Source organism: Nicotiana tabacum, chromosome 5, assembly GCF_000715075.1.
Source record: "Nicotiana tabacum cultivar K326 chromosome 5, ASM71507v2, whole genome shotgun sequence".
Lineage (NCBI taxonomy): Eukaryota > Viridiplantae > Streptophyta > Magnoliopsida > Solanales > Solanaceae > Nicotiana > Nicotiana tabacum.
This window is the reverse complement of record NC_134084.1, coordinates 88,576,172-88,648,260: the sequence shown is the minus strand read 5'-3', so window position 1 is coordinate 88,648,260 and position 72,089 is coordinate 88,576,172. Positions and strand designations below refer to the sequence as shown.

General features: G+C 37.9%; 1 long non-coding RNA gene across 2 annotated transcripts; it reads right to left on the bottom strand.

Annotated features, from left to right (window-relative positions):
- Positions 1-12,607: 12,607 nt before the first annotated feature.
- LOC142181186 (uncharacterized) lies at positions 12,608-55,884 on the bottom strand. Of its 2 annotated transcripts, XR_012709632.1 has the most exons (4): positions 55,530-55,884; positions 53,700-53,769; positions 13,264-16,733; positions 12,608-12,774 (listed from the first exon to the last, which is right to left on the bottom strand). It is a non-coding gene; the product is annotated as an uncharacterized LOC142181186 (long non-coding RNA). The 2 variants fall into 2 exon arrangements; XR_012709633.1 differs by lacking the exons at positions 12,608-12,774; positions 13,264-16,733 and adding an exon at positions 43,127-46,095.
- Positions 55,885-72,089: the final 16,205 nt, after the last annotated feature.

The following is a 72,089-nucleotide window of genomic DNA, read 5'->3' as shown; positions in this document are numbered from 1 at the left end:
AACGCTACTAAACTTTTCTAACGTGAAAGATTGAGGTTTGTGTGGACTCTCTCTCTTCACTAGAGTGTAGAGAAACTGGCTGGTGCAGTGTACCAAGAAGAAGAGTTTATTATTTAAATTGGTATTTAATGAGAACCTTTTTCATGTAACTCGCGGTTTAGATTAATCAAACTTAAAATAACATTTTTATTTCTATTTTTCTTGTTTAACTATGCAATACCTGCGGAATATTTGAGCCAGAAATTCACCAAGAGAAAAGATGTATTTTCTGAGGAAAAAATAAATAAATAAAGATGTATTTTCTTAGTAAAAAAAAATTCCATTCTTGAGACCGGACCGCAAGATACAAGTTAAGGAGAAATGTATTCTGATCATTCCCACTACACCGATTAGAATTCTTTTTATTTATTATTTTCTTGTATGAGTTTGAACTTGAGATCTTTGATAAAAATAAAAGGATAAATTTCATGTGTCATTCAGCTTTATATGTTCATGTCGATAATGTATGACAACCTTTAAAGGTTCTCCTAATGTTAATTTGACCCTAACGTAACTAGGATAATTTTGGCCCATACAAGCAGCACATAATGGTGATTGGTGGAGTCAATTTCTCTCGTAAGTTGGAACTACAAATTGCATAGAATTTTCCTTGATATAACTTAGGAGTGGAATTTTGGAAAAATCATGCTTCTATAAGAGTAAAAATGGCATATAGTAGTCACTAATTAAGGGTGTCTTTAATTTTTATCCACTAATTATAATGCTCAGCAAAAATAGCCACTACTAATAGAAAAAAGACAGTTTTATCCTTTCTTCAATGCATATATTCCCAAACCCTTGTTTTTTTCATTCAGAAGAGGGAACATTTGAGAGCGAATCTTTCAGGGCAAGTTTCGTGTGTTCTCAGCATCTGTATCATCCTCGCATGCTAACGAGCTGCAGTTAATCTTTCTCCTTCTTCTTCTTCTCTGTCATCTTCTCTGAATCGAACGATCGAACTGCTATTTTTTTTTTGTTTTATGCATTTTGTTTTTCTATATGTGTAATCGCGATCAATGTCGTGTCAAGTATGTGTGAAATTTCAAAAATGATCATTATAAGTTGATTCAGTGTCAGAGAAGTAGCGTATTTTTGTGATGTTGTTATTCAGAAATTTTTGGTGTTGAAATGTGAAATGTGTTTGTGGTTGATTCAATATATTTGATTATGTAAGGACATTTCATAAAAATTAAAAATAGTCGTATAAATTCATAAGCTTACTGTGTTTATGAATTTTTAGTTAACTGTGTTCATGAAAGATAAGGACCAAACGACATTAACTTTTGAAGTTGGAACTCAAAGTTAAGGACTGAGTGTCCTTAACTTTTGAACTTGAAACTTGAAGTTAAGGACAAAGTGTCCTTAACTTTGGAACTTGAAAGTTGAAGTTTAGGACCAAGTGTCCTTAACTTTTCAACTTGAAACTATAAGTTAAGGACTGTCTGTCCTTAACTTTTTAACTTGAAACTTGAAGTTAAGGACCAAGTGTCCTTAACTTTTGAACTTGAAATAATAAGTTAAGGACTGCCTATTCTTACCTCTTTAACTTGTAAATCTATGTTAAGGACTAAGTGTCCTTTACTTTTGAACTTGGAATTCAAAGTTAAGGACTGCCTGTCCTTAACTTTTAAACGTGAAACTTGAAGTTAAGGACCAAGTGTCCTTATTTTTTGAACTTGAAACTATAAGTTTAAGGACTGCCTATTCACCTCTTTAACTTGTAACTCTAAGTTAAGGACTAAGTGTTCTTAACTTTTGAACTTGGAATTCAAAGTTAAGGACTGTCTGTCCTTAACTTTTTAACTTGAAACTTGAAGTTAAGGACCAAGTATCCTTAACTTTTTAACTACAAATTTGAAGTTCAGGACCTATTATCCTTAACTTTTCAACTTTAAACTTTAAGTTAAGAATTGCTTGTCCTTAACTTTTTTACTTGAAACTTGAAGTTAAGGACCAAGTCCCTCCAACCTGTAAGTCCTAATCTTTATTTTCTTTTTCCTTCTTTGTAGTGTGATAATGGAAGGAGATCGTGTGTTCAAGTTTGATGTTTGGCGTAATTTTATGGTGTATTGGAAAAGAGATTTACAGTATAAGGAAACAATCAAAAGTTTTTTGTCAAACAGGTAGTGGAAGAAGTTGAGGGATGGTATTTTTGGCAACTTCTTCTGATTACAAAGTGTGAAGTTCTGTGGTAAACTTATTCACTGTATATTGCTTTCAAAAATTGTAAATAATGACCCTGATTCGATGACATTCAAGGTTTTTGACCGTGAAATTAAGTTTACACGTGACGCATTTCATATATTACTGGTTTGAAGTGTTATTCCTCACCGAACATAAAAGGTTTATATGAAAAAGAGAATAGGCTTTCGAAAGTCTATTTCCCCGGAAAGGATAGAGTTGAGTTGGGTGATTTGTTTAATTTTATTACTAGTCACCCACAGGGTACAACTGCAGCATTTGTAGGCAGCGATGATGATGCTATGAAGTTGGAAACAATTTATTTTGTTGAATCTATTTTGATGGGCAAGCGGAAGAATAAGAATGTGTCCGAGCAGATAATGAAAATTGTAGACGATGATGAACTCTGCTCTTCTTTCAATTGGGGTCTCTTTCTTATGAGACATTATTAAAATCATTGAATAGTTGTTTGAAGCCAAATGAGAATGAGACTGAGAAAGACAAAGATAAAGACAAGGATAGCTACACTATACTTGGTTTTCCTTTTGCCTTTTGTGTTTGGATTATAGAAGTAATTCTTATTTTCCAAGAAAAACAATTTGTGAACTTCCAAGAATTTGGTTATCCTCGGATGTTATGTTATTCGGAAATGAAATCTCCACGGTTTGATTCTCTGAATAAAAAATACTTCCATAATGAAAATATAAGTCAATCTAATTACTATCTATTTTTTTGTTTATTTGCTTTTGTTATGAAAACTTATGTTTATTTTTTGTTATATAATAGTTGTATAAGTTGTTCGAGGTGTCACCATTTATTCATGTTGAAGAAGATACAGATCCTCTTAGTGTGGACGAGCCAATTTCTCAAGATCAAAGCTCAATGCCTTCTTCCACACAATTGATGAAGCCATGCTTAAGGAAATTGTTAAAGTAGGTTTTCTACCTTTGAATAGCATTAGTTTTTTTATTTGATTATTTTTTGCTTACGAGACTTTTTTGTTTTTATGTTTTTTGATTCAGAGATTATCAGAGAGTTTTAAGAAGGATCTGCAAGCTGAAGTTACTAGAATAAATCAGAAAATAGTTGTAGCAGAAAAAAAGATTGAGAATAAAATCATGGTAATATCATCAATTTCAGTTAGTCCAAGTTCAAGACTTTGTGTCCTTAACTTTTGAACTTAAAACTATAAGTTAAGGGCTGCCTGTCCTTAACTTTTTAACTTAAAACTATAAGTTAAGGACTGCTTGTCCTTAACTTTTGAACTTAATACTTGAAGTTTAGGACCAAGTGTCCGTAACTTTTGAACTTAAAACTATAAGTTAAGGACTGCATGTCCTTAACTTTTGAACCTGTAATTGAAACTTAAGGTCTGCTTGTCCTTAACTTTTGAACTTGGAATTCAAACTTAAGGACTGTCTGTCCTTAACTTTTGAACCTGCAAGTCAAACTTAAGGACTCATATCCTTAAATTTTCAACCTGTAATTCAAACTTAAGGACTGCATCTCCTTAACTTTTGAACCTGTCCTTAACTTTCTAACTTAGTTTCTTTCTCAAGATTTAAAGAAAACTCTAGGATTAAAGCTTGATACTTTGTTGAGTATGAACTCGATTTTAGAGATGCACATCTAGAGGATGAAACTGAGAACGTCACTGATATTGGGAAAGGTTAGATATAGATTTTGAATTTTTTTTCATTGAAATTTATATTCAATAGCGTAATACATATAAACTTTTTTGTGATTACAAATATTTGTAGAATCTATTGATGGAGAGGAAGTTCAAGATGTAGGAGAATGTCAAGACCAGAAAAATCCAAAAGAGACAAGAGTAACAGAAAAAATTTGTAAATGTGGATTGCAATCTCAGGAGGATTTAGAAAGTCTATTGGGAACAAGTGTCAGTGAGATTGTATGCAAATGCTTAGAAGGAACATATGATCTGTCTACACCTCTGTCATATAAAGAAAAATTTAGAGTTCAAACTTGTGCCAATCAAGGTTAGATAAAATTTTCATGATATATTGAATGTTAGTTTTAGTGAATTATTAGAATGGGTATTAATTGCATGGCATTACAGAATCTTTTGAAGCTGTAAGGGAAGAAACTGGAGTGGAGTATCAAGAGAAAAGTGGAGTACAATCTCAAGACCTAGAAAATACTGAAAGAACAAGCATAAGTGAGATTGCTTCCAAATTCATAGATGGAACATGTGATCTTCCTACACCTCCCTCTCTTACCGATAATATTGGAACCCAAGAAAATGCTAGTGAAGATAATGATGTAATTGGGATGATCTTGACTATTGCAAATGGTTAGACGGTATTTTTTTTAATTTTATACATGTTTGTTTTAATCAAAGATTAGTGACAAGTACTAATTGTGTTAGCTGTTGTAAATATTTGCAGAATCTTGTGAACTTGCAACTGAAGAACATGGAGAACAATTACAAGATAAAGAAAATGTGCAGCTGGAAGATAAAAAAAATGATGCAAGCAATATTTTAGCTGAATTGTCTCTTGAAAAAACACAATAAGGCAGTGTGAACAAGACAGATAATGATTGTATCCTAAATATTTTATTCATAATTGAAATTTTGTCTCTTCATTTGACGACTTGCAGCAAACTAATATATTTACATAGTGTTGCCTGAAGAGGAAAACATTGATGAAGATCCTAACCAATATACGAGGAAAAGAAAGAGAGATAGTATTGGTTATGATGGTCCGTCATTTTCTATTCTTACTCCTACTCCTTCAAGTACACATATGAGCATTGATGGGGGTTTACCTATGGAGGTTGAAGGAAATGTTGAAGAAGAGCTTGGTCGAGGTAAAAGGAACAAGAAGCTTAGTTGGCAGTTGAAATCTCCTTTTGATCAGGAAAGAAAAATGGCAGACAATCAAAATACTCCCAAGATTTTAGGCTGGATAAAATCAACATATACTCGTAGGTGTATTTTTCATTATGCCACAGATGATACAAAATTATTGAAGAAATTCATTGTATGGTTGGTCAAGGAGAAAAGGAGAGGTCGAAAAAAAGAGTAAGACCCTTAATGTATTTCAGTATTGATATTGAAATTGCTAAAGTTAAGTGTCCTTAACTTCTGTGATTGTAAGTCTAAGTTTTGGACCAAGTGTCCTTAACTTTTGAATTTGAAAATCAAAGTTAAGGAGCTACTGTCCTTAACTTTTCAACTTGGAAATCAAAGTTCAGGACTAAGTGTCCTGAACTTTTGAACTTGTAAGTCAAAGTTTAGGACCATGTGTCCTTAACTTTCTAACATGTAATTCAAAGTTAAGGACTGTCTATCCTTAACTTTTGAACCTGCAAGTTAAACTTAAGGACTGTTGTCCTTAACTTTTGAACTTGATACTCAAAGTTAAGGACAGACAGTCCTTAAGTTTTGAACTTTGAACTCAAAGTTAAGGACAAAGTGTCCTGAACATTTAAACTTGTAAGTTTAAGTTAAGGACCATGTGTCCTTAACTTTTGAACTTGAAACTCAAACTTCAGGACCAAGTGTCCTTAGCTTTTGAACCTGTAATTTAAAGTTAAGGATTGCATGTCCTTAACTTTTGAACCTGCAAGTCAAACTTAAGGACTGTTGTCCTTAACTTTTGAACTTGATACTCAAAGTTAAGGACAGACAGTCCTTAAGTTTTGAACTTTGAACTCAAAGTTAAGGACAAAGTGTCCTGAACATTTAAACTTGTAAGTTTAAGTTAAGGACCATTTGTCCTTAACTTTTGAACTTAAAACTCAAACTTCAGGACCATGTGTCCTTAACTTTCTAACATGTAATTCAAAGTTAAGGACTGCCCATCCTTAACTTTTGAACCTGCAAGGCTAAGTTCAGGATTAACTTCTAACTTTGATATTTTCAAAATTTTCAGGGGACAAACTGATATATATGCTGATGATAATGGTGTGAGAAAGAATCCATACAAATTGTATCATCAAAAAATCAGTAGCAAAATGTTCTTCCTTGAGATTTCAAATACTAGCTTTGTATTTTATGATAAGGTTAGATAATTTGCAAGGCATTTATTTTCTTTATTCTTAATTTATCATTTTTAATTATTTTATGACTGATGGATTTGTTTTATTTTTTGCCTTTCTATGAAACATATTGACATTGCCCTATATTATCTGAGAAAGAAGGAATACTACCACCCTCACGATCATTATTTTCGTTACACAACTACTGATATTCTTTTTGATAACTATATAGTGCTTGTGTATAAAGATTTCAGTGAAGATGCTACTGATGACTTTTGGTGTGCTGGTTAATCAGTTGTTTCTGACACCATATGTGTGAGGGAACAGTCGTAGATATGGAATTTCTTGGACAGAGGTTGACAAAATCTTTTTTCCACGTCGGCTTCCTTCAGAAGATGATAATGCTGTGACACACTTTCTTTTGGGGGTATTGGACTTGAATCAGAAAACGATTGATGTATACGATTCCATATACAGGGAGCCATATGAGGCAGGAATGAATCATATGGAAATGTATGCACACATGATCCCCCACTTGCTAAAGTTCTCACAGTTTGACAAACAACACAAGTCTTTTGGAAATGCCTTCAACAAATTTGATATTCAGTGGCAAAGATCACCACACCAAACTGGATCGTACGTGTTGTTATTTGTTATATTATTTATATGTACTTTATATTTTTTTTAATTCATTGCATATATTATATTTTTCTTAGGACTGATTGTGGTGCATTCCTAACCAAGTATGTGGAGTTGTTGATGATTGGAAAGGATGTGGAGAAATTCCAACCTGAAGACATAAAAGACTTTAGAAAAGAACTTGCCGCAAACCTTTGGGCACATGGTGAGTGGAAAAGAAATTCTAGTTATGATACACCACCAGAAAATGTTGGTTATGACTATGAGAGTGAAAATGAAACTTGCCATCCAAAGAAGTTGTAGTTTAGTTGTAAAGAAAGTTACTTGTGGTTGATCTTTTGTATAAAATTGTTGTAAAGAATCCATATGAATTCTGCAAGTTCAGAAAACTTCTGAAATATTCTGTAAATTCCTCAAAATGCACTTATATTTTGTTTGCGTAGCAAATATTTTTGTCACACCTATGCAAAATTACAATTTTAGAAGTAATATCAAGGCATCATGTTATTAATTTCTTTGTTTCTCTCAAGTGTTGATTTGTCCATGGAGTTTGTTAGTATTAGTTCATGAATAAGTGTAATTGAACTTCAAATTCAAAGTTAAGGACCAAGTGTCCTTAACTTTTGAACTTGAATACAAAGTTAAGGACTGCCCGTCCTGAACTTTTGAACGTGTAATTCAAACTTAAGGATTGTCTGTCCTTAACTTTTGAACCTGCATGTCAAACTTAAGGACTCCTGTCCTTAACTTTTGTAAAGTTAAGGACAAACAGTCAATAACCTTTGAACTTTGAAATTCAAACTTAAGGACTCTCTGTCCATAACTTTTTAACCAGCAAGTTAAACTTAAGGACAAACAATCCTTAACTTTTGAACTTTGAACTATAAGTTAAGGACTGCCTATCCTTAACTTTTGAACCCGTAACTCAAAGTTAAGGACGTCCTTAACTTTTGAACTTGAAACTCAAAGTCAAGGACAGACAGTCCTTAAGTTTTGAACTTTGAACTATAAGTTAAGGATTGCGTGTCCTTAACTTTTGAACCTGTAACTCAAAGTTAAGGACTGCTTGTCCTTAACTTTTGATGAAAATCAAAGTTAAGGACTGCCTGTCTTTAACTTCTAATCTTTGAACTCAAAAGAAACAAAAAGAAGGTAAGCAGAAAGAATTTTTGTAAATTCAGACATCTTCTCAAATAAGAATAATATAAATGAATCCAATTTATAGCAAAAACTTAAAAGAGTCGATAAACATAAGTGGATATATCTACTATTCTCCATGCTTTCTTGAAAATGGATGGACTGTCGGATAATATATACATGCTGTTCTATTATGACCAATTCTTCTGCAACGCCCACATTTGAAAGTTATTTTTGATGACTCCGTAGCTGGAAAGTGCCTTTTCTTCTGCCTTATACCTGGTGACACTTTGAAATCTGGAGGTTTAACAATTTGTGACTTAACACTCTCTGGTACAATCCAAGAATCAGTATGTCCTACAAGATGTATTTGTAATTCATATGTTTTCAACCAAGATTCCTTTAAGTACCAGTGTGAACAAAAGTTGGACTTCTTGATGTTTCTCTTCTCGATAGCTGCAATTGCATGTATGCATGGTAATTTATCAAATTGAAACTGAAAATAATCACATGTTCTTTTGTTTAAGTCGACCAAGAATGTTATTCCTTCTTCTTCAACACTAGAACGCCATGAATCAACAAGGAAGACCTTCAATGTTGAAAAATTATAAGTTAGTACATTATGTTAAATTATATTAAAATCATAAGCTAAACATAGAACATAATACTTACATTCAAAGTAAATGCTAAATCTATTTTTTTCTTCAATTCCTCCTCTACCCAACACGAAACATCATAAAAAGTTCGTTCTGCTTCGTTTCTTCTTTCATAAAACCAACGTTGTAGCTTCACTTGAATGAAATCCATTATTCTTAATATAGGCAGCTCCCTTGCTTCTAATAGGATAGAATTCATTGACTCAACTATGTTTGTTGTGAGCATGTCATATCATCGTCGTGGAATACAAGAACGTGCCCACCTTTCTGGTGGTTCTTCCATCAAGTAGTCATAAGTTTTCTTATCTACTTTTGCTATATCTGACATATATAGATCAAATTCTTTGCGCCTGTATACTCTTGCAGCACTTTGGAAAAGTTTTATGACCTCACTTTTCACCTTCCTTCGCTTTAGGTTCTGCTCCAAATGATAGATGCAAATCCCATGATGGCTTTCAGGATATACCTTTGCTATGTCATATGCAATAGCTTGATGCCTGTCTGATAAAAAAATTAAATTCTCACGGCTCCCAATTGCATTGCGAAGCTGACTAAAGTACCACTCATAGGAATTGTTATTTTCAGATTCTGCTATTCCAAAGTCTAGTGGAAAAATTTGGTTATTTGCATCTTTTGAAACTGAAATCATTAAAACACCACGAAATTTTGACTTAAAAAAAGTTGCATCAACAACAATCACTGGTCTACAATGATTCCAACAAGCTATTGATGATCCATATGCATAAAACATATAAAGAAACCTGAAAATATAATATAAAACAAGTTTAACAGAAGTTAAGGACAGGTAGTCCTGAACTTCAGATTACAAGGTTAAAAGTTAAGGACAGTCAGTCCTTAACTTAGAGTTTCAAGTTATAAAGTTAAGGACATGCAGTCCTTAACTTTGAGTTCAAAGTTCAAAACTTAAGGACATGCAGTCCTTAACTTTGAATTACAAGTTCAAAAGTTAAGGACAACCAGCCCTGAACTTCTGGTTACAACTCAAAAGTTAACTGGTTAAAGACGGCATGTCCTAAATTTTAGAAAACATACTAATAAACTTTTTTTTGATTTACCTGTTGTTGTCCTCTATCTTTATGTTAGTATAAGTTCTAGGGTTTTTACTTCTCATTATATACAAGTATGAAGACAATAATTCATAATTCTCTTCGGGAGTTCCTCTTATTAAAGCGGAATCAAGTTGAATAGCATGCCACGCCTTGTGATACCCAATATCTAGTCCATGCAATTTTTGCATCTCTGCCATGACAAAAGCTGGTGTAACTTCAAAACTTGGGTCTCGAAGATTGTCGATAATGTAACCACTAATCAACTTTAAAGTAGCATGCCTTTGATCAGCTTTCATAGTATTAGCAGAGCAGTCATGCTTTTTCTCAAGTTTTACTATCTTGAACAGTGTTGAATCTTTAATTCTGAAAGCACGCACACACCAACAACACCTATCATCATTGTATTTCAACGAATATCTTGTTGAGCTTGATCTAACAACCTTGAATTCAAAATGTCCTTTAATTGCTATATTTGAAAAACAGTTAATTATACTCTTCTTCTTGTCAAATACTGATCCGATATTTATTTCATCCAACGAAGCATTTTCTCTTATAATCGTAGTTGGGGATTCTTTTTGTTTCAAATTTGATCTTCGTCTAGTTAGTTGAGTAAAGGTTTTTTCAGCAACTTCTTCGATTATCGGTGCACTCTCTAAGACTTGAATACCCAAAGCTTGTTCGTTGTCAATCTATATAATGCTTTGTCCTTCTACTTGAATAGAATCAAATGTTTGAAGCACCTCTTCAGTTATTGGTTGAGCTTCAACCATATCTATTTCCATTATCCGTTGGCACTTGTCTTGATTGTCATGTTGAGTTTCTCTGTTGACATGTGTTTGAAGCACCTCTTCAGTTATTGGTTGAGCTTCAACCATATCTATTTCCATTATTTGTTGGCATTTGTTTTGATTGTCATGTTGAGTTTCTGTGTTGACATGTTCGTTGCTTGTTGATCCAAAAACTCTTTTCGAAATATCAACAATGAAACGACAGTCCTTGAAGAGTGAATGAGTTTTTAGTAACTCTATACATGTGTGAAGATCTAAATCTTTGGATACAAGCATTCCCTTGCTTGTTCCAAGGTTGATATCAAACCATATCACTGCTTCAAACTTGTGTCTATCCAATTCAATAACTTCAAAGATCTATTTAATGAAATCTTCAAACCGAATTACCTCAGGTACCAGAACAAGCTTTGTTTGATGATCAAGATATTTATAGTCTTCAGTCCATCTACTATTAAAAGCAACTATAATGCATATTGTTTCCATCCTGCAAGTCAAGAGAATGGAAAACTCAGGACATATTTTATAATGCAATCCTTGTATAATTAAGAACAGGTATTGTAAGTTCAAGACCAAGTTAAGGACCAAGTGTCCTTAACATTTGAACTTGGAATTCAAAGTTAAGGACTGCATGTCCTTAACTTTTGAACCTGCAATTGAAACTTAAGGATTGTCTGCCCTTAACTTTTGAACTTGGAATTCAAACTTAAGGACTTCCTGTCCTTAACTTTTGAACATGCAAGTCAAACTTAAGGACACCTGTCCTAAACTTTTCAACTTGAAACTCAAACTTCAGGAACTAGTGTCCTTAATATTATGTGCTCAATTTTTATAGAATTAACCTGTAATTCAAACTTAAGGACTTCCTGTCCTTAACTTTTCAACTTGAAACCCAAAGTTAAGGACCAAGTATCCATAACTTTTTCAATTTGAAACTCAAATTTCAGGACTTAGTGTCCTTAAATTTTTCAAAACAATTTGCAAAACTATGACAGTATGTCCTTAATATACAGAAGAACAACAACAAAGTTAAGGACATTATGTCCTTAACTTTTTCAATTCAATTTGCAAAATGAGGACACTATGTCTTAATATTATATGCTCAATTTTTATAGAATTATCACAGGATGCGATGTCCTTAACTTTATCAATCCAGAAATTCAGAAAAAAAAAATCAAATTTCTAATTACTACATAAAAATCAATAGAAATCGGAAAGAGTATAACTATGTCGAAATAAAAATCAATAGAAAAACATAAAAATATAACTTACTGTAAATCTATGTCGATTTTTGGATGAGAATGTTGAATTTTTGAAGTCGGAAGAGAATCTTCTTCAATTTCGACGATCACAGTAAAGTAATTTTGCGCTGCTGCTGCTGCTGCTGATCGTTAATAAAAGCGTAGGTATAAGTTATAGCAGAAGGGTATTTTCGTCTAGTCAGGTATAAGTTTATTAAACCAGTGGCTAAAGACTAAAACATTTAAAACACTGACTTTAAAATAAAGACAGGTGTTGTTAGTGGCTATTTGTGCACATCGCCCTCTATAAGATTGACGTTGCATCTTTTGTAGACCAAGACATAATTTCTCAAGTTTTTGATATGTTCTATACTTTTAATCAATTTGTCAATTGTTTTTACTTTTATTTGAAAATGTGTTTAGCATTTAGTAGAAAGAAGCCCAAATGTGCCCCGCGCAGTCATTGAAATTGCTCAATTTTTATTCATATTTAGATTTCTGATCCATTCATATTTTGGTTAATAAATCTTGGCAAAATATCCAAAATTACCCCTCTACTTTTTAAATATCGATTACATCTTACCTCCGCTATATTATTCGGTCAAATTTATCCCTATTATTATACTATCCAGCCAAATTTATTACTACTATCAACAAACTTTTAAAAATTATCCCTCAATCCGTCAGGTGACCAAGAATCTCCTAAATCATTTTAGTTAAGTCACGTATTCTTCTTGATCTACTAATTTTAATAGTAGGCATTTACCTGCTTTCTTAATTGAAAAAAAAAAAGAAATAAGAGAAAGAAATATTAAAATAGTGCAGCGGTTAGTAAACAAAGTATAGTAAATTGAAGAAGCTAAATTAGGTAGCTTGTCTAATTTCAAAAGTATTTACAATATCCCAATTTTAGTGAATTCGTTCCACCAACGGTATGGAGACTTTACAAGTATTAGTGATATAAGTTCAAGTTCCTTGGAGATTTTGCATTGTCGAATTCAACTTTGCTTCAATCAAATGCCTACACATGATGCACTATTAAGTTAGTCGACCGAACTCTATATTAACTAGATAATTACAAAATATATTCGAATATATGACATACATGATAAGAAGCCGCATATAATACATAACAAATAGACCCACAAAATTATGCGGTGTGTATATGGTTAAAAATTAATAGAAATTTTAAACCAATTCCAAAATCATTATGAAGTGGGAGCAATGATAATTAAAAATATCCATGAATAATTGTATAATTTAGTACCTTTAGTATTCACATTAATAGTAATTTCTAAAAATAGTGGATCAAGAAGAAGAACAAGTGATTTAAATAAAAGGGATTTGGGAGATTTTGGATTACCTGACGAATATATGAGTAATTTTTAAAAGTTTATTAATAGTAGAGGTAAATTTAATTGAATAGTATAATGATAGAATAAATTTAATCGAATAGTACAACAAAAGTTAAATATAAACAATATTCGAAAGTAAATAGGTAAATTTAGACCTTTTCCCATAAATCTTCTCGTATTTTTCTGCTTTCTCGCAAAACGGTGGAGTTCACGTGCTCAATTCTTTTTTCAGAAAGTCCAAATTTGCTCCTTAATTAAACTTTAACATTACCCTCAGCTATGGAGTTCCCGCTGGGGTTCAAGAGCAAACAACGAGATCATTTCTTAACAGCAATAACAACAATAACCTCCAGCATAATCTCATAAGTGGCGAGACCATTTCTTTACAACGATAATATTAAACCAAATCTTCTTGAAATTCTTTTTGACCATTGTTTACCCTTAAAATCGGATAACAATTAAATTTATAAGAGATTTTAATGATACGTGGATTAATTTAACACAAATCGATGAATTGAATTGTATTTAAATCGAACAATGATAAAATAAATTCAAATTGAGCGATTTGAACAGTTATAGCCTTGAAAAAATGAGTCTCACTTGAACTGGATGCAATTCAAACGATATCAGATACCACAAAACAGTAGCTTACAGAAAGAAAATAATGCTATATTACTTTTGGATGCGTGTAACCATATGTTTTACAAATAATCAAACCCTCTTTATATAGTAAGGGAGTCTACTTTACGTACAGTTCTATAAAAGGTAAAAACTCCGAAGATTTGCTAATTAGCCGGTTTCTTATTGATACGTGCCGAGATTTTCTGTGATGACCCGGCCAGTCGTCTCATGAGTTACCGCTCCATTTCTCCCATTTCTGCTTCTAATTGCTTTGTATAATGGTTCTATATGTGATCGGGTTGATTGGTTAGGGTTCGAAAAGGATTTGGTAAGGTTTGAGACACTTAGTCTCTTTTAAGGAAGGTTAAGTTGGAAAAGTCAACCGGATGTTGACGTATGTGTTAGAGGGATCGGATGTGAGTTCCGATGATTTGGTTAGCTTCGGAAGGTAATTTGGGACTTAGAAGCGCGATCAGAATGAGTTTTGAAAGTCCGGGGTAGATTTAGGCTTGAATTGGCGAAAGTGGATTTTTGGCGATTTCCGGTTGGTAGGTGAGATTTTGATATAGGGGTCGGAATGGAATTCCGAGAGTTGTAGTAGTTCCGTTGTGTCATTTGGGATGTGTGTGCAAAATTTCAGGTCATTGGGACGTGGTTTGGTCGGGTTTTTGATCAAAAGCGGAATTCGGAAGATTTTTAGAAACATAGGCTTGAATCCGATGTGTTTTAGTTGATTTAATGTTGTTTGAGGTGTTTTGAAGATTGGAACAAGTTTGAATAAGGTTTTGGGATATGCTGGTGCCTTTGGTTGAGGTCCCGGGTGCCTCGGGTGAGTTTCGGGTGGTCTATCAGGACAATTTATGAAGTTGGAACCTGCAGAAAATTGCAGGTCAGTGCTGCAGAAAAGAGACCTTCGCGTTCACGAGAGGGTCCTTGGGTTCGCAAAGGATCAGTCGAGGAAGGTGGAAATTAAGCCTTCGCGTTCGCGATGAGGTTTCCGTGTTCGCGAAAGGCTGGCATCGCGTTCGCGGGTGTGTAGTCGCATTCGCATAGAAGGAAAAGAGAGGTTGAGCTTCAGTGGAATTAACTCATCGCATTCGCGATGGATGGAACGCATTTGCAAAGGTCCGTCTGGGTAAAGCATCGCATTCGCGAGGGTTTGGTCGCGATTGCGTAAGAGGAAAATTGGTTAAAGTTAGGTTGTGCTTCGCGAACGCGAGGCTTTGACCGTGTTCGCGAAGAAGGATTTTTAGGCCTGTGCAGAAGGTTTAAAAGGTCGTCTTCTCCGCGAATGTAGGGTTTATTTCCTCTATTGTTGGTCGTTTTTGGAGCTTTTTGAAAGAGATTGAGGAGGGATTCAAGGGGAAACATTTGGAGGTAAGAATTTTGGACTTAAAACTCGATTCTATTGTGAAATCTACCTAATAAATCATGGAATCTAAGCCTAAAATTGAGGAATTATGGCTTGAGATTGATAGATTTTAAATGAGGATTTGAGGGGTCATTTGGACTCTGATTTAAGTGTTCTTGATATGTATAGACTCGTGGGAGGATAAGGATTCCGGTGATATAATTTTTATCGAGTTTCGAGACGTGGGCCCGGGGGTTGGGTTTGGCCAATTTCAAGATTTTTGGTATTATTTGATTGTTTTCGCTTGAGCTTCGTTTCCTTAGCATATTTTGATGCCGTAATTCTGATTTTTGATAGATTCGACGTGAGTGGAGGCTGATTCAATGGAAAAAGGCATCGCGGAGTAGTATTTTCACCGGTTTGAGATAAGTAACTATTGTAAATCTGGAACTGAGGGTACAAACCCCGGTATTTGACTTATTTTGATAAATACGATGACGCACATGCTAGGTAACGAGCGTGTAGTGCACCGGTAGGGATTGTGACTTGGTTCATCCCGTAGAGACTATTAAGCCGCGTATTTTATTTGGAACCTTATGATATTCCGTATTTTAGCTATTTATAATATATTATGGGTTGTGTGCCATGTTTGGGGTCTTGTGCCGACCTGTTGAGACCCTTAGGGGAATTTTCACTGTTTTCCTCACTTTACTTATTGAAAGCATATCCTCATTCATGGTTTACTTGTTTAAATGTTTACAACCAATTTTATCACTCCACTTCTAATTGTGAGGATTGTTTGGGATGAGTTCCCTAATTTCTATTATTGTGCCCGAGAGGCGGCGAGGTTAATGACTGAGAGAGGTTGAGAACCTAATAGCGAGGATATTATATGTATATATTATGGATCGGGCTGCACGCCGTAGCGATACTTATATAGGATCGGGTTGCACGCCGCAGCGATATATAAAATGGATTAGGCTGCACGCTGTAGTGATATATGTCTATTGGATCAGGCTGCGCGCCGCAGCGATATGACTCTTGGGCTGTAGGAGCCCCTCCAGAGTCTGTACACCCCAAGTGAGCATAGTCAACTATAAATTACGGATCGAGCTGTACGCAGCAACGGTTACTATGATTTCTATTACTATGAGATATTAATGAGCCTGAGTGATGATAGTGAGTATTGAGTGACAAGTGTTGAGTAACGAGTGATTGAGAGGCTGCCCGAGAGGTTATATTCTGAGTGATACCTTGCCCGTGGAGCCCAGTTATGATATTTTTATTGATTTCACTCTTCTGTTAAAATAAGCCTCTGTTGGAAAAAAAATTGCTAAGTATATGATTTCAAGTGTTTTAACTAAAATTTGATGATTTTATGATGAAACTGGTTTTAAACTGTGAAGTTGACCTGTTATCCTGTTGTTTTCTGCAGTTATATGATTTTTAACTGCTCGTCACTGCATTCAGACCTTATTTACTTTAGTTACTTACTGAGTTGGCGTACTCATGTTACTCCATGCACCTTGTGTGCAGATCCAGGTGCCCGAGCGGCAGAGTGAGGGTCCTCAGCATTGTCAGAGTTTGCCGGAGACTGCAAGGTAGCTGCATAGCGTCCGCAGCCCTGCTTTCTTCCTCTTATCCTTGTTTTCCCTGCATTTTAGACTTGTTATATATTAGACGATCAGATTTGTATATTTAAAGGCTCTAGACTCGTGACACCAGATTGTGGGGCTGTGTAGTTTCCTGTTTATTTGACATCCGCATATTTTCTGTTGCTTTAAACGTTTATAATGAAATTTGGTTTTTAAAACCTGTGTTAGAAAATGGCTTATTGTTAAAGGAAAAAGGGTTGTGATTCATTGATTGGTTGACTTGCCTAGTAATGTGATATGCGCCATCACGATTGGTATTTAAGGGTCGTGACAAGTTGGTATCAGAGCCTAGGTTACATAGGTCTCGCGAGTCATGAGCCGATTTAATAGAGTCTTGTGGATCGGTAAGGAGACGTTTGTATTTATCCTTGAGAGGCTACAGAACCTTTAGGAAAATCTTCATATTCTTGAAATTCTTGTCATGCGAATTTGTTGATCCAAATACTAAACTTCTGTTATTCTATCTCTCACAGATGGTGAGGACACGTGTTACCGATGGATGGACGACCACCAGTACCACTAGTTAGGGCCACTAGGGGCCGAGGGCGCGGCCGAGGCCGTGGTAGGGGTAGAGCAGCTAGGGCAGTACCTGCAGATCCACCAGATGCCCCAGTTCAATATCAGGTCCCTGTTGTGGATGCTACAGTAGACCAGTTCAGGCACCAGCTGTGCCTATTGTGATTCCAGACCTTCAGGAGACTTTAGCTCAGATCTTATCAGTGTATACCAGTTTGGCTCAGGCGGTCTCAGTTACTACGGCCGCAACTACTTCTCAGGCCGGGGAGGCACCCAGACTCCCGTTGCTCGCACACCTGAGCAGGTTGTGCAGGGACTCCAGACACCGGGGGCACCTCCAGCCCAGCCGGTTGCACCAGCTCAGGAGTTTGTGGTACCAGTTATGCTGGACGACGAGCAGCGTCGACTAGAGAGGTTTGATAGACTCAAGCCTCCGACATTTAGCGGTGTAGAGGGCGAGGATGCCCAGGGGTTCTTGGATAAGCGCCAGAGGATGCTTCGTACAACGGGGATCCTAGAGACTAGTGGTGTAGCTTTTACTACCTTTCAGTTTTCTAGGGCTGCCTTCACTTGGTAGGAGGCGTGTGAGAAGCGTAGGCCTGTTGGTGCAGCGCCCCTTACTTGGCAGCAGTTCTCTGTTCTTTTTCTGGAGAAGTATGTGCCACAGTCTTGTTGAGAGGAGCTGCACAGGCAGTTCAAGTAGTTGCGTCAAGGAGAGATGACTGTGACGCAGTGTGAGATGCGGTTCTCCGAGTTAGCCCATCATGCGGTTTGGTTGGTTATCATAGATCGAGAGAGGATTATGAGGTTTGTTGATGGTCTCACATATCAGCTTCGTATTCTCATGACTATGGAGAGGGTGATAGGTGCTACTTTCGAGGAGGTTGTTGACATCGCCCAGGAGATTGAGTCGGTTCGCCACTAGGAGCGAGAGGAGAGGGAGGCCAAGAGGCCTCGGGGATTTGGTAGCTTTAGTGGTGCTCCTTCGATGGGTCAGTTCCAGTAGGGCAGAGGCTGCCCATTTAGACAAGCTCATTCAGCTCGCCCAGGTTATCGTGGGGCATCATCGGGTCATGGTTCTCATAGTTCTCATCAGGGCCACTCATCACTTAGTGCCCTTCCAGCCCAGAGTTCATCTCGTGCTCTATCAATTCAGGGTTCTTCCATGCCAGGCCCTTCTACTGGTTCATTTCGGTGCCAGGGGTTCCTTTCAGTCCCCATCTCTAGCACCGGTGAGTTGTTATGAGTGCAGAGAGTTTGGGCATATGAGGAAGCAGTGTCCTCGTCTTCATGATGGTCAGTCTCAGCAGAGGGGTCAACCCTCGACTTCTACTCCAGTTACTTCACCACCCGCCCAACCAGCTAAGGGTGGAGGTCAGTCAGCCAGGGGCCGTCCTAGAGGGGGAGGTCGATCAGGTGGTGGTCAGGCCCGTTTCTATGCTTTTTCGAGTAGACCAGATGTTGGTGCTTCAGATGCCGTAATTTCAGGTATTGTTTCAGTCTGCCACAAAGATGCCTCTGTATTATTTGATCCCGGTTCCACCTTTTCTTACGTGTCATCATACTTTGCCCGTTATCTGGATACGCCCTGTGAGTCTCTTGTTTCACCTGTTCATGTATCTACTCCAGTGGGCGATACTGTTATTGTAGACCATGTGTACTAGTCATGTGTGGTGACTATTAGGGGTCTGGTGACCCGAGTGGATCTTTTACTATAGTGTAGGGCGGATTTCGATATCATTTTGGGCATGGATTGGCTATTTCCATATCGGGTGCACCACGAATAGAGTGGCGAGGTTTGACTGATTATGTTCCCAATAGAGTGATCTCGTTCTTGAAGGCCCAGCGTATGGTTAGGAAGGGATGTCTTTCGTACCTAGCCTTTGTGGGGGATGTTGGAGCTGAGGCTCCTAGTATTGATTCTGTCCCAATTGTGAGGGATTTTCCAGATGTGTTTCCTGCAGACCTGTCGGGCGTGCCACCGGACAGAGATATTGATTTTGGTATTGATCTGGTGTCGGGCACTCAGCCATTTCTATTCCGTCGTATCGTATGGCACCAGTGGAGTTGAAAGAGTTAAAGGAGCAGCTTTAGGAACTCCTTGATAAGGGGTTCATTCGGCCTTGCGTGTCACCTTGGGGTGCGCGGTTCTATTTGTGAAGAAAAAGGATGGCACTATGAGGATGTGCATTGATTATAGGCAATTGAACAAAGTAACAATTAAGAACAAGTATCCCTTGTCTCGTATTGATGAATTGTTTGACCAACTTCAGGGAGCGAGAGTGTTCTGCGAGATTTATCTCCGTTTGGGTTATCACAAGTTGAAGATCAGGGACTCAGATATTCTTTAGACAACTTTCAGGAACCGATATGGTCATTATGAGTTCTTGGTAATGTCTTTTGGGCTGACCAATGCCCTAGTAGCATTCATGCATTTGATGAACAGTGTGTTCCGGCCTTATCTTGATTTGCTTGTCATAGTCTTCATTAATGATATTCTAGTGTATTCGCGTAGTCAGGAGAAGCATGCAGAGCATTTGAGAGTTGTGTTGCAGAGATTGAGGGAGGAGAAACTTTATGCAAAATTCTCCAAGTGTGAGTTTTGGCTCAGTTTAGTAGCTTTCTTGGGGCACGTGGTGTCAAGCGAGGGTATTCAGGTTGATCCGAAGAAGATAGAGGTAGTTCAGGTTTGGCTCAAACTATCCTCAACTACAGAGATTCGCAGCATTCTTGGTTTGGCGGGCTATTATCGCCCGGTTTGTTCAGGGATTTTCATCTATCGCATTGCCCTTGACCAAGTTTACCCAGAAGAGTGTTTCATTTGTATGGTCAGACGAGTGTGAGGAGAGCTTTCAGAAGCTCAAGACAACTTTGACCAGCTCCAGTGTTGGTTTTGCCATCAGCTTTTGGTTCATATACCGTGTATTGTGATGCTTCGAGAGTTGGGATTGGTTGTGTGTTGATGTAGGAGGGTAGAGTTATTGCTTATGCTTCTCGTCAGTTGAAGCCCCATGAGAAAAACTACCCCGTTCATGATTTGGAGTTGGCTGCCATAGTGCACGCGCTGAATATTTGGGGGCATTACTTCTATGGTGTGTCCTATGAGGTGTTTACTGATCATCATAGCCTTCAGCACTTATTCAAGCAGAAAGATCTTAATTTGAGGCAGCAGAGATGGTTAATATGGTGGTCAATGCTTTGAGCCGAAAGGCAGTGAGTATGGGGAGTTTGGCATATATTCCAGTTGGGGAGAGACCTTTTGCGGTTGATGTTCAGGCCTTGGCCAATCGGTTCGTGAGGTTAGATGTTTCGGAGCCAGTCGGATATTGGCTTGCGTGGTTTTTCGGTCTTCCTTGTATGATCGCATCAGAGAGCGTCAGTATGATGATCTGCATTTGCTTGTCCTTAAGGACAGAGTTCAACATGATGATGCTAGAGATGTGACTATTGGTGATGATAGGGTGTTGTGGATGCAGGGCCGGATTTGTGTGCCCAATGTGGATGGGCTTCGGGAGTTGATCCTGGAGGAGGCCCATAGCTTGCAGTATTCCATTCATCCGGGTGCCGCGAAGATGTATCAGGATGCCTGACAGCATTATTGGTGGAGAAGAATGAAGAAAGACATTGTGGGATTTGTAGCTCAGTGTCTCAATTGTCAGCAGGTGAAATATGAGCATCAGAGACCGAGTGGCTTGCTTCAGCATATGGATATTCCTGAGTGAAAGTAGGAGAGGATCAATATGGACTTTGTTTTTAGACTTCCACGGACTTTGAGAAAGTTCGATGCTATTTGGGTGATTGTGGATTGACTGACCAAGTCCGCGCACTTCATTCCTGTGTGTACTACCTATTCTTCAGAGTGGTTGGTAGTGATATATATCCGGGAGATTGTTTGTTTGCATGGTGTCCCAGTTTCCATCATTTCAGATAGGGGCACTCAGTTTACTTCGCAGTTTTGGAGGTCTGTGCAGCGAGAGTTAGGTACTCAGGTTGAGTTGAGTACAACTTTTCACCCTCAGACGGACGGGCAGTCCGAGCGCATTATTCAGATATTGGATGATATGTTGCGTGCTTGTGTCATTGATTTTGGAGGGTCATGGGATCAGTTTCTACCGCTTGCAGAGTTTGCTTATAACAACACCTACCAGTCGAGTATTTAGATGGCTCCATATAAGGCTTTATACGGGAGGCAGTGTAGATCTCCAGTTGGATGGTTTGAGCCCGGTGAGGCTAGGCTATTGGGGACAGACTTGGTGCAAGATGCTTTAGAAAAGGTGAAGGTGATTCAGGAGAGGCTTCTTATAGCGCAGTCGAGGCAGAAGAGCTATGCTGATAGGAAGGTTCGGGATGTGTTCTACATGGTTGGGGAGAAGGTTCTGTTGAAGGTTTCACCCATGAATAGCGTTATGAGATTTGGGAAGAAAGGGAAATTGAGTTCTCGGTTCATTGGGCCTTTTGAGCTGCTTCGGAGGATTGGGGAGGTGGCTTATGAGCTTGCTTTGCCATCTAGCTTGTCGAGTGTGCATCCGGTATTTCATGTTTCTATGCTCTGGAAGTATATTGGGGATTTGTCTCATGTTTTGGATTTCAGCACTTCATTTGGATGATGATCTGACTTATGATATGGAGCTAGTAGCTATTTTGGGTCGTCAAGTTCGAAAGTTGAGGTCAAAGGATATAGCTTCAGTGAAAGTGTAGCGGAGAGGTCGGCCCGTAGAGGAGGCTACCTGGGAGACCGAGCAGGAGATGCGGAGCAGATATCCTCACCTGTTTGAGGCTTCAGGTATGTTTCTTGACTCGTTCAAGGACGAACGTTTGTTTAAGTTGGGGAGGATGTGACGACCAAGCCAGTCATCTCATGAGTTACCGCTCTGTTTCCCCCATTTCTGCTTCTAATTGCTTTGTATAATGGTTCTATATGTGATCAGGTTGATTGGTTAGGGTTCAGAAAGGATTTGGTAAGGTTTGAGACACTTAGCTGTTGACACCCAATTTTTCCCTATATATTTTTTAATATGCAAAATACTTTCAAAATAGCATATGTATACATATATAAGTATGTCCAAATGTTTTATTATTTTTTCTTATTTTTTAATGATTTTTAAATCAATTTATTGCCCTATTTTATCCATAAAAACCCAATAATTATTCCCAAAATTATCGTTTTGGTAATTCATTTATTGGATTCTTATATTTATACTAAAATATAGCTAAGATAATTTTGCATACTTTTGCAAATTTATTTGGTATTTTTAAAACTAAATTGCATATAATTGCAATTTTAGCCTCTTTTAGGATTAATTACGTTTATATTCATAAAAATTAGGTCTGGTGTTTTTAAATAGTAAACTATGTGTTATAAATCATTTTGGTACCTTTAATTTATTTCCAGAAATAAATTTATTATTTTTTATAAATCAAATAGGAAAAATTGGCTATTTAAATGTTAGCCCAATTTTATTTCGATTATAGCGAAATTCTGACCCCAATTAGACCCAATCTGAAGCCCAATTACCCTGACCCAATCCCCGTTCAAACAGACCCACAACCCACTTAAATAACCCAACCCGGATCCCCTACCTAACCCTCTCAATCCCGGCCGTTGATCATTTAGATCAATGGCCAATATCTGCCCTTTCCTTTTTTAATATGAACTAACCCCTAAACCTAATTCATTTCTTACCCACCGCCACCCTTGAATCCCTTTATCTCTCAATTCTCTCTCAAATCCTCTCGAACCCTAGCCGTCGCCCTCAACTACAACCCTAATATCTCCCAAATCAATGGCTTCCAAGGTCATCGGAGGCCTGTATCCACCCTCATGGCTTCTACGTACTCGATTATTATGGTCTCGAGGCTAGGTCTTGAAGGAGCTTAGTCCAGACCTTGTTCGCTTTCAGTTTATGGCTGATCTCCAGTCGTCTCTGACCTTTCTCCGGCCGGCCATGGCTATTCGAGCCTGACTCTTGACTCTCCTGCTTTGATCGATGATTTTCAAAGCTTTTCTCACCACTTGGGGTTCTTCTGAAACCCTAACCTTTATGGTTCTCTCGATTTCTCTTAGATCTATTTCAGATCTATGTCTGCTCTGAACTTTTAAGTGCTTTTCTCAAAGTTTCTTTTAAAACAACACTTTCAAAACTCCTTATCTGTCTGATTAAGGTTCTGTTAAGTTATTTCGAAACCTTTCTTTGATTTTTTCTGATATGTTTGCTATGTTTGCTCGTATTATCCTTCTGCCTGAGTTTGCATGTTAAAACCCATGATTTCTTTTAACTGTTTATCAGACGAATGTTTGTTTGCCTGAGTTTTTGTCCGATCTGTTTGTTTATCCTCTTTTAAGACTCTTCTGTTGTTGAAAATCCTATGGTTTTGGGCCTGAGATTGTTCGTTTAAGTGCATGACTCGATTTGAAGTCTTTATTGCAAAATCTCTTATTCCCTTTGCGTGATTCTTCTGATTTTGGGTTTCTATCTTCTCTAAAACTCAAATATGCTCAAAACCCTAATTTTTCTAAAGGGGTTTTCCTTACTTGCTATCCTGAGATCTTCGCATGCTTTTAATATTCTATGTTTTCTTCACTACTAACTCAATGTGATTTGACTTACTGAACTATCATGCTTCGGGTGTTGTTGTCTACTGAATTTTCGTGCTACTGTTGTATGCTATTTACTCTTGCCAACAGACCTGGCCTCGCATGTATAACGCTTATGCACCCTATTTATATGCTGAAATTCCTTCTTTGTTTGCTCTTCAAACTTGTGACTTATTTCAAACTTTCCTTTGTGAAATTCTGATTTCACTCGCCTATCAAGGTTAATTAATTTCTTTTCCTGTTTTACCTTACTGAATCCTTTCCAAGAATTAGAATTTCTCTGCACATAGACTCGATTGCTTACTTGTTATTTTACTACTTCTTTTATGGCAACTGTCACCTTGATTTGTAAATTGATTGCTTTCCTTATTTTGAACCTGTCATCGCCCATTAAGTAAGTGACCCCTTAATTAAGGGCAATCACTTGTATAATTGATTCTGAATAGGATTGCTCCCATGTTTGTAATTTATTACCTCTCTTTCACTCGTTTTCAAAACTATAAATACCCTATGCTTCTTCTCTTTCAAAACACACGAACATTTTAGTTCTGAACTCACACTTACACTCAAACACTCTTTCTTACTTTACTACTACTTGTGCTGCTACCTGTTTAGCTGACTGAAAGCCAAGGCTAGATTTCGCAGTCCTGTTACTTTTCTTTACTGCACTTTGCTTCTTTGACTGGTATGTTATAATTAAGTTTTATCATCAATAACAACATGTTTTCTTTACTGTTTCTTTCTTTTTGTCTGTCTCCTGTTGTATTTAACTAATCTCCATTGTTAAGCATGCTGCATTCCGCCTTCCTTATTCTGAATTAGTGTTTCCTTATCATGGATTGAGTAAATCCCCACCCCCAATATGTTTGATAACTTGTGGTTGGTTTGGGGCATGACAGAATTGAACATTGCTGAGCATGACCCAAACTTGTTCGTCCTAGGATCATGACTTCCATGTTTCCCTTATAAGTTGTATGTTCTGGTTGATTTACAAGCATGACAGCACTCCCTATTGCTGTGCATGCCCAGAATTAGCTCATGCCTAAGTATATAGGCTCCTTGTAATGGATTCACAATCTCTTGCCCTCTTTGTGTGAATTTATCAACTCTTTGAAGTGTTAATGATTGACTCCCATCACCCTTTCCCTCTCCTTTATTTCCGCAGTCCTTAGAGCTCAGTTTCTGCATTTTTCACTCTCTTCTTAGACTTAAGTCCTCCCCCTTCATGTGAGCCTTGCCTTGGGACCCATGAGCTCCCTCTAAACTTGGACACATGAGGGCTGACTCCACACTACACTTGTCCCTATTCTGTTTATGAAATTTGGGTGTGAGCACTGCCCGGGGTCCTATTGAGGCCCTTAGGTAACTCTGACACACTCAAGGCTGAGAAAGGCTTTGTATCAATGGTATTTTGAGTTGGTTTATCTCATAACTCAGAGAGGAAGTCAAGAATCAGACTTCCTCTGGTTGTAATCTTTCTTTGTACTTTTTCTGATGTAATTTATTATTCTGGTTTGTAATAATTTGTAATGAACATTTGGGGCTAGCTAGTAAAAAGGTTTGGGTATTTATGCATGCTCAAGGGTAGAAAATATGCCTATAGGACCACTTTTAATTCTGCACTTTCAAACTGCATTTAGAAACTATGCCTATAGGGATGTTCTAATTCTGCATTTTCACATGACATTTAGAAACCATGTCTATAGGACTTGTTCAATATCATATCTAAATAACCTGCCTATAGGGATTATCTAAGATTCTGTACATATGTCACCATTTAGATATCATATTTTTTTAGGGCCCAATTGGTTATAATCCAGTAGCATGCTGAAATCAGTAACGCATAGTTATCATGCCTATAGGGGTTCTTAAATAACTTTAAGTTGTTCCATTCATATTCAATGTCATATATCATGCCCATATGGACTAGAGTCAGTAATAGTAGATACCACCATCTGCAGAATCTGGAACTAGTCTAATTTAAATTCGTCTATTCTGAACCTCTGTTTAATAATTCCCTTATTTTCAACAAGGTTTAGCAAGTATGCCTATAGGATTTCAAGCAGTACATTTTGAGTTATCACTTTTTTACCACCTCCTGAATTAAGTAGATATCATGCCTATAGGACCCCATCTAAACACTTAGGCAAACCTTAGAGTAATAACTGTAAAACTGAATCCGCCTTTGTTAATTGTTACAACAACGAGGTAGGCCTAATTCGGACTTCTTTTCTAAGTTATGAAATAGACTAATCTGCCTTAATAATTAACTTCCCTTGTCTTTATGTGTTTTAAATAAGACCTAAAAAGTATGTGCAAGTCATGCTAATTATGTGCTCTTGTTTTGAGGAGGTATACATGAGCCTTTTGTCTGTTTACATGCTTCCCTTTTATATGCCATATTATCTATTTTTGTATGTCGCCTTAGATTTTTATCCTTTGAAACCAATCAGCCTAATATCCCCTCCCTTTAGGAATAGTAGTCCTAAGTGCCTCCGAGACTGATAGGAATGGGACGGGTAATAATATGCAATAGTAATCGAGACCAGTCCGCGCTGTAATACCTTAACGGGGTGGGAGGGGTAGATATGGATATGATGACCGGTGCACTAATGCCACGTGTAACCTTGAGGAGTGATTACCGGGTATTGCATTGATGTGATCCATATTTTTATTAAACCTAGGACCTCCTTTTCTTTATTTCCCCCCTTTCTTTTTTAGCATTGTAACTCCTTAAGATAAGCTCTTTTAATTGTTCTTTCAAACTTTGTTTACTTTCAAACTATTGTGTATTGAAATCCCTCTTATTTGAGCCTTATCTGCTTATATGTTAATTACACCCCAAATTCACAATAACTGTCTGGCCGGGAACCACACTAGTGGATCCTGAGGGGTGCCTAACACCTTTCCCTTGGGATAATTTCAAGCCCTTACCCTTTCTCTGGTTATCAGCGTATTTATAAATGAACCCTATTGGTGTCCTAATGCACCTTATCATTACGTGGCGACTCTTCAAATGCAAAATCCAGTTCCCAAAAGGAACGAGTTGTCCCTCCAAATGTCATAAACCCGATTTCACGATAAAAAGGGGGCGCGACAGCATGGCGACTCTGCTGGGGATTTTTAGGCTTTTATCGTTTCAGACTATTATTGTGAATTTATGTGCAATTACTTGTTTAATTCCTTTAAGCATTCAATTCCCCTTTTCAGTTGCAAAACTGACTTGTCTTTTTGTTTATTTCCTTTAGTACTTTCCTTTACTACTGCTTTAAATTATGAAACTGTTGTATTTACTGCTTTCTTAAACGTGCAAATACGTGACAACATGTTTTAATTATTGCATAATCATGCTCAGCATCATATTCCACTCGTGCCAAACAAATCCCATAGCAACGCTTATAATGAGTGGTTGCGCTCTTCTGATATTATCACCCCCTAAATTCGGAAAAGACATATTTACGGTAAAACCAGTCGATCAACAGTGTAGTCGATGGTTTCGTGCCTTTCCCCCTTGAGTTGTCCGCTCAAGGGTACCAGTCTAAAATCCCATAGAAACCTTACTCTGTTTAAATTGTGCATGTATCATGGTCAAACCTAGCCGAGTCAGTTATGTTGTCTGCATAATGACTCTTTAAGATAGCCTTGTCCAAAGTCCACTGGGTTTCCCTAAACCCAAACGGACACTACCACGTTCTGTGCATTTATTTGGAGAACTAAATGCTTTGTGCTAATTATTGATATTAAATAGTCGAGTCTGGTGGGGGTAAGGGCCTAACCTTATTTGTCTTGCAGAAATATGAGGCACGAAGTCCCTATATTCGGCATGGTCACCAACATCCACCCAAAACTATTTAGCTGGTGGGAGCATCTTCACTCTAGTGATCAAACTCTTGTCCGGAAATATTTGGGAAACCTACCTTCTCTCCTAGAAATCCAACCCAACAACAAGATCATAAAAGCTGCTACTTTGTTCTGGGATTGTGAGAGGTCCGTATTCCGCTTCGGGGACATTGAAATGACACCCTTGCTAGAAGAGATATGAGGATTAGCTGGTATAGCATGGGAAACTCCGGGTTTGTTAATGCCTGAGAACCGCAAGGGCAGGGGTTCCCTCAAAATGATGGGTCTAAAGAAGAATCCGGAACTGACATGTTTGAAAGAATCATACATCCCCTTTGACTATTTGTATGAGAGGTACGGTCACAGCAAATCCTACCTTACCTATCCTGCCGAATTTGCCATCACATCATTAGGACATATTCACCATTGGGCCTTTGTATTCATGTTTTTTTCCTAGGGTTGATAGTGTTTCCAATGAAGAAAGCAAGAATCCATACCAGGCTGGCTATGGTAACTAAAACTCTAATGGAAGGAATTGGTGGGCAACCTTTCAGGATTGTGCCCATGATCATTCTGGAAATATACCGAACCCTAGAGAAGTGTCAATAGGGAGCCAGACACTTCGAAGGCTACAATTTGCTACTTCAACTCTGGCTCATGGAGCATCTCCAAATGGGTGAATACCGACAAGAGTTTAGAGAAGGGACTGGGATGATCATATAGCCTTCCATCATCCAAGGCGAATGAATTACATGCCCAACATGTTCGCTCAGCCGGAAGATGCCAGGGGATGCGTAGAGCTATTTGATAATCTAACTGAGGGCCAGGTACAATGGATGTTCGAGTGGTTCCCTACCGAGGAATTCATCGCCCGATCCAGGGATGCACCACTTCTGATATTGATCGGTCTGAGAGGAACATACCCTTACGTCCCTTTCCAGGTTATGAGGAAAGCTGGTAGGAAGAAGGTTATACCCATGGTCGACAAGATGAGTCATTTCCAGGCTGACTTCCAGGCTAATGATAGTCCTTATAAGTGCCAAGCTCAGCATATGTGGCACTGCAAGATCGTCATGGGAAGAGGTACCATCGAGTCGGACAGATACCACGCTGGTTGCACTCCCTACTATTCAGGCTGGTTGGAAGATAATCACGATGGTCTGGGCCAGCCAGGGTTTGCTAGGGGCCACAAGATCATAGATGAAAGGGCCGAGGCACAGGTCAAATACAACCAACTGCGCAAGAGGATCCGGGAGTGCGAAAGCAAGCACCGTAAGATACAAGAAGCCAATCACAAGTTGATTGAGGAGTGGAAATACATGGCTATCAGTGCCAACAAGCGACTGGGATACATGGAGCGAGGCATAGTGGAGCTAGAAAGGAAATTCCTCAAGAGGGTCGAAGACTGTCAAAATGCTGAAGGAAATGAGGGCGAACATCTAGCCAGAGCCTACCTATTGTCGGGACTTTGCCAGTTAGGAAAGCTGTTCGACGGAGCCAAAGATGCCGAGTCTGGGGAAGGTCCTTCTGGGACCAAGTAGATAGGAGTTTTTCTTTTGCTTTATGAAATGTAATACGGCCAATGGCCATTACTGACATTTATTTCCTGTTTGTTTAGTGTCGATTTGGGATTCGACTACCTTTTATCAATAAAATGAGGCATTTAGTATCCTAAGTTCTCCAAATTAATTTGTCGCTAGGCCTACCTCGGGCACAATGAGGTCCCCAAATTAGGACATGTTTTACATTATGCACTATGTGTTTAAATATCACAACGCTTTTTATAATCCTTACTAACTTGTTACCTTTTTGTTTTTACTTTTGTTTTATTATTCCCCTCCCCAAAAGTTAGTTCGTGTACTCTGGTAACATCATCCTATTTTACGAGATCCAGGGGCCTTCCACCCATTCCTCCTCTTAGTCCTGTCAGGAACAAGAACAAAGGAAAGATGGAAGATTTGAACAACACCAGAAAGGAGAACTCGACTGAACGGGTAGAGGTCACTCATGGTCATGGTACTCAGGTTTCTAAGGAAAATACAGCCCAACTCGAACAAAAGCTGCTGAAATTCCAAGAAGAACTTGATCAGGTTCGGAATCTGGCAAATTTTTCATTTTCCCTCACCACTCCAGATATCTATTTCCCAAATGCTCAGAACCCCGCACCTCCACAGAATATCCCAAAGCAACAAAACCATCCCTCTCCTCACCATCACTGCAACACCTGCCATACCTCAAACAACACCCTGCTGCTCATCCCGCAACCCCATAACTTCACAAATGACCACTTCCACACCTACCATAACACCCCCATCTATGTGGAGACTATGCCACATTCCACCCAACTCATCTCAATCACACCCGAGTCTGATGATAAAGACTCGCTCATCAGGAACCTGGCTGAAGAACTTAAGAAATTGACTAGCCGAATCCAAGGCGTTGAAGGAAGCAAGGGAATTGAGGGGTTGAATTATGAAGATCTTTGCATACAGCCCGATGTCGAACTACCAGAGGGGTACAAACCTCCAAAGTTCGAAATATTTGATGGTACAAGGGATCCAAGGGTTCATTTGAGAACGTACTATGACAAGCTGGTTGGAGTAGGGAAAGACGAGAGAATCCACATGAAGCTGTTCATGAGGAGCCTGAAGGGAGATGCTTTGTCTTGGTACATTAGCCAAGATCCGATGAAGTGGTCAAACTGGGTAGGCATGGCGTACGACTTCATGGACAGGTTCAAGTTCAACACAGAGAATGCACCGGATGTGATTTACATTCAGAATCTAAAGAAGAAGCCCATAGAAACATTTTTCGAGTACGCTACTCGTTGGAGGTCCGAAGCTGCTAAGGCCAGACCTGCCTTAGAGGAGGAACAGATGAACAAATTCTTTGTTCGGGATTAAGACCCACAGTGTTATGAACGACTAATGTTGATTGAGAGCCATAAATTTTCTGACATTATCAAAATGGGTGGAAGGATCGAAGAGGGCATCAAAAGCGGTATAGTTACAAACTTCGAGGCCTTGCAAGCTACAAATAAGGCCTTACAGTTTGGTGGTGTGTCCAAGAAAAGGGATGTATGGGCCGTAATGGTTGCACAAAGAACCAAATCTCCCATCAAATACCAAACCTACCTAATGCCTCCACTTACATATCAGCCTACTCCGAACTACCAAGCAGCCTCACCCTCTTACCAAACTCCACCACCCACTTATCAATCACCTCCGCCTCTCACATATTAGCAACCTTCCCCTAGATATTCCCAACCCGCACATGTTCACCAAGCCTACAATGCTCAACCGTCCCACTATCAATCACCTCCTACACGCCAAAACTTCCCTAGACCTCAACTAAATTTTGACCGCAGACCTCCGAAACAATATACCGCCATTGCTGAACCTATTGACCAATTATACGAGAGAGTCAAAACTGCTGGTTATGTCACCCCTATCCCTGCTGCAACTCCCGAGAACCCTTCTCAGTAGGTTAACCCAAACAAATCATGTGCATACCACTCCGGCATGAAAGGACACACCATTGACGAATGTCGTTCTCTAAAAGACAAGATCCAGACTTTAATTGATAACAAGATTATTGTGGCAAAGGAACCTACTCCAAATATCCGCAATAATCCTCTGCCAGACCACAAGGGTGGAGGTGTTCACATGATTGAAATAGAGGATAATTGGGATCCTAAGGGATCAATCGGGTTGATCGCAGAGGGTGATGACCCAAAGAAGCCAATAGTTACTCTTAATCCGATCGTAGTCCAGATGCAGCCCTCTGGGGACGCTGAGGTAAATATGTCTGTGCCACTTGAGTTCGAAGCAACGTTATCAGCAAAGGCACCAGAGCCAATCAAGGTCAAATTCGTGTCTCTAGTAAATGTACCTACACCATTCAAAGTTGCAATTTTACCACCCAAGTTACATGCTCCGTTCGGAGTAAAGATACCCACGTCGATCCCAGTAGCGATGTCGACCATGACACCATTCCATACAAAGGCTATACCATGGGACTATACAGGCGAGGTAAGGAGGAAAGGCAAGGTTAGGTTCGAGGAAACTGTTGTCGCACAGGGTATGACGAGAACTAGTAGGGTCTATACCCCAGAACATCTAGCTGAGTCAAGCAAGCAGGCCTCTAATCGGTCACCCATCATTGAGACAGGTCCAAACGATCTTTGGAGAAAGATACGGGCCAAGGAATACTCGGTCATCGACCAATTGAACAAAACACCGGCGCAAATCTCCATCCTTGCGTTGCTACAAAATTTTGAGACACACAAGAATGCTTTGCTGAGGGTGCTGAGTGAAGCGTACGTGCCAAGCAACATCACTGGCGGGGAAATGTCCAACATGGTAGGACAAATGTTGGAAAATCATAAAATTACCTTTCATGAGTATGAGCTACCACCTAAAGGGTTGGGACACAACAAAGCACTACACATCACTGTGCAATGCGAGGACTACTTTATCACCAGAATCTTGATTGACGGGGGTTCTATTCTCAACATTTGTCCGCTGGTAATGCTCAAGAAGTTGGGCAAGGGACTGCACGAGATAAAGGATGGAGCCATAAATGTGAAAGCCTTCGATGGTTCCTAGAGGTCCACTATTGGGGAAATTAGTCTGTGTTTACAAATGGGGCCAACTTGGTTCAATATCGAGTTCCAAGTGATAGACATGCCAGCATCTTACAATCTGCTATTGGGACGGCCATGGATTCATGTTGAAGGGACCATAGTATCAACACTGCATCAGGCAGTAAAGTTCGAATGAAACCACTAAGAGGTGATCATTCACGGCGACGATAGCAACCCTATATACATTCGCCAGACCATTCCGGCAATCGAAGGGAGAAGGAAGCTAGGTGTAGAGACTTACCATCATATTGAACAGGTAAATACTGTTGATAAAGACAAATGGTGGGATAACAAGATCGAGAGCATACTGAATTGGAGTGGGTACGAACCTGGCAAGGGACTCGAAAAGAATCTCTAAGGAATTGCTAAGCCCATAAAACTCAAGAAACATGGCACCACTTTCGGTCTGGGATATGACCACACCTAGGAAGAATTCAACCACTGGTCACCACCATGGCATGGTCCTTACTACCCACTGGAGCGGCCGATACCACATCTGGAGCAGACCTTCCAACCGGCCGATATTATTTATGGGTCAGATGAAGAAGAAGAACTGGCAGCGATGAAGAACTTGTTCCTAGAAGATAATGACATGGACCGTTGTGTTGCTCTCGAGGAGGAGAGGGAGGAAGGCCCTTTCATACAAGCTGTAAGCAGAGGGTCCCGCCTTAACAACTCGACCATTAGGACTACCAGAGCCCGACGAGCCTCAGGGTAGCAAGGCTAAAATAAACACTGTTTTATTTACTAAAAGATTTTATTTCTCGCATGTTTTCAATTCCCGCAATAAGATCTCTAATGTTCAAAACGATTATGCAATTTATCAAAGTATTTTGACTTTTCTTGTGAATCAACACTTATCATTATTTTTCTCTCATTACTTTACTTACACAACATTACTATTACTTATCTTGATGAACCGATGACTGTATACTTGCAATGAGACAACTCAGTAAATGGACATAGATTCAGAGGAAGATTACATACCAGAAGAGATTGTTAAGGAAGTTGAGAATTTTGAGAAAAGAGCTAAGTCCAACCAGGACGAAACTGAAATTGTTAACCTAGGAGATGCAGAAAACATCAAAGGAACGCGAATCAACGTCCACTTATCGCCATCAGAAAAGAAGGAATACACAGAATTTCTAAGGGAATATGAGGATATATTTGCATGGTCATATGATGACATGACTGGTCTGAGTACATCGATTGTGGCTCACAAAACTGCCAACCGATCCAACATGTCCATCGGTAAAGCAAAAACTCAGAAAGTTCAAGCCTTATATGAGTCTGAAAATCAAGGAAGAAGTCACTAAGCAGGTCAAAGCTAAGGTTCTCAGGGTGGTAGAATATGGTTAGCCAACATCGTGCCTATACCAAAGAAGGACGGGAAGGTCTGAGTCTGTGTCGACTACCGGGATCTCAACCGGTCCAGTCTGAAAGACGACTTCCCTTTGCCAAATATACACATCCTAATTAACAATTGCGCCAAGCATGAGTTGCAATCATTTGTGCATTGTTTTGCTGGTTATCATCAGATCTGGATGGATTAAGAAGATGCTGAGAAAATGACTTTCATTACGCCGTGGGGAATGTATTGTTACAAGAGGATGCTGTTTGGGTTAAAAAATGCAGGGGCCACCTACATGAGGGTCATGACCACCAATTTCCACGATATGATACATAAAGAGATAGAGGTGTACGTAGATGATGTTATCATCAAGTCCAAGAAGGCCACTGATCACATGGAAGATTTGAGGAAGCTCTTCAATAGTCTACGAAGGTACAACCTAAAACTGAATCCCGCGAAGTGTGCATTTGGGGTTCCTGCTGGAAAACTACTTGGGTTATTGTGAGCCGCCGAGGAATAAAACTGGATCCATCAAAGGTCAAAGCTATTCAAGAGTTGCCACCGCCAAAGAACAAGAAGGACGTGATGAGTTTCTTGGGAAGACTTAATTACATCAGTCGGTTCATAGCACAATCTACAGTTATCTGTGAGCCAATCTTTAAGATGTTGAAAAAGGACGCCGCTACCAAATGGACTGATGACTGCCAAAAGGCTTTCGACAGAATTAAGGAATACCTGTCAACGCTACCAGTCTTAGTCCCGCCTGAGCCGAGTAGACCCTTATTACTTTACATTGCAGCATTGGATGGAGCGTTCGATTGTGTTCTGGGGCAGCATGATGAAACGAGAAGGCGTAGGCCATCTATTACCTTAGTAAGAAGTTTACCCCGTACGAGGCCCGGTATTCCCTGCTAGAGCGCACCTATTGTGCTTTGACTTGGGTAGCTCAAAAGCTGAGACATTACTTCTGCGCCTATACCACATATCTCATATCAAGGATGGATCCTTTGAAGTACATATTCCAGAAGCCCATACCCACGGGCAGGCTAGCCAAGTGGCAAATCATGTTGAGTGAATTTGACATTATCTACGTAACTCAGAAGGAAATCAAGGGGCAGGAACTAGCAGATCACCTTGCTGAAAATCCCGTGGATGGAGAATACGAACCCCTGAAAACGTATTTTCCTGACGAAGAAGTATCATTCATAGGAGAAGACATTGCAGAATCCTATGATGGTTGAAGAATGTTTTTCGATGGAGCAGCAAATTTCAAAGGAGTTGGCATAGGAGCAGTCCTAGTATTAGAAACCGGTCAGCATCATCCGGTATCTGCCAAACTCAAGTTCTCGTGCACCAACAATATGGCCGAATACGAAGCTTGCATCCTAGGGATCAAAATGGCCATTGACATGAACATTCAAGAGTTGTTAGTGATAAGAGATTCAGACCTACTTATACATCAGGTCTGAGAAGAATGGGCAACCAAGAACTCCAAGATACTCCCGTATCTGCATCATGTACAGGAGTTGAGAAAGAGGTTCACAAGGACGGAGTTCCAACATGTTCCCAGAGTCCAGAATGAGTTCGCCAATGCATTGGCTACCCTATCATCCATGATACAACATCCAGAAAAAAACATCATTGATCCCATTCTAGTAAAGATCCATGATCAACCAGCTTATTGTGCCCATATTGAACAAGAAGCAGACGAAAAACCTTGGTTTCATGACATTAAAGAATATTTGGCAAAAGGCGAATACCCAAAACTTGCAAATCCTACTCAGAAACGCTTACTTCGGAGGTTGTCCAACAACTTCTTTCACAGTAGAGGAATCCTATATAGGAGGACTCCTGATTTGGGATTGTTAAGGTGTGTCGACGCAAAAGAAGCATCCAAGCTGCTAGAGGAAATCCACGCTGGGACCTGCGGTCCACATATGAACGGTTTTGTCTTAGCAAAGAAGATACTCCGAGCTGGTTACTTTTGGATGACTATGGAAATGGACTGCATCCAGTATGTCCGAAAATGCCACCGCTATCAGATACATGTAGACATGATAAAGGTACCTCCAAACGAGCTTAATGCAACAAGCTCGCCATGGCCATTCGTCGCTTGGGGAATAGATGTCATTGGACCAATCGAGCTTGCCTCTTCCAACGGGCACAGATTTATCTTGGTAGCAATCGACTATTTCACCAAATGGGTTGAAGCAGCATCTTACAGAGCAGTGACTAAGAAAGTCGTGGTAGATTTTGTCTGCGACCGCATTGTTTGTCGATTTGGGATTCCAGAGTCAATCATTACTGATAATGGCTCCAACCTCAACAATGACTTATTGAAAGCTATGTGTGAAACCTTCAAGATCCGACACAAGAATTCTACAACCTACAGGCCTCAGATGAATGGAGCTGTAGAAGCCGCCAACAAGAATATCAAGAAGATATTGAGGAAAATGATAGAGAAGCATAAACAATGGCACAAGAAGTTATCATTCGCTTTATTGGGATATCGCACCACATTCCGCACATCAATCGGGGCAACCACCTATATGCTGGTTTATGGTACAAAGGAAGTCATTCCTGCCGAGGTAGAAATTCCTTCCCTAAGAATCATACAGGAAGCTGAGCTCGACGACGCAGAGTGGGTGAAAAGTCGTTATGAGCAATTAAGCCTTATAGACAGAAAGAGAATGAACGCAGTTTTCCATGGTCAACTCTATCAGAATAGAATATACAGAGCCTTCAACAAAAAGAGTCAAGCCGAGGCAGTTCACACCAGGGCAGCTGGTGTTAAAGAAAATTTTTCTGCATCATGATGAAGCCAAAGGGAAATTCTCTCCCAACTGACAGGGCCCATACATGGTCCACGGGGTTCTGACAGGAGGAGCCCTCATACTTGCAGAAATGGACGGAGAAGTCTGGTCAAAGCCAATCAACTCAGATGCAGTCAAGCATTACTATGTGTGATCTTTATGCTTTCTTATATGATGTAAATTGAACTACGCTTGACCGGATTCCCGTTTAAAGAGGGATACGTAGGCAGCCCTATGGGTTCGGTCACAATTCAATAAAATTTTCATTTCCCCCCTGCAATTGGAAACTGGAGCAGAATTTTAAGGATAACCCTCAAAATTCCAAAGTAATTTCAGCCAATTATCGCAAGCAACAATCAGAAACATCAACACATTAAACTAGGGTAGAATTTTGAGGTGGACCCTCAAAATTCCGTAGCAAGAGAGATTGCAATGTCTTGAACCACATCAAATTTGTCGGCTCATCTAAAAAACAATCTTAATTATATACCTTTGTCGTATCTTTTACAAATTCATGCATGTTTATTACTGAAATTGCGTTGTTTAGCAACGCTACCCCAATGATACATACAGTATCACCAGATCAAAGCCGAGCAGATCAAGCAGAGCCAGCAAGGATATGAACTAACCTCCCCCTTTTACAAAACTCACGATTTTTCTTTGGACGTAGGCACTTGGATTATGAAAGCATCAGACATGCTATACACTTGCGAGACAAACAACTGTTCAAGAATACAATTCTCAGAATTATTGCACTTACCAACATTTGCTATCCACGCACGCCGGTGATATTCCGTATGGCACAATGTCCCTATCAGTCACAATATCACAGCTGCTATCAGCTAGAAAGCTCTATTACCATTTGCCATTTTATTTCTTGCATATGGCTACCATTCTGCCTTCTGAGATTAAATGTTGTCTCCATCTGCATTTTCTGCATTGCATAAGGTTACCATTCTGCCTTCCGAGACTAAACGCTGTCTCCATCTGCATTTTCTACATTGCATAAGGCTACCATTCTACCTTCCGAGACTAAATGTTGTCTCCATCTGCATTTTCTGCATTGCATAAGGCTACCATTCTGCCTTCCGAGACTAAACGCTGTCTCCATCTACATTTTTCTGCATTGCATAAGGCTACCATTCGGCCTTCAGAGACTAAACGCTATCTCCATCTGCATTTTTCTGCATTGCATAAGGCTACCATTCTGCCTTCCGAGACTAAACGCTGTCTCCATGTGCATTTTCTACATGGCTGAAAGATCGCCACCTCTATATTTGCATGGCTGAAAGATCGCCGCCTTATTTATATTTGCATGGCTGAAAGATTGCCACCTCTACATTTGCATGGCTGAAAGATCGCCACCTCTACATTTGTATGGCTGAAAGATCACCACCTCTACATTTACATGGTTGAAAGATCACCACATCCACATTTGCATGGCTGAAAGATCGCCACCTCTACATTTACATGGCTGAAAGATCGCCACCTTTGCATTTGCGTGGCTGAAAGATCGCTACCTCCATGGCTGGAAGATCTCCGCCTTATTTATATTTGCATGGCTGAAAGATCGCCACCTCTATATTTGCATGGCTGAAAGATCGCCAAATATTGCATCTCATGGGCATAATGATAGCCAAATTATCCAAAGGCGTCATTGTTAGGAGGCACCATTCTCATAGCCCGAGAACACCATGTTATGGCCTGAGGATCCCTTTTAATCTTTTGCATATAATTATTCAAAGGCATTATGGTTCGGAGGCATCATCCTCAAAGCCCGAGAGCATCATTTCATGACCTACGAATCCTTTATTATACGCATCATGGCCCAGGACATCATGGTCTAAGGACGTCATTCTAACTGTCCGAAGACAATCCTCATGGTCAGACGGGAAATTGCATCATGTTTAACTTTATGCACAATACATGCTTGTATTGCTTATTTGCAGGTGAAGCGGCGAGAAACGGCCATCTCGGCAGAAGTGATCCCACTCCAGTTCCTACAGACATACCAAACCTAAACATTCCACACACCCGACCCTAGATATTGCATTCGTTCTTGAAAAGTCTCCATCGGCATACTCCGCCGACGGATCCTGAACTACATATGGCTTGATTCCTGTAAAACTAGGGATATGTAGGCAGCTCAGAAGCCAGGGCACGGCCTAAAACTCCTCGAACCATTTCGTTCGGTCAAAATTGGCCATCATATCTTTACCCGACAACTCTTTCATCCATCCCGGGTAAAGATGGGCAGTTGTTGATACCCAATTTTCCCTGTATACTTTTTAATTTGAAAAATACTTTCAAAATAGCATATGTATACATATAAAGTATGTCCAAATGTTTTATTATTTTTCCTTAATTTTTTAAAGATTTTTAAATCAATTTATTGCCCTATTTTATCCATAAAAACCCAATAATTATTTCTAAAATTATCATTTTGGTGATTCATTTATTGGATTCTCAAATTTATGCTAAATTATAGCTAAGATAATTTTTGCATACTTTTACAAATTTATTTGGTATTTTTAAAGCTAAGTTGCATATAATTGCAATTTTAGCCTCTTTTAGGATTAATTACGTTTATATTCATAAAATTAGGTCTAATATTTTTAAATAGTAAACTATGTGTCATAAATCATTTTGGTACCTTTAATATATTTCCAGAAATTAATTTATTATTTTTTATAAATCAAATAGGAAAAATTGGCTATTTAAATGTTAGCCCAATTTCATTTCGATTATGGCCAAATTCTGACCACAATTAGACCCAATCTGAATCCCAATTACCCTGACCCAATCCCCGTTCAAACCGACCCAAAACCCAATTAAATAACCCAACCCGGATCCCCTACCTAACCCTCTCAATCCCGGTCGTTGATCATTTAGATCAATGACCAATATCTGCCATTTCCTTTTTTAACCTGAACTAACCCCTAAACCTAAATCATTGATTACCCACTGCCGCCCCTGAATCCCTTTCGCTCTCAATTCTCTCTCAAATCCACTCGAATCCTAGCCGTCGTCCTCAACTACAACCCTAATATCTGCCATATCAATGGCTTCCAAGGTCATCGGAGGCCTGTATCCACCCCCCATGGCTTCTACGTACTCGATTATTATGGTCTCGAGGCTAGGTCTTGAAGGAGCTTGATCCAGACTTTGTTCGGTTTCAGTTTATGGCTATTCTCCGATCGTCTCTGACCTTTCTCCGGTCGGCCATGGCTATTCGAGTCCGACTTTTGACTCTCCTGCTTAGATCGATGATTTTCAAAGCCTTTCTCACCACTTGGGGTTCTTCTGAAACACTAACCTTTAAGGTTCTCTCGATTTCTCTTAGATCTATTTCAGATCTATGTTAGCTCTGAACTTTTAAGCGTTTTTCTCGAAGTTTCTTTTAAAACTCCGCTTTAAAAACTCCTTGTCTTTCTGATTAAGGTTCTGTTAAGTTATTTCGAAACCTTTCTTTGATTTTTTTTGATATGTTTTGCAATGTTTGCTCGTATTATCCTTCTGCCTGAGTTTGCATGTTAAAACCCTTGATTTCTTTTAACTATTTATTAGACGAATGTTTGTTTGCCTGAGTTTTTGTCCGAGCTGTTTGTTTATCCTCTTTTAAGACACTTCTGTTGTTGAAAATCCTATGGTTTTGGGTCTAAGATTGTTCGTTTAAGTGCATGACTCGATTTGAAGTCTTTATTGCAAAATCTCTTATTCCCTTTGTGTGATTCTTCTGATTATGTGTTTCTATCTTCTCTAAAGCTCATATATGCTCGAAACCCTAATTTTTCTAAAGGGGTTTTCCTTACCTGCTATCCTGAGATCTTCGCATGCCTTTAATATTCTATGTTTTTTTCACTGCTGACTCAATGTGCTTTGACTTACTGAACTATCATGCTTCGAATGTTGCTGTCTACTGAATTTTCGTGCTACTGTTGTATGCTATTTCCTCTTGCCAATAGATCTGTCCTCGCATGTATAACATTTATGCACCGTATTTATATGCTGAAATTCCTTCTTTGTTTGCTCTTCAAACTTGTGACTGATTTCAAACTTTTTCTTTGTGAAATTCTGATTTCACTCACCTATCAAGGTTAATTGATTTCTTTTCCTATTTTTTCTGACTGAATCCTTTCCAAGAATTAGAATTTCTCTGCACTTAGACTCAATTACTTACTTGTTATTTTACTACTTCTTTTATGGCAACTTTCAGCCTGCTTTTTAAATTAATTGCTTTCCTTATTTTGAACCTGTCACGCCCATTAAGCAAGTGAGCCCTTAATTAAGGGCAATCACTTTTATAATTGATTCTGAATAGGATTGCTTCCATGTTTGTAATTTATTACCTCTCTTTCACTCGTTTTCAAAACTATAAATACCCTATGCTTCTTCTCTTTCAAAACACACGAACACTTTAGTTCTGAACTCACACTTACACTCAAACACTCTCTCTTGCTTTACTACTACTTGTGCTGCTACCTGTTTAGCCGAATGAAAGCCAAGGCTATATTTCGAAGTCCTGTTACTTTTCTTTACTGCACTTTTCTTCTTTGACTGGTATGTTCTAATTAAGTTTCAGCATCAACAATAACATATTTTCTTTACTGTTTCTTTCTTCTTGTCTGTCTCCTGTTGTATTCAACTAATCTCCATTGTTAAGCATGCTGCATTCCGCCTTCCTTGTTTTGAATTAGTGTTTCCTTATTATGGATTGAGCACCTTAAATCCCCACCCCCAATATGTTTGATAACTTGTGGTTGGTTTGGGGCATGACAGAATTGAACATTGCTGAGCATGACCAAAATTTGATCCTCCTAGGATCATGACCTCTATGTTTCCCTTATACGTTGTATGTTCTGGTTGATTTACAAGCATGACAACACTCCCTATTGCTGTGCATGCCCAGAATTAACTCATGCTTAAGTATATAGGCTCCTTGCAGTGGATTCCTAATCCCCTGCCCCCTTTGTGTGAATTTATCAACTCTTTGAAGTGTTAATGACTGACTCCCATCACCCTTTCTCTCTCCTTTATTTCTGCAGTTCTTAAAGCTCAGTTTCTGCACTTTTCACTATCTTCTTAGACTTAAGTCCTGCCCCTTTCATGTGAGCCTTTCCTTGGGACCCATGAGCTCCCTCTGAACTTGGACACATGAGGGCTAGCATTTCCACACTGCACTTGTCCCTATTCTGGTTATGAAACTTGGGTTTGAGCACTGCCCCGGGCCCTATTGAGGCCCTTAGGGAACTCTGACACACTCAAGGCTGAGAAAGGCTTTGGATCAATGGTATTTTAAGTTGGTTTATCTCATAACTCAGAGAGGAAGTCAAGAATCAGGATTCCTCTGGTTGTAATCTTTCTTTGTACTTTTTCTAAAGTAATTTATTATTATGGTTTGTAATAATTTATAATGAACATTTGGGGCTGGCTAGTAAAAAGGATTGGGTAATTATGCATGCTTAAGGGTAGAAAATATGCCTATAGGACCACTTTTAATTCTGCACTTTCAAACTACATTTAGAAACTATGCCTATCGAAATGTTCTAATTCTACATATTCACATCACATTTTGAAACCATGTCTATAGGACTTGTTCAACATCACATCTAGATAACCTGCCTACAGGGATTATCTAAAATTCTGCACATTTGTCACCGTTTAGATATCAAGTTTTTTTTAGGGCCCAATTGGTTATAATCCAGTAGTATGCTGAAATCAGTAACGCATAGAAATCATGCCTATAGGGGTTCTTAAATAACTTTGAGTCGTTCCATTCATATTCAATGTCAGATATCATGCCCATGTGGACTAGAGTCAATAATAGTAGATACCACCATCTGCAGAATCTGGAACTAGTCTAATTTAAATTCGTCTATTCTGAACCTCTATTTAATAATTCCCTTATTTTCAACAAGGTTTAGCAAGCATGCCTATAGGATTTCAAGCAGTACGTTTTGAGTTATCACTGTTTTACTACCTCCTAAATTATGTAGATATCATGCCTATAGGACCTCTTCAAAACACTTAGGCAAACCTTAGAGTAATAACTGTAAAACTGAATCCGCCTTTGTTAATTGTTACAACCAGCAGGCAGGTCTGATTCATACTTCTTATCTGAGTTATGCAATAAACTAATCTGCCTCAGTAATTAACTTCCCTCGACTTTATGTGTTTTAAATCAGACCTAAAAAGTATGTGCAAGTCATGCTAGTTATGTGCTCTTATTTTGAGAAGGTATACATGAGCCTTTTATCTGTTTACATGATTCCCCTTTATATGCCATATTATCTGTTTTTGTATGTCACCTTAGATTTTTATCCTTTGAAACCAATCAACCTAATATCCCCTCCCTTTAGGAATAGTAGTCCTAAGTGCCTCTAGGACTGATAGGAATGGGATGGGTAATAGCATGCAATAGTAATCGAGACCAGTCCCCGCTATAATACCTTAACGGTGTGGAAAGGGTAGATATGGATATGATGACCGGTGCGCTAATGCCACGTGTAACCCCTCTTTTGAGGAGTTATTACCGGGTATTGCATTGATGTGATCCATATTTTTATTTAACCTAGGACCCCCTTTTCTTTATTTCCCCCCCCCCTTTTTTTTAGCATTGTAACTCCTTAAGATCAACTCTTTTATTTGTTCTTTCAAACTTTGTTTGCTTTAAAACTATTGTGTATTGAAATCCCCTCTTATTTGAGCCTTATCTACTTATATGTTAATTGCACTCCAAATTCACAATAACTGTCTGGCCGGGAACCACACTAGTGGAACCTGAGGGGTACCTAACACCTTCCCCTTGGGATAATTTCAAGCCCTTACCGTGTCTCTAGTTATCAATGTAGTTAGAAATGAACCTTATTGGTGTCCTAATGCACCTTATCATTAGGTGGTGACTCTTCAAATGCAAAATCCAGTTCCCAAAAGGAACGAGTTGTCCCTCCAAATTTCATAAACCCGATTTCGCGAGAAAAAGGGGGCGCGACATTAGTCTCTTTTAAGGAAGGTTAAGTTGGAAAGGTCAATTGGATGTTGACTTATGTGTTAGAGGGCTCGGATGTGAGTTCCGATGATTCGGTTAGCTTTGGGAGGTAATTTGGGACTTAGGAGCGTGATCAGAATGAGTTTTGAAAGTCCGGGTAGATTTAGGCTTGAATTGGCGAAAGTGGATTTTTGGCGATTTCCGGTTGGTAGGTGAGATTTTGATCTAGTGGTTGGAATGGAATTCCGAGAGTTGCAGTAGCTCCGTTGTGTCATTTGGGATGTGTGTGTAAAATTTCAGGTCATTCAGACGTGATTTGGTCGGGTTTTTTATCAAAAGCAGAATTCGAAAGATTTTTAGAAACTTAGGCTTGAATCCGATATGTTTTAGTTGATTTGATGTTGTTTGAGGTGTTTTGAAGATTGGGAAAGGTTTGAATAAGGTTTTGGGATATGTTGGTGCCTTTGGTTGAGGTTCCGGGGGCCTCGGGTGAGTTACGGGTGGTCTATCGGGCCAATTCATGATGTTGGAACCTGTAGAAAATTGCAGGACAGTGCTGCAGAAAAGAGACCTTCGCGTTCGCGAAGGGTCAGTCGAGGAAGGTGGAAATTAAGCCTTCGCATTCGCGATGAGGTCTCCGCATTCGTGAATGGCTGGCATTGCGTTCGCGGGTGTGTGGTCGCGTTCGCATAGAAGGAAAAGAGAGGCCGAGCTTTAGTGGAATTAACTCATCCCGGTCACGATGGATGGAACGCGTTCGTGAAGGTCCATCTGGGTAAAGCATAACATTCGCAAGGGTTTGGTCGTGATTGCGTAAGAGGAAAATTGGTCAAAGTTAAGTTGTGCTTCGCGAATGCAAGGCTTTGACCGCGTTCGCGAAGAAGGATTTTCAGGCATGGGCAGAAGGTTTAAAAGGTCGTCTTGTCCGCGAATGTGGGGTTTATTTCCTCCAAAATTGGTCGTTTTTGGAGCTTTTTGAAGGACATTGAAGAGGGATTCAAGGGGAAACATTTGGAGGTATGAATTTTGGACTTAAAACTCGATTCTATTGTGAAATCTACCTAATAAATCATGAAATCTAAGCCTAAATTGAGGAATTAAGGCTTGAGATTGATAGACTTTAAGTGAGGATTTGAGGGGTCATTTGAACTCCGAATTCAGTGTTCTTGATATGTATAGACTCGTGGGAGGATAAGGATTCCGGTGATGTGATTTTTATCGAGTTTAGAGACGTGGGCCCGGAGGTCGGGTTTGGCCAATTTCGATATTTTTGGTATTATTTGATTGTTTTCGCTTGGGCTTCGTTCTCTTAGCATATTTTGATGCCGTGATTCTAATTTTGGATAGATTCGACACGAGTGGAGGCCGATTCGAGGGGCAAAGGCATTGCGGAGTAGTATTTTCACCGGTTTGAGGTAAGTAACCATTGTAAATCTGGATCTGAGGGTACAAACCCCGGTATTTGACTTGTTTTGATAAATACGGTGATGCACATGCTAGGTGACGAGTGTGTGGGCGTGCACCGATTTAAGCCGCGTATTTGATTTGGAACCTTATGATATTCCTTATTTTAGCTATTTATAATATATTATGGGATGTATGCCATATTTGGGGCCTTGTGCCGACCTGTTGAGACCCTTAGGGGCATTTTCACTTTTTTCCTCACTTTACTTGTTGAAAGCATATCCTCAGTCATGTTTTACCTGTTTAAATGTTTAAAATCGGTTTTATCACTCCACTTCTAATTGTGAGGACTGTTTGGGCTGAGTTCCCTAATTTTTATTGTTGTGCCCGAGAGGTGGCGCGGTTAATGATTGAGAGAGGTTGAGAACCTAATAGTGAGGATATTATATGTATATATTATGGATCGGGTTGCACGCCGCAGCGATACTTATATAGGATCGGGCAGCATGCCGCAACGATATATATACTGGATCGGGCTGCACGCCGCAGCGATATATGTATATTGGATCAGGCTGCACGCCACATCGATATGACGCTTGGGCTGTAGGAGCCCCTCCGGTGTCTGTACACCCTCGATGAGCGTAGCCGACTATAAATTACGGATCGGGCTGCCCGCTGCAGTGGTTACTATGATTTCTATTACTATGATATATTAATGAGCCTGAGTGCTGAGAGTGAGTATTGAGTGACGAGAGTTGAGTCACGAGTGAGTGAGAGGCTGCCCGAGAGGCCATATTCTGAGTGATATCTTCCCCGAGGGGCCCAGTTATGATATTTTTACTGATTTCACTCTTCTGTTAAAATAAGCCTCTATTGGAAAAAAAATTGCTAAGTATATGATTTCAAGTGTTTTAACTGAAATTTGATGATTTTACGACGAAACTGGTTTTAAACTACGAAGTTGACCTGTTATCCTGTTGTTTTCTTCAGTTATATGATTTTTAACTGCTCGTCACTGCTTTCAGACCTTATTTACTTTAGTTACTTACTGAGTTGGCGTACTCACGTTACTCCCTGCATCTTGTGTGCAGATCCAGGTGCTCGAGCGGTAGAGTGAGGGTCCTCAGCATTGTTAGAGTTTGCCGGAGACTGCAAGGTAGCTGCATGGCGTCCGCAGCCCTGCTTTCTTCCTCTTATCCTTGCTTTCCCTGCATTTTAGACTTGTTATGTATTAGATGGTCAGATTTGTATATTTAGAGGCTCTAAACTCATGACACCCGATTGTTGGGCTGTGTAGTTTCCTGTTTATTTGACTTCCGCATATTTTCTGTTGCTTTAAACGTTTATAATGAAATTTGGTATTTAAAACCTATGGTAGAAAATGGCTTATTGTTAAAGGAAAAATGGTTGTGATTCATTGATTGTTTGGCTTGCCTAGTAATGTGATAGGCGCCATTACGACTAGTATTTGGGGGTTGTGACATTTTCGCCGTGATACCCGACCGGTTACGGATATTTCACCCTCCATTATTTAGTTTAGCAATGTTTCCTCGAGTTCATTTGCGGTCAGGGTTGATTCCGGGGTCACAGACTCGATATTCTTAAGCAGGGGCACTTTGACCTTGTATCTTGGTTCGATAGAACCCGGGGGTCGATCTTCAACCCATCGTGTTTCAATCTCGATATGTCGTGTAATAGGCGAGCCCGATTCGACCATATACAGATAGTCCCCTCATTTTTCGGAGAGTAAACGACAAGAAACGATATGAGCCCATGATTTTCGCCCCAATACTCTGCGTGAGAAACGACAAAATGAACGAAACGTCTCGTCACTCACATCTTAAGGGCATTAAATACTCGTTAGTTGCTGGTCAGTCACTCCTGGTTTTGAACTGTCTTTTGAAAACTATAAATACCCCCTTCTTTATCCATTCAAATTTTACATTCAAACCTTCTCTACTCTTGTTCTTAAAAATCTTTACATTTCATAGCACTTGTTCCCTGATTTCTTGAGCTCTTTGTAAGAACTATTGCATGTATTCACTCCAAATCGTCAAGTGTACCTTTTTCACTTCCTCTCCTTTATCTTTTATCCTTTATTGGAAAAGAAAATGGGAAGATTTCTAAGACAGTTCCTAAAAAATAAACTGCTTCTTCATCACGGCCCGCCGACGAGGAACCAACGGCGGAACCTCCTCTTGACACATTTATTCCTAGCAGATGCTCGATGGCCGCCGACTTCAAAGTTGAAAAACCTTCACCCGTTTCAAGCCGAGGCGAGAAGTATTGAGGTATATTTGCTCAATCACCAAAAAGACCCTCCCTACAGTCATAAAGGGCTGCAATTGGGCCAGAAAAGGCATGGTGGTTCCCATGCCGGAAGAAGATAACACTACCTACGTCAAGGGATACTTAAGTGTTTACACTTACCCCTATATGTTGGGCTCGTTGGACCCAGTGATCATTCAATTCTGTAAAAGGTAAGAGGTGTGCCTTGGTCAGATTCACCCTTCGTTTTGGAGGATAGCTATTCTTCTCCAATTCTTCGTGAGCAAGATTAACGAATGCCCATTCACCTGTTACGACCCAGAATTCCCACCATCGGGACCGTGATGTTTTGGGGAGGACTGATTAAACTTGCGCACCAAGCTAGTAAAGCCCTATTCTCGAGCATCGATAAAGATCGGGATCGAGGTTGTCTAGACCGATTTGTCCGAGTGAAGACCTCGGACCTGATCCTAGTCGAGTACATGCCGTTCCTCGAGAAGTGGAACACAAAAAGTAAGTAAAGTTTTGCATACATACTTTTCAAATATTTTATATGCATTTACAAACATGCACAAGTATTTTTACAATTTTTCTTTAATTTTTAAAGACCTTAAATCGATTTATTTCTGCATTTTTAATTATATAAATATTCAATAATTATCCCTCATATTATTTTACGATGATTTAATCATCTAAATTCATTATTTATTCTCATATAAGTGTTCAAATATTATAATTACATTTTTTACAGTTACATTTGTATTTTTTAAGACTATAATTGCATATTTTGCAATAATAGCTCATACATATGTATAACTACATTATCTATAAAGAAAATGACTTTTATATTTTTATAATGTTAAGTAATTATTTTAATCACCTTCATGCATAAAATTATTTTTATCATTTAACTAGGTATTTTTACAAATTATTTTATTAATAAATTCGGTATTTAACAAATAGCCCCTTTAATTATGCCTAAATTCGGACCCCCAGCCCAATTCAAATTAAACAATCCGCCCCAACCTAATTCCCTAACTAACCCGACCCAGAACCTCCTCTAATCGTGGTCATTGATCTCTGAGATCAACGGTCCAGGTTTCCCCTTTCCTTTTTAATCCAACGACCCCTCCCCCAACCCTAGTAATTTGTCTAAACCCGCACGCCCCTGTTTCCCTCTTCTTCTCCATTCTCTATGAAACTATCCTTAACCCTAGCTGTCGTCACCCCAAAATCTCCCCAAACCCCTTCGATTCTTACACGTTCCATACACTAAAAAAAATTAGCTACGAACGTCGTCGCTAAAACGCTCGTAGCGAGCAGAATTTCTTGATAATCCGTTGCTAATCCGTCGCTAAATGAGATTAGCGACGGAGTTTTCTGTTTAGCTACAGAATTTTTCCATCGTTAAAACCTGATTTTTTGGTAGTGATAGGGTTCCTCTATGATTTCAGGTCCTTGCCGGCCTCTTACCTCTTCTAGTTGTTCGATTTTGTTATTTTATGAAAGAATCTCGAACAGATCCAACTCATATTTGTTCGAAATTGTTTATGAATCTACCTACGGTCATCTCCATTTGTGAGTACTATTATCTTCGTGTTTATGACTCGAATCTCTGGTTCCAAACAAGATTTTCCTTCATCTCTGTCATTCTTTTAAAACCCTAGTCTCTTGCTGCTCGAATCCGTTCAGATCCTTGTTGATCTGAGATAGTTTTAAGTTTATTTTGTCATTTCTCTTAAAATACTTTCTGTGTTTCTTATTATTAACCGATTTTTTTGTCTTCTCTAAAACTAGGGTTTTACCTATTTAAGTTTCTGAAAAATACTAATTGTTTAAGTGTTTAACCCTAATTTCTTTGTTTGTTCGACTGATTCTCATAACTATGTTCTTTACGCTAGGGTTTTCTGTGAAAATGCTTAGACATTTAAATGCTTTCAACTATGATTTTCTTCTTTACTATTTCGACCGATTCTTTTGAGTTTCATCTCTATGCCTTTGACATATTCTAGGGTTCTGATTCTCTGACTATTTATCCTGTTGTCTTTTGCCCATTAACTTTAACTCTATTAATTAATTTACTTACCTGAATTAGGGTTTTAATTTAGTAACCATATTTCGTTATTTAAGTTTTACTTGTCCTTACCTTATTTATGTATCCATATTATTGGCTTGATTGTGTGTCCTTATTCCTAATAGATTCTGAAAATTGTTTCTTTCCTTATTAACCTGGCTCTTAATTACGAATTGATTCTGGATGAGATTTTTCCTTAAATTAAGTGGCACTTATTTGATTCTGTCCTCTTAATTGATCCCTAACTGATTGCTAATTGATTTTCATACCTTATGTATATGTGATTGATTCATTACCTTGTGTGACCTACCCTATTACATGCTATAAAAACCTTCTTGTTCTGATTTTCAAGGGACACTTACACAAACACTCAGAAAGAAACACACACACACACAGAACCTCTTGCTCTCATTCAAACCTTTCTGTTACTTGTGTTTGCTATATTGTCTAGCCGGTTGAAAGCCAAGGCTAGACTATTGGATCCTGCATACTTTTCAACTTCCTGTTTGCTATTCTTAACTGGTATGTCTCCACTTCTACCATCATTCAATATGCTGCATTAGACATATGTGCTTTATGCTTATTGATCTCAATCAGTACATCTACTTCTATGTAACTAGACCTATATGCTTCATGTTTATTACCCTTAATCAGCATGCCTACCTATGTGTTTCTTATTTCCAGCATGTCTGTTATACCTATGTCTACTAGTTTTTCAACTAGCATGATTTCTGTCCTGTTTTAAGTGTTCACCCCTAACAAACTCCTGAGTAATTCACGATTTCAATACTCCCAACTTTTTCTACCTTCCTGTGTGACTGTCTGATGAGTAAGTTGATCCCCATCATGTTGTTCCCTGATTAATGTATGCCTATATGTTCACCTAGTAACAACTACTAGATTAAAGCCATGTGAAAACTTGTTCAAACTAACTGTTACTCTATCCTGTCTATTGTGATTGCTGGAGTTCATGGTTGAACTCCTTCTGCTAAATATATGCTGCCAGTGGTTCTTGTAATCTGGTAATCTTCTTCTATGCACTTCTGAAATCCAAACTATTTTCTTCTAAAACAAAGTTGTCTCTTATTTTCATATATTATTTTCAACTCCTACTCTTAGTTAACTAGGGTCTTGCCACCCCCAATGTGAGCACTGCTTAGGGTCCATGAGACTCTTCTAAACTCTGACACATTGGGGCTGGTTTCTAATCCTTTAAAAACTGCTTCTGAGCATTTGTTCTCTAGTGCAAGCACTGCCCTGGGTTCTCGAAACCCTTAGGAAATCTGACACACTAGAGATTTGTGTTCTTGGTGCTTTGGCAAAGGTTACTGTGTATATTTGAGCTTTGGAGCATATGGTTTGAAGGCCTGATTTATCTGGATGTATTGGTCCTGCTGTAGGCATCCTATAGTTATACTCTTTGTAATTTATTTATTTGCTTATGGTCTGTAATAACTATTTGTAATAACGATGGGGCAATAGTAAATTGGGAAAATTGTGCCTAGTTTAATGTTTGCATGAGAATAGGATATAAATTCTGCTTTAGGTAATGTTCTTTCAAATGTTTTCACTATTACATGTTAGATATCCTGCCTATAGGGTATTCACTTGTTCAATTATATTCTTTGATTGCATGCATAAGATAACATGCCTATAGGATTTAATTTGTTCAACATGTTCTGGTCCACTTTTCGATGTCATGCCTATATGACCAAAATAATTCTGAATTCCTTTCAAGATTCATGTTACTATATTTAGATACCATGCCTATAAGGTTGTCAAATTAATTTTCTGCATTTAAATATATGCCTGCAAAGTTTCAAAACTAGTTCCGCATTTTCAAAATCACGCCCATAAAGCTTTAAATCACTTCTGCACTTAGATATCATGTCAATAAGAATTCTGCATTTAGATACCATGTCTAAAGGTTGTAAAATCAATTCTGCATTCTAGAATACATGCCAATAAGATTGAAATCATTTCTGCATTTAGATGCCATGCTTATAAGGTTTTTGAATCAGCTTCTGCACTTAGAAATCATGCCTACAGGGTTTAAGATAAAATCAGCCACTAAAATCAGTGATCGGTTTACAGCTTAGACACCCAGTTTATAAAAAATCCTGTCTAGTTATAATTTAGGCAATCTTGTAGGTTGATTGAGTTATGGGTTTTAAAACTGCTATTCTCTTGCTGCTTGAAACTGCCTAGATTTAGGAAGTAATAAAATCAGTAGGCAAATTGATTAGGTATTTACTGCCCCGCCTTAATAAAATTGTTGCATATGTTGTGCTCATCTAGATATTCTACTATAGAACTTTTAAATCATTTAAAACTATTTGTTTGAGGCGTGCAATTGTTTGTCTATTTGTGGAGGTAAATATGAGCCTTTAATTGCATCTTTATGTGATAGTCCTATCTGACTTTTGTTTGTCGCCTAGTTTTCTCCTTTTTAAACAACATAGGCAAGTTTAGAACTTCCTTAACTAGAGGTCCTAAACACCTCCAGGGCCACAGGCAAGGGACGGGTAATGCACGCATAAGGCACATACTAGATTCTATTAGAGTGCTTAGGTAACAATAATTAAGAGGAGGGTAATCGGGTAGTGAAGGATATGATGACATGTGCGCTAATGCTATGTGTAGCACCCCAACTTGGGGACGATTACCAAGTATTGCATAGAAGTGATCCTATAGGCTAAAAATCATAGGACCCCTTTTATTCCTTGTTTTAAATGTAATATCTATTTGTCTAAATTGCTTTGTTTGACAATAAGACTAATTCACCTAATTCGACTTTGGTCGGGACCCACCAGTGTGGACCTCGAGGGGTGCCTAACACCTTCCCCTCAAGGTTATTTCGAGCACTTACCCAATCTCTGGTAATGCAAACCGGTTTATGAGTTATTTTCTTTAGGTGCCCTAACGTATCTTAAATCCACTAGGTGGTGATTCTTCAAATTCCATACCCAATTTCCAAAAGAAAATGAGTTGTCCCAAAATGTTGAAACCTGGACTCCGCGAGGAAAAAGGAGGCGCGGCAGCTGTTCCCCGAGGAGAGGAACACAAAACGTAAGTAAAGTTCCGTTTTTCCGAGAATTTTATTTTTACTGTCTTTTTCTCCTTTCTTATTGATGTTTGGTGTCAATGCAGTTGTTGCTCGAGTTCCGGATGCGGCTCCTCGACTCAAGGAATGGGTTAAGGACACTGTCTCACATAAAGCGTGTTCCGAGCGCTCATGGCGCAAACTTTTGAAGGGCCGGTGGGAGGCCCGTTCTTACGGTGAGATTACTTTCTTGAGTGAGCAACACTTGGATCCCCTTTGTGCTGTTGAGTTCTAACTTATTTCTTTCTTCTTTTACAGGTATTTCCAAGGATTTCACCATGAGGCCTCCATCTGGTGACGAGGACAGCCCCGTTGAGTCCCCTACTCTGAGGTAGGAGAAAGGCTCTGAGTTCTCCGAACTCAAAGAAGAAAAAACTGAAAAGGTGGTTGGTGTGCAAATCCATGGAAAGCACCAGCGTCGGACAGCTCCCATCAAACTTAATCAACCGGCTGAGGGATGAATCTGAAGAAGAAGACGAAACTTCCTAACTGGTGGCCCGCGTGCGAGGCAACACCGAACTGCCTCAAACTAGAGGGGCGATGAGGAGGCAGCGGTCGAGGGCTCCGAACTAGAAAAGGCCGAGGCATATTTACCCCAAGTTAGGGAGGCCGATAAAGAGGCTGTGGCTGATGCTCCTCGGGTAGAGGATAATTCCCCAAAGGATGTACTTGGAGTGATAGATCTCTTTGAGTCACCCTCAATTGTCGACTCCATTATACACGATGCCTAGAGGTTAAAAAGAAGCTCAAATAAGGGCCCCCAAGGGGTGGTAGACCCCTTCCACAACGTCTTTGAAGGTTTAGACTCTACCGCCTCGAAAGACATCATCGGTTGGGTGACTTACCAGTACCAAAGAAGAGTCCGTCTTCGGGAACCAGCGGGCCTTCTTTGAGCCCGAAACTAGTAAATCGGTTCCCAGCTGCGAGGGCAGATCCTGAGTAGGTCAAGTAGGTAAGGAGAGCATTTGAGGTTAGTGACGATGAGTCAGATACGGTGGCTAATGGTCTGAACCCGTAGGTCCAACAGAAGCTTGATCAGATCGGACAGCTCCATGCAGAGGTAGATGCGGTAAAGGCCGAGGCAGAAGAATGGAAAAAGAATATAAATCGCCTGTCCTCAGAAAAGGAGACCGCTCGGGCACAACTGGCTTCAGATGAGGTTCAACTTCGAGCTTTATAGAAGTCATCATTTGGTCATGGAAGATATAACAAAATTTGAATATTCGCGATATAAGGACTCACGGTCATGCTAGACACCAACGTATAGACACTCGTTACCATTCCTATACATCGTACTCGACAAATGGCAAGTAGCAATTAAGACTCAACTCATATTCACTCAAGCTAAGGTTAGACCAAACACTTACCTCGCTTTGCAACCGATTCAGAATTCCAATAAGCCTTTGCCTCGCGAATTCGGGTTCGAAATTCTCAAATCTAGTCATAAATAATTTGATTCAGTCAATAAAAATTATAGGAATTAATTCCATATGAAATTCTACATTTTCCATTAAAAAGTCGAAATTGCACTAAAATTCGCCCGTGGGGCCCACATTTCGGAACCCGACAAAAATTACGGAATATGAAACCTCATCCAACCACGAGTCCAACCATACCAATTTTACCAAAATCCGACATCAACTCGACCCTCAAATCTTCAAATTAAACTAAGAGGGTTTTCAAGATTTTCCCAACTAAAATCACCAATTAAGTGCCAAAACTAGTAATAGATTCGGGTAATCTAACCAAAATTAAGTTAAGAACACTTACCCCGTTATTTTCTCTGAAAATGTCCCGAAAATCGGCTCTCCCCGAGCTCCAATTTGCTAAAATGGAAAATGAGATACGGTTCATGGCCAGAATGTTACATTCTGCCCAGAATGTTTTCGGGGTACTGTTCACGCGTTTTACTATTCACGGGGTACTGTTCATGGGGTACTATTCATGGGACTGTTCACGGGGTACTATTTCTGCAATTTTTCTGTAATTTTCTGCAATTCCGAAATAACTCTGAGACACCTCCAAAACACTCTCGAGCCCTCGGGGCTCCTAACCAAACATATACACTAACTCAACAACATCCTTCGAACTTAACCGTGTGATCAAATCGCCTAAATAACATCATATACCGCGAATTAAGCTTTAAAATCCAAGAATTCCTTCAAATTTCATAAAACATCAAATTTTCCATTTTGAGTCCGAAACACGTCAAACGACGTCCGTTTTCAACCAAACTTTACAGAAAGTGCTTAAACCATATATAAGACCTGTACCGGGCGCCGGAACCAAAATACGGGCCCGATACCATCACTTTCTAATCAAATTTCATTTTCATTTTTCTTAAATATTTTCAGAAAATAATTTTACTCAAAAATTCATTTCTCGGGCTTGGGACCTCGGAATTCGATTCCGGGCATACTCCCAAGTCCCATATTTTCCTACAGACCTCCCGGGACCGTCAAATCACGGGTCTGGGTTCGTTTACCCAAAATATTGACCGAAGTCAAATTTATTCATTTTATTATCAAAACTTAGCAAATTTTCACAGAATTTCATATTTGAGCTTCCGGCTACGCGCTCGGAATGCGCACGCAAATCGAGGCAACTGTAAATGGGTCGTCACATAAAAAATATACAAATCCTTCAGGGCATTCTCCGGATGAATTTAACTAAAGAAACGATCTCTCACCTCAAACTAATAAATATTCTAAAGTTTGCGTACCCAGGTGTTGACGGCCTAAGCATGCTACTATCGATCAAATTCATGAGAGTAAGAATAAAAGAGCAATAAAATTATTTAATCCTAATTTCCTCCATGTTTTAAAATCTAGTTCCCACAACTGAAACAATCAGAATTCCATCCAATCTACTTAATTATGTTAATTTAATCATAGTATTATTTTTACAATAGTACCTAGGAGGACTTAAACATTTATCTCTAAATGAAACAACAAAACAAAGAATCAGAAACTCCTTTTAGGCATCAAAATCCACTCGAACAGATTAAACAAAACCACAACAAAAATGATGATCAATAGAATGAAACAGAGTAAGCAAGTATTACTGAGACACTCCAAACAGAACAATAGAACAATAGAACAACAACTCAAACGATCAATAAGACAGAGAAGCAACAATTAGCGAAACAAAGGAAAGCACGATATTAAGCAAATCAGCAAAATAAGAGAGAAATAGACCTCAAACGATTGGAACCTGAATTACAGATGTCGGACGGTCCCCGAACCGGAAAACTCACTGACACGAATTCCTTTCGTTTAGATAGATCTGCTATGGCGGAAAAATACATTTCTTAATAGTAAGATCCATGGATGAATTCAGTGATTGAATTGAGGAAGAAAGTGAAGGTTTCAATGGTTTTCTAATCTCCTCCCTATTTTTGTCGTTCCCCTCTGTTCTTTGTTTCGTCCAATTCCCCTGTTATTTTTTTTTGTATCTCTGATCGCTCGATCTTTGGACTGAAATTCCTCTCTCTCCTTCTCTCACTGTTGGTGCTCTCTGTCCTTGACCCTCTCCATTTTATTTTTGTGTTTCAACACCCCCCCCCCCCTTGTATTTGTGCACTCGCGTCGAATCTATCTATAATTAAAAACAAAAGACAAAAGCACCTCATGAATCCAAATGACAGAACAATAGAATGACACATGGCATGTTAAGACATTGCTCCTAAATATTAGGAAGTAGAATTCAAACCATTCATGAGAAAACCGTAAATACTTCTGTGCAGTTTTGTTAATTTAAAATTTATTTAAATTATTAAATCATTGTATTTGGAAAAAACCATGGTATTTTTAAAAAACAGCCCGCTTCCTCAAAAATAGGACTGGCCTTCCGCCCATGTTGCAGTTCTAAACCGTTCAAACTCCTCTTCAATTATCTCAATTTTTAAGGTTTTTAAATTATTAAATCAATTTATTTGTCAAAACCTTTTACTCCACAATATTAGGTAATTACTTTTTACCTTCAACTTAACCTATATTTTCTCTTCAAAAGCACGATGGATTCAACTGCTTAACTCACGTATCGTATAGTGGGTATCAACTGCTCATACTGGGTATCAACTGCTCAAGCGTAGAGGAGTTTATATTTCTTCCTCAACTACACGTTCTTCAATTCTAAAGTTCCTTCTTCTATCAAGATTTCAAGAAAACTTACGGCTTATGCAAAAGATGGCTACTCACATTGATTTCATCAAGGATATAACAATTTCGAAGATGCAATGGAAGTTGAAAGTTCGTGTTGTCCGTATGTGGGAAGTACCGGATCATTTTAATCCAGGCACTATATTCTCGATTGAATTGGTTCTACAAGATGAAAAGGTATTTTACATATGTTATTACCTTGCTAATTCGATTTGATTTTCGGAATTGTTATATGATTATATATATATATATATATATATATATATATATATATATATATATATATATATAGATGAAAAGGTATTTTACATATGTTATTACCTTGCTAATTCGATTTGATTTTCGGAATTGTTATATGATTATATATATATTTGTTTTGCTCCTCCAAATTGCTAATTCGATTTAAATTATACATGACTTAGGCTGCACTCTGCAGCAAAGTAGTTTTCGAAAGCAATGCCAGAAAAATCCATCTTCTTCAAATGATCCTCCCTTCTGAAGAGCATATGAGCTGCACATTTATAGATTTGTTATGCTGAGTTTTTGTCATAGTTGACAATAGCCATTCTTGAGATTTACTCTATACATATAAGTGATTACCTATAATTTGAATCTCTTAACTGCATTGATGGAACTATATTCATTTTCCACATAGGCTGTCAACTTTTCCAACTGAACTACATTATGAGAATTCACATTACCTTATTAGGTGATAGCTACGTTAATGCAAAAGAAAGCCAGATGTCATTTGCAACAATCACAGAACATGGAAAACTAGGAAGTTCTTAAATGATCAATACTCATATAATGCAGGACACATTACTGTTTATCAACTTTCTGCTATTAGAATTCACATTACTGTTTATCAACTTTCTGCTATTAGAATTCACATTACTGTTTATGTAATTATATTTCACATTACTGTTTATCCTCCCTTCTAAAGAGCATATGAGCTGCATATTTATAGATTTGTTCAAATTTACTATGCAGCACATTTTTTCAAATTTTTCATGAAAAGTATAAACTAATTCCTTTGGTTCTCTGTTTCTCGGTTTTGTATTCGTCCTCAAAATATTTGTACAAATATAAACAGGGGACAGAAGGGGTGGAAAAAAATTTATTTCGAACTAAAGTTATTTCGAATTACCAAAAACAGTTTCACTTGCAAAAAATGGATTTTTTTTTCTCTATTACTACAACTCAGCTACTATGCAGCAGATTTGCATATCAAATCTCCTTCTATTAGTGATTTTGCACCAGCTGCTAAAGATAATCAGGATTCCAAGCCTGAGGCTATAAGAGGGATCTCTTTAACTTCTGTATTTGTAAACTCAGAACCAGTTCGGGAGGATCAAGTCCAAAATGCCATCAAGTTTCTTTCACATCCAAGAGTTAGGGGATCTCCTGTCATGTATAGGAGTTTTTTTCGAATTACCAAAAACAGTTTCACTTGCAAATCTGATTTTTTTTCTCTATTACTACAACTGATTAATTTGTTTAACTCTACTGTTTACGACCATAGTTAATAGTTAATATAAATTACCATTAATACAAATCATAACATTGCATAGTCGGCATAAAGGTTGCACCAGAAGACAGGTAACACGATGCAACATTATGTACTTATCACGCTGTTTAATACTGCCAAAAACATCAATCTATGCTTCAGTCTATTATGTAATGTAATTTTTTTGTAGGGCGATCACATAAGTGCTTCTATTGGCAAGTCAGTTTTGCATCTTTTCAAAACACAAATTACTGAGCTTGGATTATATAATATGGCGAACTTTATCGTTTGTCATAATAAGGAGAAGTTCAACACCACGAAACATAGGTTGAGGCTGACGTTTACTCAACGGACAACAGTGGCTGAAACAACCGATCCACTTTTCCCAATCAATATCTTTGATTTGCGACCATATGATCAATTGATAAATAAGGTTGACGTGAAGAAGACTGAATTATTTGGTAAATAAAGATTTTACATTAATTTTCTAATTATGAATTTATCTACTATTTATTTTAACAATTTCTTTTTCTTTAGATGTCATCGGAGAAATTGTCAATTTCAGTGAGGTACAAACGCAAAACCAAGGTGGAATTTCTAGGAAGTTTATGGATATTGAACTAGAAGATGACGAGTAAGAATAAACATTCATCTACTAATTAAGGATTGATTTGATAATTACATATGCTAAAATTACATTCTTATTTCTATTTGACAGGAGGAAGAAGTTGTCTGCTACATTTTGGGGGGAGTTTGTTGATTAAATTGTTCCTCATCTACTAAGTGCTAACAACCAGCCTATTATTGTTGTTATGCAGCTCATAAAAGCCCATAAATATTAAGGTAAAATACAATTACTCAATTTAACATTACTTTGTGAAAGTTATTCATTATATCTTACACGAACGTTGTTTTGTAGATTCATATTCTGTGCGCAATACATGGAATGCATCAAAGCTGTGGATTAATCCAAATTTTCCTCAATCTGATGAATTTAAAACACGGTTCAATATATATATTGATTTATTTATATAAAATTTCACTGCTTCTATACTCAAATCAAATTTTCCAAGTATACATCTAACTATTTTAGTTATTCATAAATACAGATTACTTTCTGTTCGGGATAATAACTCCGAGAGGCTGACTCAAACCATCTCTCAACAAAGTTACTCTGTCTCGGATGAGTTGGAGAAGGCCATTGTTCAAGTTAAAACAATTGGCCAATTAGTGGAGTCCATACAAGTGAGTGACGTAACTTCTGTAGTATTAATTTAACTGTTGTTTCAGGTTAAAAGTTGCAAAAATGCACATCTTTGTTTCTCTCATTTTATGGTTTGAAAAAGGCAGTTTTTAAATTTAGGTAAAGATGCACAGAAGATAGTGAACAACCAATGAAGAAACTCTAGCAGACAAATAGAGGGAAAAGAACAAGTAATTGTTCATTATCTACATGCTAAATGATTGAGCAGTAGTATAGCAGGATTGAAATTAAGATATAGATTATGTATTCCTTAAGTCAACTATGCTAACACCATTTAAGTTATAGCTAGATAAACTGACTAGAGGCCACAAACAAATTAAAGACTAGAAGTAGTTCAAATCTTCTTTGCCATATTTAATGGGATAGATTCCTAATAAACAACTACCTAGCCTAATATGTAATCCCCAGTAGACCATCTACCAGATTACTACATTATTACATAGATCTCATATGATCTCAGAACCTCAGTCTCCTACATATATAATGCAGCAAGCCACATGCGAAGAAAATCGCACAATAGTAACAATTCGACTTATCTAGAAAATCATCGCAACCAGAAAGATGATTATAGCTCAATTTATCTATATTTGAACTCTTAACTGATATAAACTAATTTGCGTTCCTTGCGATCAACGGCATGTTGGCACAGTACCTCTAAATCCTAATCCATATCATATAGGTACCTATCCTTTCCTCATGTCACTGAGTCGCCACATGGACCATTTTTTTTATGCCTTTACATTACATATGAAGTTTATTTTTGGCCTTTAGTCCTCTTATTTTATGGTTTTAAAGAGTGTTTCCTCATTTGGAAGATGAAAAATTCTTCAATTACATTTATGTTATTTCTTTGATATTATGTTTGACCATATTCTCTATGTCTTTTCATTACATTTGTCTTATCAATTTATTCAACAATTGTCTTATCACTTTATTCAACAGGAAGGTCCATGTTGGATTGTCGCAAGTATTGAAAATTTAGAACTTGAAAAAGGATGGTCGTACGTTAGCTGCAAGAAGTGTCAAAAGAAGGTGGATAAACTAGGAAACATTTATCAATGCCCAAACCCCAAATATAAACATGAAGATTACTCAGCAGTTATTAGGTAAAATCAACAGCTCTATTTCCTTAATCCATCAAAATATTACATTTATATCTCAAATCAACTGTGCAATTAGGTATAAGCTTCAAGTTAGGGTAATGGATACTACTGGATCTGTTTCCCTATTGCTCAGGGACCGTGAAACCATATTTCTCATAGGCAAATCAGCAAAAGAATTGAAGAAAGGGTTTCTTGAGGTATATCAACTAATTCAATTTATATTTGTTATTTGCATAATTCTAACTTAAAATTTCATTCTAGAATACTGGTGCTGTTGATAAGTATCCCTATCCAGTAGAGCTGAACAATATTCTCCAAAGAAAATTCATGTTTAAGGTTATTATCAAGACAGAGAACATTCACCAGCAAAAGGAAGTTTATAGTGTTGTTAAGCTTACGGATGAGGAGCAGCTGATGAACAAATATAGTCCTGCTCAACCTTCAGATGACTTAACTGTATGTCATATTTGTTTACAAACTTCATAACATATTTATATTGGAAATTTCTTTTATATTGCATAATTTGAATCATAATTTCAAACTCATTTATTTATTAATTTTTTATAGGAACCTAACTTCAATAATATTCAAGTCTTGCATGGAGAGAAGGAATGCGAGGTAAATACATAACTAATTTGTCCTTTAACATTAAAGCAACTTACATATCTTGAAGGATTTCTTTCTGAAAATTTTTCAGATTTGGAGTAGTTTTTTTATAACTTTAAAAGTTCTAGATGTTCACTTTGTTTTTTCTATGGGAATCTATGAACACAGTATTAATATTTCATAGAATAAGATAAGAAAACTTGTTAAGCAGGCTTAATTATACTGCCTCTGTATAAATTTATTTCCACTTTCAATACATATAAACAACTGTGAAGTGAAAATAAGGAGAGAAACCAGAAAACTACTGCTATTGCTACTTTTTACTCCTCAAATCATACCTGGCTCATTGACAATTTGTCGAAAATCTTGTGTTTCCTCTTCTGTTGTACTCACATTTTCACCCTTCCCATCATTCTCTGCGGTTGGGAAAAACGGACCAACTATATTCTGGATCTCTTCCGTTGTACTCACATTTTCACCCCTCCCATCATTCTCTGTTGTAGGCAATAATGGCCCAATTATATTCTGGCGGCAAGAGGCAGCTTCCTTAAGCTTCTTTCGTCATAGCCTCTTTCTCTGGGACCTTGTGAGCTTCTCATCAGTCCCATGATTAGACGCTTGGTCGCCAGAGGAGGAAGAGCCCCATCGTCTTCCACTTCATCTGTATATAAAACCCAATTACTAAAAATGCATTTGGTAAGCAACAACTGCAGACACTAATTTTGCACTAAATTTTTATTTTATATATGCAGGATTCCACTGAAGATAACGACACAACCGATATTGCACATACACCTGCCCAGATAGGTATAACTAATGCCGCAACAATGGTTGAAAAAGATCCGAATGCACAATTGTCAGGAAATAAAATAAAGAGAGTATTTAAGAAGAAGAAAATAACATAATGTGTTTGGGAATGTTACAGTTGGAGAAATCAAGAACTATTTTATGAGTTCATTTAGTATATTATTACTACTCTTATTAGTTATGAACATTATATTTGAATCATTTCACCTTTCTTCTCCTGTTTAACTTTTAAGTTTTATGATATTAAATACTATCTACAAAGAACTGTTAGTTATGATATTAATTTGAAGTATTTAAATGATTATTGCATTTTTCACCCCTTTATATGCAAGCAAAACTTCAGGAATGTCTATACCTGACAAGCAGTATGTAATGAGGGATTGGATTATGCTTATTTATGCACCAAACAAAACTGAGAGACTTGAGTAAACAGGATAAGAATATGTATTATGGGGATTGGATTATGCATTTTTTAAGCGCACCAAACAGAACTGAAAGAATTGAGTACATAGGGTAAGATAAGAGAATTGTTATATATGAGAGTTTCATCCTCAACAATTAGGATGCGTTTCTAAATACTCATATTGGAATTAATTTAAATAGTAGTATCCTCTATTCATTATTCTATCCAATTCAACAATTAAATGTTTCTATTAGCATTCACTATCCTTTTAGCAGTCCTCTCAAGAAATAACATCATTGTCTCTCAAATTTGTGAGTGCTTTGAGACGCTACTGCCTGAGCTATATCTACTAAGGAGCAAGTTTCAAAATAATATGCATGTACTATGTTATCTCATTGACATGTTGTAGCTATTCTTATTCTTTCTTTAGTTCTATTTCAGATATGGATGAACAAGGACACGTTCAAATTACTCCAACTACGAGTGCTCAAATTCAACGAAGGGGACAACGCCGAAAGATATGCCGTCGCAACATTTATTCCTATAATGCTTCAGACTCAAAGCCTGAAATTATCAGGAATGTCCCAAGGGCTATACAAAATAAGTTAAGAGATCGAAGGGCTGAACGAAGGGAAAAAGAAAAGAAATTTAGAGAGCTTAGGCCTGCACTAGATCTACATATTGCAAATTATCAGCTTATGAGAGATGCACTAATAGATGCTATAGACAAAATTATACTATATGATTGGGAAGCATTATCAATTTTAGTAGATTCACTTGGACAACCTTTAGGTAGTATTTTAACTGACATTTATCACGAGGTGTGGTCAAGTGGACCTTTTTGGATTTATGTCCTTAAATTTGAAGCAGAGTGGGAGAACCGTCTCTACGACTACCTGTAATTTATTTAATTAATGAAAGTTTTTTATTGATTTGCAACATTACCTGTCATTTAATTATTATTTTTTTTCTTAAGAGCATTAGATAAGATAAATTACATAATGGAATAACGCAAACTTATTCCTTCAAATAATGCAACTTTAATGACATATCCAATGTCTTAAAAGAGGAAAAACATGAATACACACATTATTTTACGCTCTTTGCTTGATTATATGTAATTCTGATGTATAGTAATACTTTACAATTGTTTTGCCTCTTTTTCAATCAAAAATTAATGAGGAATCTATATTAATGAGGATTTAAAAATTAATGAGGAATCGATCAAATGGTTTAAATTTTACGATTGATCAAGTTATAAAAATATGAGATGGTTAAGCAACTAAGTTAATAATTTATTATATTTTTTTCTTCGTATTTTCCGCGCATCGTGCGGGTACTATACTAGTTAAATGAAAAGCTGTGCGCTTTTGTGTGAAGTCATGTGAGGAGGATTGGGGGTGAAGGAACCATATTTTTCTTAGACAGAAAGTTAATTTATCAAAGAACCCTGTGTGGTCCTGTGTGAATCGTGAATTTATTGGCAATGAGTAGAAAGTTCCAGTAAGTGGGAAAGGAAATATGAGTATTATCTATGTATGTGTTGTGTAGTGCTAAGAACCATGTGCAGGTGAGAGAATTAGTTACCATGAGAGTCCAAAAACGTTAGGGAATTCATAAAGTGAACAAGCAAAAAGAACTAAAATAAGCAAAAGGAGTCTGTTACTAATTCTCACCCATTTGAAGTGAGTTGGCAAAATTCCATTGATTTAAAAAAATAAAATTAAAACTTCTCTTGTTCTATTGTTTTATTTAAAGACAAACAAAATGACTACCAAAATGCCTATTAAGAGAAAACCTTAAAAAGAAAAACATAATTTTTATTTTATTTTTTTAAAAAAAGAAGTCTAAATGTTTAAAAGCTTACGCTAAACTAAAAAGAGATGAACAAAGTCATTGCTTTTTTTTTGGTTGACATTTTGTTCTTATCTTTTGAAATACCAAACTTCAAAGACTATTTTTAGTATTTTTAATTTTTATGAAAAGCAAGACACACAAAATGCTAGCCAAACGACCAACTAGATAAAATCAAGGAAAATATTTTTGTGGTTTTCATTTTTTAAGATAAATAAAGTAAGAAAGATTTTTTTTCTTAAAAAAAAAGTAAAAATAGTACTATTAGACCTAAACTAAATATTTAAATGTTAAAATGTGTAAAATTTTGGGAAGGGTCAAAAATTACATGTCTACAGGGTCTAGTGTAGGAGAAGTGGTATAGGTGAATGGAAAAATATGTTCAAGAAAATGAACATCCCTTGAAACAAACAGTTTCTTAGTAGTCAAATCCAATAGTTTGTAGCTTTTTTGTCCAATAGGATATCCCATGAAAACACATGCCTTTGCCCTAAGGTCAAATTTTCCTTTATGATGTGACAAATTAGAGGCATAACATAAACAACCAAAACTTCTTAAGAAAGAATAGGAGGGTGTTTGGTCAAATAATACTTCATAGGGAGTTCTACCTTTAAGGGTCTTAGAGGGGAATCTGTTGATCAGAAAAGTAGCTGTCAATATGCACTCTCCCCAATAAGATATAGGCACCTTGGATTGAAACAATAAAGCCCTGGCCACTTCCAACCAATGTTTGTGCCTTTTCTCTACAATACCATTTTGTTGAGGGGTACCCACACATGAAGTCTGATGTAGAATTCCTTGAGATTGCAGAAATATAGAGGCAACAGTTTCTTTTCCTAATTCTAAAGCATTATCTGATATGATAATCTTCACTTTAGCATTGAATTGTCTTTCCACCATGCTTAAGAATCATTTTAAGACAGAAAATGCATCGCTCTTTGTTCTTAACAAATAAGTCCAAGTCCTCTACTGAAATCATCCACAATGGTTAAAAAATATTTGTATCCATTATGAGTAGATGTCCTATAAGGTCCCCATATGTCAATGTGAATCAGATCAAATGCTTGTTTAGTTTTGATGTGACTAGTTGAAAATGGTAACCTAAACTGTCTTGCTTGAGGACATATATCACAATCACAAATAGGAGTAGAAAAAAATGAAATAGAATTGATGTGTTTCATTGCATTGAAAGGAAAATGCCCCAATCCTACGTGCCATAATCTTAATCAGATTCTGTTTTTGCTAAGATAGGAAAAGAAAAAGAAGTTGAAACTGAATTAGAAAAAGACTTCTTAAGCAAAGATGCTGCAGGCTGTGAAGCTGGGTTCCTAGACTCTGTCACATTAGGCTGTAATAAGTAAAGTCCTTCTTTAGCCTCACCAAAAACTTGTGGGCTCTTCATGAGAGGGCCCTACAGCAAAATGCACCCCAAAGAAGTGAAAACCAATAGACACTTGAATCTTTGACAAAGCCTATGCACAGAGAGTAAATTGTATTTGAAACTAGGAATATGAAGAACATGTTCCAACAATAATCCTGAAAATAAGGAAACACTGCCTGAGTTAGGGACTTTAACTCTACAGGAATTAGGTAACCTTACCATTAAAGGAGTAGGTAATGGTAATAAGAATAAGAATGTACTAGCATTGAAACACATGTGCTCAGGTGCTCCTGAATCTATGATCTAGGAGTTATCAAGGTTAGAATTAGCAATTGAATAACAGGTTGGGGAGTTGGTAAGTAATATATCAGCAACAGAATTTGCATTAATCTCCTGAGTGCCTCCCTGCCCTGTTTGCATTTGATTCAGAAGACTGACCAATTGATTGAACTGGTCTGATGAAAGTTTTTGAGCAAACTGAGGTCCTTCTGCCATCTTGCTATAAACCTCTCATGTATCCTCTATTGCAGCAGCTGAATTTCCTTTTGCAGTATGTTGCATCTTCTTGCTTTTAGTAAATTTGAAATCAACTGGGAAACCTATAAGTCTATAGCAGTTTTCAATTGTGTGAATAGTCATCTTGCAATAAGACACATCTGTGCATTCTTTTTCCCTTTATATCCAGAGTTCCCTTTGTAGGAATTGTTTCCAGTCTTCTGTTGAGTGTAGAATTGAGGACCATTAGAGGACTGATGGTTCTGAGAAGGTTGATTTCTCAATAGGAATGAAGAACCATATGTTGGGAAATGAGGTTTGACATGAATTTCACTCTAATTCTCATCTTGCATAAGAAGAGAATATGCTTGATTGACTGAGGGTAATGGTTTGATCATGAGAATGTTGCTTCTAGCCTGTCCATAGGTCTCATTCAATCCCATGAGGAATTGAATGAGCCTTTCATCTTCCTTAAACTGCTGCATTTTCTTCTTACCACCACATTCATAGTTGCAAGAACAATACATGTCAGTGTTGAGAGTGTCCAACTCATCTCATAATTGTTTCATTTTAGTAAAATAACTAGCAATATCTACTGAACCTTGAACTAAATCAGCTAGATCCTTTTGTAGGTGATATAATTTGGCTCCATTTGGTTGTCCAACCTGTGCTCCAGATCCAACCATAGATCCTTAGCTGTTTTTGAATAGAGGATACTGTCAGCAATCACTTTGGTCAGAGAATTTAACAACCATGATGTAATCGTATGGTTACATCTGCTCCAAGTTTGAAAAGTAGGATCAATTAGGGTTGGCATAGGGCAAGATCCATCAATAAAACACAACTTGTTCTTGGCTGAAAGTGAAATCAAAATAGATCTGCTCCATCCAGCATAACCTCGACCATCAAAAGGTGTGTTGACAAGTATCATCCATGGTGCATCAGATGCATGAAGAAAGAAGGGGTGTGTGGAATCAATGGTATTTCCATTGCCTGTTGTTGTGGATGAAGAGTTGTGGGTGGGAGTGGGAGTTTCAGTAATATTAGAAGAAGGAGACATGACTGATTTAGAAAATTGAAAAGAAGAGCTAATGCTCTGATACCATGTAGAAAATTGAGAAAAATGATTGTGAAAATTTCTGTGTATTTCTGAATGAATCACTGTACAAGAGGACTACGTATTTATAAAGATATTAGCTACCTAGAAAAGAATCTGAAAATAAAATTACCCTATGACTTATGTATACTTATCCTATTTTTACTAGCTAAATTCTAACAATGTAACTAATTAATATTCCTTCAGCATGCGAGCCTTTGTGTGCATGTGAGAAGTGGACGGTCCAGATTAAAAACTTCATCATTTGATTTGTTGGCTGAGATGATGCCACGTGGCTTGTCACATGGCTTATTAGAGAATGGACTTAGCTTTGTTTTGTCCGAAATTGTTTTGTCCAAAACGTTTGGTCCTTTCTTTCCTTCTTCTTCTTCATCGATTCTTTTCTTCTCTTCTTCTGTATGAATTTCTTGCTGAGAAATCAAATCTTTCTGAGAAATCAAAGAGTGAGATCGATGTATTCCAATATGTACATTGCACCAACCAATTTCTCTACAGTCTAGTGAAGAGAGAGCCCACACAAACTTCAATCTTTCACATTAGAAAAGTTATAGTTAGGAAGTAATTTACAAAATCCAATAAGCAACTGCCGGAAATGGAAAATTTCTACATCTAGATTAGATATTCATGACCCCTATTTACGAAAATACTTATTATTCAATTTTGGACAGGAAAGTGCACGTGAAAGATTAATAAAAAATATAGAACAAAGTTTTGCTATCACATGCAGCTTCCTTCATCTGGCTTACTTTGGGCCAACAGATAATGGCACACTGAAGAGGCTACTGTTACCAGCACGTCAAGAATTTGGACCTATTAACATATCATATCAAGACGGTAATTTGGTATCAAATAAACGTTTTATTTATATTTTATTTCAAAGAACGGGAGCCTTGCTACTGGAAAAGGCATTTAATTTGTTCAAGTGAATGTTTCCTGGCAGCAAAATGGGTAATTATATCCAATTTTGCAGTTTTGTTTTATCCAGGTTATGTAACCAAGATTCATAGTTAACTAATTTATTGAAATAGAAAACAGTGCTTTGACCAATTATGAAGTCGAGAGTCTAGAGAACCATGTGCTTTAGGTATAGAAGTCGAGAGTAATAGAGTAGTTAATACAGTAATCTTTGCATTTATTCTTAACATGATCAGACTTTTTACACGACCGAATTCAAAATATGGGAAAATGGAACCTTTAGGTTACTAAGTGCTTCACCGAAACTCTCGTCCTTCAACTAAATTACTCTATTTAGTCCATATTATCTGTGGAAATGCAGGGTAAGGCTGCGTACGATAGATTCTTGTGGTCTGATCCTTCTTCAAATCCTGCGCATAGTGGGAGCTTAGTGCATCGGGCTGCACGTTTTATTCCATATTATCTGTGTTTTATAATTCTTATTCATCTTTTAATGACTTGATAACTATAATAATGAAAGTAATGGTTTAAACTAACCTAAATTTTAGCTACGTTTGGGATTGTTATTCAATCATCTCCAATCATTGGGCAGATATATAATTTAGGTATTCAGAAATTAAAAGAAGCATTTTCTTTCTTGCTATATATGAGTTCTGAATTCTCATATTGGATTCATTGCACCAAATCTTTGCGTTTGATTGCGATTCGTCAATGACCATCTCTCAATCAGTTTGACCCTGGCATTTACGCATCATTGATTTATTGCACAACAATTTTGCCACTCTTATTTGTATATTGACTCCCTTTAGATTCTGAACAATTTCTTTTTTTAACTTTATAGTTCCATCATTATTCATTACGATGGAGGAGTTAAGGCGTGACTCCAACTAATATATATATATATATCAAAAATAATAATTACACGGAGGAGTACATAGGCGTTGGCCTCCAAGACAGTGTGATAGGTGACAACACTCATTCTATGATACACAATTGAACAAAAGTATTTTGCTTGTATGGGAAGGAAGTTGTGCATCCTAGGGTAATTTGTAGTAACACTCAGGGATGATATGTACAAAAAGGTGAGAGAAAGAAGCTTGTTGCTAGGTGTTGTCATTGATAACGAACTTGTTTTTTCTTCTGTTTGAATCTAATGTTAGGGACCCCGTCAACTTCTAACTTCATTGAGGCTCTAACATTCAATGGTAATGATACAACCTCATTGAAGATAGAATCAGTTTTAGATTTTTCGCCCAGGTTAGCAAGCTTGTCAGCAGAGTTATTTCCTTCTCTCAAGGTGTGACAAAAGAGAAAGTTAGCATCCGTGGTCATGTTTTGAATTTGCTCAATAGTATCATTGAATCTCCAGGGAGGCTTCATGATCCTTTTGATCAAGTTAAGGAGAAACATCGAGTCAGATTCAACTATAATATTTGTAAAGCCCTTTGAAATACACATTTTGATGCCTCGCATTATGGCTTTGGCTTCTGCAATATTACAGCTACAATCACCATAGAATTCTACAAAAGTACCAATTAAAACGCCATGGTGATCTCTGATAAGACCACCACCACCTGCCGATCCTGGGTTACCTTTTCTACAGCCATCAACATTAAGTTTAACCTAGCCCATTGGAGGTTTTTGCCAATAAACAATCTGACAATGAATAGCAGGGGAGAGCTTCTCAATTCTACTGTAGGTGTCCTGCCACAGGTTATGGAGCTGTAGATCTGGGAACCTCGTCTAGATAAGCATATTTGTTATTTTGATCACTTGTTGGATGATGAAATGATGGGACATGCGCTTTTCATCAAACCTAGCAGAGCATTTGTTCTTCCAAATTTGCCAGCAAATGATTGAGGGTAGGCACTGAAGAACTGTCTTATGAACTTCATTTTTGGACTTAGTCAACCACCACCTCATAATTCTGTGTCTTACCTGGCCTTGGACCAATCTGATACCATAGGAGTTACAGAAGAAGGACCAAACTAGATTGGCAATATGACTATCACTGAGCAGATGGTTAGTAGATTCCTCATAATAGTTATTGAGGCAGTTACATATAAAGGCAATATTCACCCAAATCTTTTAATAGCAACATCAGTTGCTACTTTATCCATTAGCACTCTCATCATAAAAAAGAAAATTTTAAAAGGAAGCTTTTTATGCCAAATAGTCATACTGTTAGAGTAGTTCCTTTCTTTGATCTCAGAGTGTGCCATACAGACTTGCAAGAGAAATCCCCTGAAGGATCTGGGGTCCATATGGGTCTGTCTTCTTTATCAATATTGAAGGTGATGTATTTGATACAGTTGACCACGTGCAAGGGGAGGATTCTCATCAATTTATTTTGATTCCAAGAAATCCCTCACCAAAGTTCTTTTAGGAGTTTTGCTGTTAAGTTCCAGGTGAGCCAGAGGCCCAAGTCCTGTCCAAGAATCCCACCAGAAAGAGATATCCCCTCTTCCAAGAATCCATGAGATATAAGGTTCCACTTTTTCTTTGATGTCCATCATTCTCTCCAAGTATGAGATTGGCATTGAGCTTTCCTTCTTGCAACAGGATGAAATATTTTACAATACTTAGCTTTGAGAAAATCTTTGATAAGGGATTTTTGAGTTCTGAATTTCCACCATATCTTAGCAGAGAAGGCATCACATGTGTCTTTAAGAGAACTGAAGCCAACTCCCCCTTCCTCGACTGGAAAGCACATGTCTTTCCAAGAAATCCAATGCTTCTTGTTTTGTTACCATCCATACCCCAAAAGAAGTTAGAGATGATCTTTTCAATCTGGGAGAAAGTTGCCTTGGGAGGATGTACCACTGATAGAGTGTGAAGTGGAATAGCCTACAAAACAGATTTAATAAGAATAGCTTTGCCACCATAGGTTAGAAATTTACCTTGCCATCCTTGGAGTCTTTTGGCTATATTAGCCACCATGTTGTTAAAATAAACAACTTTTTTCCTTCCTATGCAGATAGGACATCCAAGATATTGCATTGGAATGTGACAGTGATTGTATCCAATAATCTGCTTGATTTGGTTGATTCTTATATCATCATCTTGAAAGTTGACATAAAAACCAGATTTGGCTTTGTTTACTAGTTGCACTGAGATTTTCTGATAAGTCTCTATCTTTTCCATCATGATCTTCAAGGATTCAGGTTCAGAGGAAAATAAAATTATATCGTCAGCATAACATAAATGAGATATAATAGGACCATGACTATCAATAGAGAAAGGGATAAAATCATGATTATTTAAGGACTCCATTAATCTTGAAAAATGTTCAGCCCCAATAAGAAAAAGAAAAGGAGAAAAAGGATCCCCTTGTCTTAACCCCCTCGAAGAATTGAAAAACCCCTGTCTACTCCCATTGATATTTACATAATACCAAATATTAGACATAAGTCTCCAAATCATATCAATCCAAGTTTCATTAAAGCTAAAATGCCTCATAATATTACAAAGGTATTCCCATGAGACTCGATCATATGTTTTAGCCATGTCCACTTTTAACACTACATTCCCATGGGTGAAAGGTTCTGTAATATTATGGACCATATCCTGAGTCATCATGATATTTTCGGTAATGGATCTTCCTTTGATAAAACCTGTTTGATAAGGAGAAATAAGTTTGTCCATAAAGAGGCTTAGTCTTTGGTTTACTAGACTCGATGTGATTTTGCAGGAGAAATCGCCAAGGCTAATAGGCCTTAGTGATTCTGAACAATTAATTGTGTGACATTCCAGCTAAGCTTATTTGGGTCTGTAAGACAGAACTCCAATCAGTTATTCAATTTTGCATAGTGTATATGTATTTCTCCTGCTGATTTCGAAGATTAGGATATGACATATTTGTTTCTTATTTTTATTCCTTTATACATACATACATACATACATACATATATATGTGTGTGTGTGCTGACTCCTCTGATTTTCTCCAAACTTAACTGTCTACCTGTAAAATAGTACAATTGAATTTATAGCGTGGTTTATAAATAGGCGAATCAATTTGACCCAAAAATGATAAATAAATAAGAACAAAAATAAAATTAACAAATGAAATTAAAGGAAATAACAAGCATGACTAAGAACTAAGCATTTTCGGTGATAAAAGTGAATGCAATGTTCAGGTGTTCAAA